The 53672-nt window shown below is 44.6% G+C and overlaps 1 protein-coding gene and 1 long non-coding RNA gene across 3 annotated transcripts; one reads left to right on the top strand and one right to left on the bottom strand.

Moving 5' to 3' along the window:
• The first annotated feature begins 3557 nt into the window (after positions 1 to 3557).
• Positions 3558 to 31877, top strand: LOC143769891 (uncharacterized). Of its 2 annotated transcripts, none has more exons than XR_013214504.1 (3): positions 3558 to 3728; positions 15389 to 15480; positions 31666 to 31877. It is a non-coding gene; the product is annotated as an uncharacterized LOC143769891 (long non-coding RNA). The 2 variants fall into 2 exon arrangements; XR_013214503.1 differs by lacking the exon at positions 3558 to 3728 and adding an exon at positions 8840 to 9202.
• Positions 28484 to 43306, bottom strand: LOC143769889 (uncharacterized). The gene is made up of 9 exons (XM_077258923.1): positions 43217 to 43306; positions 42919 to 42975; positions 39545 to 39566; positions 38788 to 38806; positions 38467 to 38541; positions 36363 to 36437; positions 33801 to 33863; positions 31891 to 31941; positions 28484 to 29385 (listed from the first exon to the last, which is right to left on the bottom strand). Exons 2-9 carry the CDS (start codon positions 42952 to 42954, stop codon positions 28935 to 28937), a joined length of 792 nt encoding a protein of 263 aa, XP_077115038.1. The 5' UTR covers positions 42955 to 42975; positions 43217 to 43306; the 3' UTR covers positions 28484 to 28934.
• Between the last annotated feature and the right edge of the window lie 10366 nt (positions 43307 to 53672).

Raw genomic sequence — 53672 nt, forward strand, 5'->3', positions numbered from 1 at the left:
GACTGTATCACGCATGATAGGATTAGCTCCAGAGTCTATGGATCATGTTAGGGTTAGATACAAACACCATTGGAGGAAAACCTCCACTAAACTCAAAAAAAACACCAGAACACAGGCATGCTTACCTGTTCAAGGCCTCCAACAATTGCACTACCCAGGGTGCACCAGGCCCAAGTAAAGATAGCAAACAACACAGGTGCAAATAATACCGATGCAGCCAACCTACAATCAGGAATTGGCTGCTTGGAGCACCCATGCAAAAAAATAGTCTGTATGTGGCATGTTCACACAGGACTGCAAAGTATACTTTGCAGTCCTGTGTGAACATGCCACATACAGACTATTTTTTTGCATGGGTGCTCCAAGCAGCCAATTCCTGATTGTAGGTTGGCTGCATCGGTATTATTTGCACCTGTGTTGTTTGCTATCTTTACTTGGGCCTGGTGCACCCTGGGTAGTGCAATTGTTGGAGGCCTTGAACAGGTAAGCATGCCTGTGTTCTGGTGTTTTTTTAGGGTTAGATACAAGGCTCAGCGGACAGTATGACATATGATGGGATTAGGTACAGCAGCTCAGCTAAGAGCATTACACGTAAAAGGATTAGACACATGGTTCAGAGGTCTGTATCACACACGATAGAATTAGATAAATGGCACTTTGGATTTCGCATGACTGGATTAGATACATTGCTCTGCAGAATATCACACGATAGGATTAGGTACAAGATTGTATCACACATGGTAGGATTAGAGACATGGCTCAGTGGATTGTATCACTCAATAGGAAAATAGGCTTAGCTCAATGGACTGTATCACACATTATAGGATTACGGTAGATACATAGCTTTGCAGACTGTATATCACATGATTACATGCACAAATCAGCAGACTGTATCACACATAATAGGACTAGATATATGGCTCAGTAACCTATATAACAATTAGATACACAAGCCAGTGGACTATGGTAGCTAATCTTAAAAAATGAGAAAACGTATTCAGCTAACAATTGCATCAGCCAGCAATCACAGGAAACATGGTGCACAGGAGCATTTGAGCGAGTCAATCCCACACAGAAGGATCCAAGGTGGTAGGGCATCCAGCACACGTGTATAGATAAAATCAATGTTAATTGCAAAGTTGTTAAAAAACATCTTGATAAGTGTATATTCAATAAAATATTAAGCGAGAGGTCTGTAAGACATGGGAGTTATTGCACATTTCATACCTGGTTCTTAGTCATAACCAGATCACAGTAATGAGCGCTCACCAGGTCCAGTGGTGATTTTATCTAGTGATGTGTATTCACAACCGCAGCACCGCTTCTCAAACCTAGTGCAGCTCTGTAGATGTAGCCGAGAAGCCTTATTCAGATGTCCCTGCATCATGGATGTCTGAACGAGGCTTTACACTGACATAAGAGAGCGGAGTCTGTGTTCATAGAACAGCAGCGTGACGATTACACTTCTGTGCTATCAACACTGCGGTGGTGACAGCGGCAGTGATCATAGGTTGGGCAGCCTGACACCATACTAATAATACCAGGGTACCGACTTATTATGGAAGAAGTTAAAGTGGCCCTGTCTGCAGTTTCGGGTGATATGAGTTACGGCCATCACCTTTCAGGGCTTATACATAGCATTCTTCCGACCTGGAAGAACTGAAAAATAAGTTTAATTATACTAACCTGTGGGGCGGTGCGGTATGACGCCTCGTATCTTCTTACGTTGCAGCCCTCCTGCTTCCTTTGTGAGGGGAATAAGGGAGACATTAAGCATATCTTTTGGGAATGTACCTCGATTAAAGAAACATGGAAAAAAGTGGAACTGATACAATAGATTACACACAATAATATAAGACTCCAAAATTAACAATTCTAGCAATAGGGATAAATGGTATACCCAAAAAAAAAATATCTATATAGTCTCACATATAATAATGGTAACAAATCATTTAATTGCATCCCATTGGAAAAGGAAACACCCTCCAAAAATAGAGGACATCATAGAAAGAATAGCTACACATAATGTGTACGAATTTAACTATGCCATAAGACACAATAGATTTCCCAAATACTAAAAAATTGGGGCCCCTGGAATAAAGAATTCACAACACCATTCACCTAGTCCCCTCTAATCACCGGAGACTAGGAAAGAGAAAGGGGGAAAGAAAAGAAAATCAGTATGAGAAGTCCTCAGGTGGCTGACAAGGATCCCTCCTTTGCAATGGGAGAATTAACAATTGAAAAAGAAATGTAGGCTTGGAATAAAAGAATTTGTTTTAAGAGTAGAATTATTAGAAACGTAAATAGAAGTACCGTATTTTTCAGACTATAAGATGCACCGGACCATAAGACGCACCCCAAATTTTGGGGGTGGAAAATAGAAGAAAAAAATATTTTTTATAAGGCCAGGGTCACACTTGCGAGGTTGATGCGAGAAACTCGCGCCGAGTCTCTAACATCAATACCAGGCGTTGCCGCCGGCACTCGGGAACGGAGTGTGCGGCTGCATGTATTTCTATGCAGCCGCACGCTCCGTTCTGAGTGCCAGCAGCAGTGCCAGGTATTGATGCGAATTTCTCGCATAACACTCGCAAGTGTGACCCCAGCCTAAGATGGAGATCTATCTTATTGTCTGAATTTAAGGTATCTTTCCTGAGAGCCGGCGGTGGTACAGTGGGGTCACAGAAGGCAGGATCCCTTCCTCAGGAAGCCGGCGGCATCAGAAGTGGGGCAATGCAGCAGTCCTGGGGTGCAATGCTGCGGGTCCGGTGTTGGCGATGAGGCAGAGCTGGAGCAGGGTCCCATCCCCAGGATGGTGGGGAGTGCACCTGAGCAGAGTCCCTTCAGGATGCCAGTGGCAGAAATGTGGCGGCACCATGGCCCGGTGTCCATGACCATTTTCCTGAAGCAGTGTGCCACCGAGATTTCAATCTGCGCACGCGCCAACTCTGGCGGCCATTTTCCTGAAGACTCCAGCGGCCCACGGCTTCAGGAAGATGGCTGCAGAGAAACCGGTGATGCACTGTGGACCCTGGGTTGCGGCGCCACAACATCTCTGCAATGGGCATCCTGAAGAAGGGACCCTGCTCAGGTGCACTCTGCACCATCCACCACCGCAGCATCGCCACACCTCTGTCGCAACCCCCCAGTAAGCCTGTGTTCGCTCTATAAGATGCAACCCCCATTTTCCTCCCAAATTTTTTTTGGGGGAAAGTGCGTCTTATAGTCCAAAAAATACGGTAAATAGTGTATTATTGGTGGATATAAAGTTGGTATAATTGTTTTTTCTTTAATAATAGGTAACGGTATGTTTATACTTGTTTAAACAGATAGATATAAATGAACTGTAAAGTATTTACTCCTGTTTTTATCCTAGATTTGGATATACCCATTCCTTTACCCTTCTAACTCCCCTCCTTGCCCTTCCCCTGCCCATCTCTCCCATTACAATAAATATGTCTTAAGTATAGTAAAATATTGAAAGAAGATATACTTATAAGATGGAAGTGATATGCCACACACACAGCTTGTTATTGTTGTTTAAAAAAATTGTTTTGTTTTTTTCTCTTTTTTGGAAATATAAATAAAAATCTATTGAACTACTATACCCAATTTATTATATTGTGGAGACACAGGACTCAGCGGACCGAAACCACATGCACCAGGGATCATCCCACCGAACGCCCGCTCTCCTTTCCCCATGGGCATAATATTCAGACAACACGGTAAGGGTAAAACAGTTTGGTAATGCTTTATTGAACCACAAAGACAGGCAAATAACACATAGAACTGTCCCAGCAAAACACCCAAGATGGTGCAAATTACAGAGTCTTACCCGTCCGCTGACTCTCCGAGACAAGAGCAGCTGTTACTTCATAGCTTTCAGTGCCAACTATCCAACCTGTGTCATGCACACAGAGAGGGGGTAACGTCAAGCTTAGGAAGGTCACAGTCCATCGAGGTACCAGGCCAGTTGACTGGAGGGTCACAACCTGTCTTCTCCAAAGATGTCCATGGAGCCAGGTGACTGGTGAGTCCCATCCCTAGCTTTCACAAATGTATCCATGGGGCTCAGGTGACTGGCGGGTCCAAATCCTGACTACACCAAAAGTATCCATGGTTCAGCGATTGTCAATGGATCAGATCTATGTCATGGTGTCCTAAGCTGGCATCTTGTAGAATGACAAATCTGTGCCCTTCGTGATGATGTCTTAGCTGTTGTCCTGTAGAGAGTCTCTGGTTCTTTAGATTTTTGGATGTCTAGTGGTATCTGTTACAGTGGGGCATACCTTCTTTTTATAGTTAACAACTATCAAGCCAGCATCCACAGGTAAAGGAGAAGAATAATGACAAGATCAACTCGCATTGTTTAATTATTTAATCTATTTGCATAGTTTTTCCTCCACTGTTTTGCAAGTCAACAACCTAGCTGGCCTAGACAATGTGTAATCAACATATTAGCAAACATCATTATTCAATTATCCTGTGTCTCAAGTCATCCATGATAACAGCACAATATGTTACATCAAATGTCAACTTACAATTCAATATTCCAGGCTCATATGAACAAAAGTCTGTGTTTTATTGATCAACCAGAAAGAAACACATAAATTCAAAAGTCAATACATAGATAACAGTCAATAACTCCTGACTTACTGAAAAGAATCATCTGGTTAATTAAGATAAAATGCAGCGTCGTCACATAGATATTTTAGGAGTCGAAGTCAGTCAATTTTATGCCGACTCCATAGCCCTGATGTAAAGCACTACCTTAAGGGAAACCAGACCGTGACTTCTATACCCCCAAAATCCATTTATGTCTGTGTAGCCCTTTAAAAGATAAGCAAATTTATCTCTTTTTGACCCCAATGCGATGCTCCAGCAGCAGGGAAACAAGTTTTGAAGCTCTGCATATGTGTCTGGAACATTGGGTCGTAACGATGCACTAATAGCTTCTGATTCTCGCGCTGTATTTCCTGTCCTGCATCGGAGCCAACGACCTGTCAATCAGCCAGAAGATAGTGACACCAAGCAGGGAGCACAGCGTGAGGATAAAGAGCCTTAAGGGGGTTTTCCCATGAACAAAATACATTTTAACCACTAGATCTTGGAGTAATATTAATTTCCACAATTGGATATGTTTAAAAAATTGTTCCTGTGCTGAGATAATCTTATAAATGTGCCCCTGCTGTGTACTGTGTAATGGCCGTGCCTGACCGTGCAGGAACATGATCTGATCATACTATCTCCTGGGCAGGGGAGGGAGCAAAAAAGTATACAGACATTACAAGACGGGATCACAGATAATTCTTTATTTAAGGTAAAAGACTTTTTGATCCTGTGCTGTGCTATCTGTATATCTATAACTATCGTTTGCGTCCTCCCCTGCTCAGGAGCTGTGATATGATCAGACCATGTTCCTGTATGATCAGACACGGCCATTACACAGTACACAGCAGGGACACATTTATAAGATTATCTCAGCATAGGGACATCTTTTTTAAACACAACCAATTGTGGAAATTATTATTATTCCAAGATGTACTGAATAAAACCAACTTCAAAATGTTCATTTGAAAACCTCTTTAAAGGGGTTGTCCACAACAACCCCTTTTTAAACTAAATGTCTGGGCCCAATAAAATAATACAGCCTTCACTCACCTCTCGTGCTGGCTCTGTTCCCGTGATGTCATCACTCACTTTCCCCGGGGACGTGATGTGGTGTTGTGTCAGCACTGGCGTCACTGACTCCACCTTCTTACGAACTGAACATGAAGAGGAAGTCTGGGATCGGCTGCAGGCCAGACTTCCTCTTCATGTTCAGTTTGTCCGAAGGCAGAGACAGTGACCCCAGCACTGACTGGGCGCCATACATCATGTGTCATTCCACCGCATCACAGCCCCGGCTCTGCGAGTGCCGTCACAGCTGGAACGGAGCTGGCATGGGAGGTTTATTATTTTATATGAGCATAACATTCAGTTTAAGAAGGGGCTGTCCTTGTAGTCGACAACTCCGTTAAGTGCATCATCCCGCCCCAAGCACTTCCTAACACATACATTCAAAATTTTAAACTGTGATATGTCGCTGCTGGCTCATCGTTTCGGGGTCATTAATAGATCAGTTTGTTTATCTTTTGAAGGGCTATACAGACACAAATGGTTTGGAGGCGCAGAAGATTGACAGGTTCCCCTTAGATATCTTCATTAATGTTTTAATCCCAGGTAGTATGGTATCACTCATCCAAAGGATAGGGGGCAATATACTCAATGCTAGAGGCCCCCGTGACCTCGAGAATGGTGCATGCTTGACCTCCGTTTCATTCATTGTCTATGGAATAATATCAGACAAAGACAAACGGATACTGTATTTTTTGGACTATATTTGTTTCCTCGAAAAATGTGGAGGAAAATGGGGGGTGCATCTTATAGTCCAGATGTACCTGCTCTGGCTGTGGTGGGGAGAGGCAGCAGCAGAGCAGTGGGTCACAGAGGCAGGAGGTGGCAGCTGGGGCTAACTCCTGTGCCCACTGCTAAAGAGAAATGAATACTCACGGCATTCCACGCCTATGGGTGTGGAGGGCAGTGAATATTCATTCCTTTTAATAGCGGACACGGAGGGCAGTGAATATTCATTCCTTTTAATAGCGCACACGCTGTTAGCCGCAGCAGCCGGCTTTCTGCACCGGTCGGGAGTTTGCCTGCTAGTTAAGTAAATAAATATTCACTGTTCTCCACTCCCATAGGCGTGGATTGTAGTGAATATTCATCCCCTTCAGTAGCAGGAACATGTGAACGCCCGGCAGCTGCAAGGAAGCCTGTGGCTAACACTGTGCCCCCTTTAAAGAGCAATGTATATTCACTGCTCTCCATGCACATAGTCCTGGAGTGGAGAACGACGAGTATCCCGGCAGCTGTCCTCGGCTTGTAAGCAGCACATGACATCACTCCCATTCGCTGCTTACAAGCATAAAATCAGCTGCTGACATCGGAACTAGATGCTGCGAGGGAGCGCAGGAAGGTAAATATAATGGTTTATGGCTTTTTTAATGTTTTTCGGATGGGGCCATACATACCAGGACGGAGATGGGGCCCTGCATACCAGGATAGGGATGAGGGGGCCAATGCTACCACGATAGGGATGAGGGGGCCATGCCTACCACGATAGGGATGAGGGGGACCATGCCTACCACGATCGGGATGAGGGGGACCATGCCTACTAGGATAGGGATGAGGGGGACCATGCCTACCACGATAGGGATGAGGGGGACCATGCCCACCACGATAGGGATGAGGGGGACCATGCCCACCACGATAGGGATGAGGGGGACCATGCCTACCACGATAGGGATGAGGGGGACCATGCCTACCAGGTTATTGCTGAGGGGGCAGTGCATACCAGGATGGAATTGAGGGGTTCATGCATACAGGAAAGGGGATATTAGTACAGAATTGACCACATTTTTGCTACAATTACTTTTTCTAATTTCCTCATCTAAAACCTATGTGTGTTTTATAGTCTGAAAAATACGGTAAGTTATTATCTAGGGAATATCCCTTCATTTGGGCAGTGTGCGGACCCCCCATCATATATTTGCCCAGTGTGTGGCCCCCCCATCATATGTTTAAGCAGCATGCGGCCCCCTGTCATATTTGGGCAGTGTGCAGACCTCGTCATATATGTGGGCAGTGTGCGGCCCCCTGTCATATTTGGGCAGCGTGCAGACCCACTGTCATATTTGGGCAGTGTGCAGACCCCGTCATATATTTGGGCAGTCTGCAGACCCCCTGTCATATATTTGGGCAGTGTGTGGACCCCCTGTCATATATCTGGGTAGTGTTTGGACCCCCTGTCATATATTCGGGCAGTGTCCGGACCCCCTATCATATATTTGGGCAGTGTGTGGACCCTCTGTCATATATTTGGGCAGTCTGCGGACCCCCAATCACATATTTGTGCAGTGTGCGTACCCCGTCATATATTTGGGCAGTGTGCGGACCCCCTGTCATATATTCGGGCAGTGTGTGGACCCCCTGTCATATATCTGGGTAGTGTTTGGACCCCCTGTCATATATTCGGGCAGTGTCCGGACCCCCTATCATATATTTGGGCAGTGTGTGGACCCTCTGTCATATATTTGGGCAGTCTGCGGACCCCCAATCACATATTTGTGCAGTGTGCGTACCCCGTCATATATTTGGGCAGTCTGCGGACCCCGTCATATATTTGGGCAGTCTGCGGACCCCCTGTCATATATTCGGGCAGTGTGCAGACCCCCTGTCATATATTTGGGCAGTTTTTCGGACCCCCGATCACATATTTGGGCAGAGTGCAGACCCCGTCTTATTTGGGCAGTGTGGACCCCCTATTACATTACTACCTGGATACTTGCAGTGCAGTGAAACACACTAACCAGCAGGGGGGGCATTCCCAATACAAATTCTTGACCACTCAATGATCCCACTAGAGCTGGTGGCCACCACTAGCTCACGCAGAGCATGATGGGAAATAAAATGTCATAAGTCAGATTGAAAGAAGCTAATACCTCCACAACAGCGGCCGGTCGGCCTCACCTCAGCAGTAAACAACAGCCCCAGTGATAATCAGCCGTGATCCCACGGCTTCTATCACAGCTCTGCGTTGCATTGCAACTTTCTATGGGAGAGGCGACGCACATGCGCACACAGAGCGCAAAGCTAGTGTCACTGACACCCCAAGCGCATGCGCTTCGAACCCGAGAGCTTACGCCTACGCACTGCCATCAGAGTTAACGCTCGCGCGTCCAAGCAATAGGAACCTTTTTTGCTGCGCTTTGTTCCCGTACGGAGAGATTTCACTGAAGGGCTTCGGTGCAACAATGAATTAGTGACGGAGGAACATCGAGTGCGATTTTTGCTTTGAAGATTCCGTGCTTTCGGAAACCCGAGAGTGAACCAGTCAGAGAGGGCTGTCATATCCCACCAGGCAGTGCTCAGCGTCTGGCACTTGACCAGCCTCACTCCTGATTTTGGATTATCTGGCCACATCCCGACTAGTCTTTTGCTTTTCTGTTCAGAGACTATTTGTAACATCACAACTGACGCCACACCCAGTCTCTGCCAGACCCTCCTCCTTTAGCCTCCCTGTGCTTACACACAATGCAAGGAAGCAGTGGCAGGCTAAGCATCGTACCTGGACCTTTGGGTCACGTGGCAGTCTCAGGTGACTGGAAATAATGATGGTGATGAAAGAAAGAAAAGGAGCAAGACACAAAAGAGGGGTGTTTGTGTGACTATAATGCATATACTAAGCTGGGCGGAGCATCTAATATATATATATATATATATATATATATATATATATATAGCTGTGTGGAGCATCATACCATATATAAAAGGGGGCTGCAGGGAGCATCATACCATATATATAAGGGGGCTGCAGGGAGCATCCTACCATATATAAAAGGGGGCTACAGGGAGCATCATACCATATATAAGGGGGCTGTGGGGAGCATCATACCATATATATAAGGGGGCTTCGGGGAGCATCCTACCATATATAAGAGGGGGCTGCATGGAGCATCATACCATATATATAAGGGGGCTTCGGGGAGCATCATACCATATATATAAGGGGGCTTCGGGGAGCATCATACCATATATATAAGGAGGCTGCGTGGAGCATCATACCATATATATATAAGGAGGCTGTGTGGAGCATCATACCATATATAAAAGGGGGCTACAGGGAGCATCATACCATATATAAAAGGGGGCTGCAGGGAGCATCATACCATATATAAGGGGGCTGTGGGGAGCATCATACCATATATATAAGGAGGCTGTGGGGAGCATCATACCATATATATAAGGAGGCTGCGGGGAGCATCATACCATATATATATAAGGAGGCTGCGGGGAGCATCATACCATATATATATAAGGAGGCTGTGTGGAGCATCATACCATATATAAAAGGGGGCTACAGGGAGCATCATACCATATATAAAAGGGGGCTGCAGGGAGCATCATACCATATATATATAAGGAGGCTGTGGGGAGCATCATACCATATATATAAGGAGGCTTCGGGGAGCATCCTACCATATATAAGAGGGGGCTGCAGGGAGCATCATACCATATATGAGGGGGCTGCAGGGAGCATCATACCATATATAAAAGGGGGCTACAGGGAGCATCATACCATATATATAAGGAGGCTGCGGGGAGCATCATATTATATATATATAAGGGGGTTACGGGGAGCATCATACCATATATATAAGGAGGCTACAGGGAGCATCATACCATATATAAAAGGGGGCTGCAGGGAGCATCATACCATATATATATAAGGAGGCTGTGGGGAGCATCATACCATATATATAAGGAGGCTTCGGGGAGCATCCTACCATATATAAGAGGGGGCTGCAGGGAGCATCATACCATATATATAAGGGGGCTTCGGGGAGCATCCTACCATATATAAGAGGGGGCTGCATGGAGCATCATACCATATATATAAGGGGGCTTCGGGGAGCATCATACCATATATATAAGGGGGCTTCGGGGAGCATCATACCATATATATATAAGGAGGCTGCGTGGAGCATCATACCATATATATATAAGGAGGCTGTGGGGAGCATCATACCATATATATAAGGGGGCTTCGGGGAGCATCCTACCATATATAAGAGGGGGCTGCAGGGAGCATCATACCATATATATAAGGGGGCTTCGGGGAGCATCATACCATATATAAAAGGGGGCTGCAGGGAGCATCATACCATATATATAAGGGGGCTTCGGGGAGCATCCTACCATATATAAGAGGGGGCTGCAGGGAGCATCATACCATATATATAAGGGGGCTTCGGGGAGCATCCTACCATATATAAGAGGGGGCTGCAGGGAGCATCATACCATATATATAAGGGGGCTTCGGGGAGCATCATACCATATATGAGGGGGCTGCAGGGAGCATCATACCATATATAAAAGGGGGCTACAGGGAGCATCATACCATATATATAAGGAGGCTGCGGGGAGCATCATATTATATATATATAAGGGGGTTACGGGGAGCATCATACCATATATATAAGGAGGCTGCGGGGAGCATCATACCATATATATAAGGAGGCTGCGGGGAGCATCATACCATATATATAAGGAGGCTGTGAGGAGCGTCATACCATATATATATGGGGGCTGTGGAGAGCATCATATTATATATATATATAAGGGGGCTACGGGGAGCATCATACCATATATATACAATACAGACCAAAAGTTTGGACACATCTTCTCATTTAAAGATTTTTCTGTATTTTCATGACTATGAAAATTGTATATTCACACTGAAGGCATCAAAACTATGAATTAACACATGTGGAATTATATACTTAACAAAAAAGTGTGAAACAACTGAAATTATGTCTTATATTCTAGGATCTTCAAAGTAGCCACCTTTTGCTTTGAAGACGGCTTTGCACACTCTTGGCATTCTCTTGATGAACTTCAAGAGGTAGTGGTTTCGTTTAATCCATCCGGCATCATAGTGCCCAGAATAAAGATCCACCTGCATTCTTTTTTAGAAGTTGTTCAAAAGGGATTAACCTTTTCCCCTACTAACAATTTTAATCTTTTCACAGCAACCAAAGATTTGTTTCTCTTCTCAAGGAAACTAGTAATGAAAAAACTCATGTCTCAAGATAAAACATTATCACCTACAGTTGATCAGGTGGAACAGGAGGCACTGAGGGACCTCGAGGACCTTCTACAGGAACAGGAATTGGATAATATGGGTAGGTTTCCACAAAAAATCTGTCCCAAATAAACAAAGTTTCCCCCTTGTCGGCTGTTCCAGCTGTGGATATTTTTGCACGCTTGGTGGCTCAGGATTTTAAGGAGATCACAACAAAGCGCAGACATCAAACCAGCCGACAAGGGGGGAAATGTTGTTCTTTGGCTTAGGCCCATATATGAACGAGAAGCCAATAGACATTTGAGGGACAGCAATACCTATGCTAGATTAGACAGCAATCCTCTTTGCAAATTTCAAAGTCAACTTGAAGAAATTCTTGAAAGGGCGTTAGAACAGGGTGTTATCCCTAAAAAAATATTTGATGGACTTTTGACTAAATTTCCAAAGATCCCTACATTGTGCTTTATTCCTAAAGTGCATAAAGATCCGGTAAATTCTACAGGGCGCCCCATTGTCTCTGGCATGGGACGGTTGTGCGACCCGGTATGCAAGTTTATTTGATTTTTATTTAAAGCCACTAGTTGAGTCACTTCCCTTTTATGCCAGAGACACATCTGATGTTTTCACTAGAATCAATGGTATACAATTGGAGGGAGACATGATTTTAGTAACCACAGATATAGAAACTCTTTACACTTGTATTCGCCATGAAGATGGCCTGGAGGCAGTCCGCTTCTTCCTGGGAACCAGCAACTGGGATGGCCAAACATGTGAGCTTATTTTGGAATTATGAAATTTTATTTTAACCAAATTTTTTTTTGTATTTAAAGATGTTTTTTATTTGCAGAAACGTGGCACTGCCATGGGCGCGGCCTGTACGCCATCCTTCGCCAGCCTCTTCCTGGGCTTTTGGGAGCGGGGGGTGTTCGGCCGGGACTGTGCCCGGGGCGCGGACCATGTGCAGTGCTGGTTACGGTACATTGATGATTTGTTTATTATTTGGCAGGGAACAGAAATACAGTTACAAGATTTCATGCAACAATTGAACCTCAGTAATTTCAATATCAAATTTACGTATCTTTCTAGCAAAAGCTCAATTAATTTTTTAGATATCAATGTTCAAATTGATCAGGATCTCTTTCTGATGTACATAGAAAGCCTACTTCCACTAATTCATTGTTGCATGCAAATTCTAGTCACCCCTATAGTACCAATAAGGCCATCCTTGTTGGTCAGTTTCTCAGGATGAGGCGGATCTGCTCCTCAGAGTCCAAATTTCAGTCTCAGACCAATGACCTTCGTGAAAGATTCTTAGAGAGAGGGTATTCTAAAAGATGTGTCAAGGCAGGATACAATCGAGCCAAATTTTGTAATAGAGAGGATTTGTTGCGCCCCAAGGTGAAACAAAACAAAATGGAAAATAAAATTCGATATATATCAACATATAGCAGACAGTGGCAAGAGATGAGAGCTTGCATTCAAAAACACTGGAATGTATTAAAAACTGGTGAAACACTTGCCAAGAACCTTACTGGTGTTCCCCTTATGACTTCGAGACACAGCAAAAATTTTGGGGATTTATTGATGAGCAGCCATTATGTCCCGGCCATAGATCGCAGTGGTGCCTATTTTGGTTTGGATGGTTTTATCAAAGGATGCTTTTCCTGTGGGAACTGCATAGCATGCAAAAACATCATTCGTTCCACAACTTTTCAATCAGTTGATGGAAAAAAACAATTTAGTATTAGACAGCTTACTACTTGTAATACAACACAAGTCATTTATTATGCAACATGCACTTGTCCAAAGATATATATTGGTTTGACCTCAAGGCGCTTGGGTACTCGTACACGCGAGCATGTCCGTGATATTATGGCTGCAGAATCAGAGACTGAAATTTCACTTCTTAAAACTTTACCCCGTCATTTTCGTTTTTTTCATAACTGTAATCCCAAATACCTTTCCATAAGGGGCATTGAACATGTGCAATGTGGCATAAGAGGAGGCGATATCAAACGCGTCTTGGCACAAAAAGAATGCAGGTGGATCTTTATTCTGGGCACTATGATTCCGGATGGATTAAACAACACCACAGGTTATTCATCTTATTTACAACCTTAAAATAGCCCTGTTGTCCCAATTTAGGTCCCTTCTCCAGATATACCATCTCTAGTTTTTTGGTCTTTTTCTTTTAAATTTGGAAATATTTTTATTCATTTCTTAATTCTCTCCTTTTGCCTTCTTATTTTTTATGATTCGAATATATAGTGATCTTGAATGACAGTTGATGAACATCCATTTATGCAAGCAATTATCACTCTTTTCAAGAAAGCTCATCTAAAGATTCATAATACAAGTCACCATTCACGGAGATTTTTTCTTCTTCTTTTTTATTGTATTGCAAATCATATAATTATTAGTATTAATATGTACATTCTTCTTATTATTTTTTTTTGTATATGAGACTTTTTTGAAGACCTCAGTATAAATTATTCTATTGTATAAATATGCATGTGATAACACTTTATATATATTTATAATATTTTTAGTATTACATGTCACATTCTCACACTCTTGAATATTCTATTGTAGATCACAAAATTATTTTGTTACATAACAATGTATATGATAGCGCTTTTAATCACTTATATAGTATGTCACAATTGTCACTCTTATTTATTGTATTTAGTTGTTTTCTTTTTACATGAGCATATTATATATTCATGTGTTTTATTAGTTATTGTTCTTGTCATTATGTTTGTAGTTGCCTAAATTGCGTGTCTGCTATGGTCTGGGTCCATGTGTGCTCTCAGCGTTCCTCTGTCCCACGTCAGGTGTTATGCAGCTAGGTGCCGGCCGCTGCTCCCCGCGTGTGCATTAGCGATGCTGATTTGCAATCACGGGACCTAGGGATAACGTCCACGCATTCGCGAAGGCAGGAGATGTTATTAGTCTGTTCCCGGTCATATCCAAATTTCAAAAATCTGACCGTCACATCCAAACATAGACTAAGTGTGAACAGGTGCTGAACCTAGAGTCACCAACTCATATACAGTCAAATAGATAAGGCAGCACACTGCAGCGCTAAAACATGCAAACATGAAACACGAAAATTGAACTGCATTACTGCACTAGAAATATGAAAAAAAGAGAGCATTTAGCGCATAAAATGGCCAATTTATGTGCACCTGGTAGCCACATTAAGGCATCTCTTGTATACCTGGTCCTAAACTTTCGTTTCCTCGCTGAGAATAAACGTCTTCATCTGAATGGGAACCTGTGAATCCTCTTCTTAGACTAAATTTCTCTCTCTCTGTGGAGGGGTAATGGACCTGCTGCGATTAGAACACCTGTGGCTAAGAGGCGGAGTGCTCAGTCAGAAGGCTAAGTTGAATACAAATTTAAAAAAACTGACCGTCACATCCCAACATAGACTAAGTGTGAACAGGTTCTGAACCTAGAGTCACCAACTCGTATACAGTCAAATAGATAAGGCAGCACACTGCGGCGCCAAAACACACTTAGTCTATGTTTGGATGTGACGGTCAGTTTTTTGAAATTTGTATTCAACTTCAACATACGGCAGCAGCGGCTCAGTATTGGGATATCAATAGGATGAGGAGTTTGTGCAGGTTGGGAATAGATGGTGATGGGGTGGAATGTGAGAAGTGAAATGTGTCTTTGTTGTATTCTCTGCAGACGAGTCCTGGCTGGAAGAAGTTGTCATGTCAGTCTGGGCCAGATGGAAAAGACGGGAAAAATGAACATTTCCATCAGAAAGGACGTCAGCGGTAAGACACCATCTGTAACTGTGCAGTGATCTGTTATATGTTCTGTAGGGCTGGTATCTACCACTGACCATATGGCGGTAATATCCATGTTGGTCTTTATATAGAGATTATCTTCAGTAACAGCGCGGTCGTCTGCTGAGGTTGTCCTCCAGTATTAGGGCGCATCACCGAATTGTAATCAAGGTTGCCTGGTTAGGGGCCAACTCAGAAGCTTCGCCCCCCCTGAACCAAAACCCTAGCTACGCCTCTGCTCCTGAGGGATCTCCTTCCAGACCTGGAATAAAGCATCCGCCAACTCCTGGACAGTCTGTGGTGCAACGTGATGATGGATGATGCGAGACATGATGTCCCAGATGTGATCAATCGGATTCAGGTCTGGGGAATGGGCAGGCCAGTCCATAGCTTCAATGCCTTCATCTTGCAGGAACTGCTGACACACTCCAGCCACATGAGGTCTGGCATTGTCCAGCATTAGGAGGAAACCAGGGCCAACCGCACCAGCATATGGTCTCACAAGTGACAGGCAGTAATGGTGCACCATCCATTCACTTACCTGATTGCTGATACCACTGATTGGATGTCGGAGCAATGGTGCTGGAGTGGTGCGGGCTCAACATTTATTTATTTTATAAAGATCCATTCACTCTTGCAACTTTGTAAACGTCTGGAATAATCCCTTTAAGCAAGTGAACCATGTGCTTTGTGTGTAACATAAAAGTGAACCCGGGGTTATGTAATGATTTTTACTCACAGAACTATAATAAAACAATACATTTTTCACTTTGTTGACTTTCTTATAGAATGACCAGACTTGTAGAATTGCACGAAATCAGTTTTGTAGGAAAGATTTTACCCATAAATTAAAAAGACTTGGCTGTAAATTGGTAGAAGAATTATGCTAACAACCCTTTCTTTTAGGAAGAATAATGGTGTACTCCAGAAACACAAACAAGAGGAAAAGAAAGAGCGTTACCATTAGTGAGCAGGGCTGCCACCAGGAATTTTAGGGCCGTATAGGGTCATTCCATGTCAAGTGAACCAATGAATTTTACCACTATATTTTTAATTCTTTTGAGATTTTGTTATTTGGTAATAGTGTGTCAGAGAATGCAAAATGTGAAGAAAAAAAAAATTCTAGATTTTTATTTTTTATTTTTTATTGATTTTCAAAGTTCGGAAAAAGTGCGAATTTCGGTGTTGCCTGCCTTTACATTTCTCCCCATAACTCAGGCTAGAAAATAGATAGAGAAACAAAATAAACACCATTCTACTCAGAACAGTACAGGCTTTTACCAGATATGTCACAAGTATCTTTGATAATAATTTACCTATGCGAACGCAAGCGCAAAACTTTAAAACGCATTTCAGAAAAAAAAGTTTAATTTAAAAATTTCAAAAACTGCACATGTGCCTGCTATGCTGCTATTCACATCTGTACCAAAATACAAGATGGGATCATGATGGGATCATATTTTAAAAAATAAAAATATTACAGTGTCAGTTCAAAAATCTTGATTTCAGATCTGCTCAGCCTGTGGTCTAACAGTATGGGGTCCATAATTACCAAATAATCCATGATTGTTAGATATTACTGTATTATTTTATTATGTTACCACATAGAAGCAGGAGAGGACAGAGGAGAAGCTTTGTTAGGGCCAAACCTGAGATAGAACAGGGGTAGACGGTGACTGCAGAGCAGATGACCGGCCGGCAGCTCGGGCCTCCACAGACCGTATTCACACCAAATCTTATCACCGAGGCAACTCCTCAAATGGAGGGAGAAAAATATTCTTACCATCCAGCTCATGTATTGCACAAACCAGGACTACAAAGAGGAGGAGAGTTTGTTATAACATCAGTTACAGGAAGCAGAACCCATCACAGGGACTCAGCAATACCGGACTGTCATCCCATGTAGTGGAAATAAAGACAGTGACGTCCATGAAGTGGTAGAAGGCGGCACAAGATCGGCAATGGATGACACAACTGGCTATGTGACCTGTGAATATGATCAGCGCTGACGGCTACTGGACTCTCCAAAGATTGTGAAAATGAAGACGTAGAATTGACTTTTCTGCACCTTCTGGTCCAGCGCCGTCCTTTGTGTATCCAAGAAAATCAGACATTGTAAAAGTGAACAAAAATCAGATATAACTCAGGTGCAGCCAAACGCCATAACAGGCCGTACATACTCTGACACAAAAGGAAACGGCCATTGCTAGTAAGCGCTTATGGACAAGATGACATTTCACCCACTAGAAGGGACACACTGATGACAACAGGCCAGTGTAAAAACCTACTACTAATTGTTTGATTAGTTCATATTTTATAGAACGAGGATTTAACTACTGGACTATTCTTCTTAAACACTTCAGAAATGACATGTTTAGTGATATAGTAGAAAAAAAATTGTTCCATGTATAAATAGGTGGTAGAAATATTGGTTCTTTTAATCTTGTTTTTAACATAATTAGGACGAGACTGTATTTAGAAAATCACACTTGAGGATGTGATCACCTTTTATCTTTTGGCTTGTTCAATGAATTCAGGTTGAAAATGCTGAGCAAGTTGTTATGATGATTAAGATGGATTTATTCTGGCACTTCGATATTTGTTTTTTGTGTTTCTTTATTGTTACATATAAATGTTGAATGCAGTAAGTTGTAATTTGAAAAGAAAAAAGGAAGAAACTCACACAAACATAAAATCAGATGATTCAAGGCTTAAAAAAAATACAAATCTGATAGATCCCAAGTTGAATCCCTGTACAAATATAAACAAGGACACAAGTAACACACATGCATTTTTTCACAATTTTAAAACATACGTTTTTTTCAGAATTGTGCATCAAAATTTTTAATTTGATTTCTCCAAAACAAAATATAAAGAAACATAGTCTTGTGACATATCAAATGAAAGCCGGTACCGTTCTGAGAAAAATGATGCCTCTCCTACCTCTGTATCTTAATTCTAGCCCGAGATATGATAAAAAATGTAAAGCCATACCAGGCCAAAATCCGCGCTTTTTCAAAACTTTAAAAATCTGTAAAAAATTAACTTATGAAGAAAAAAATTCTAAACTTTTAATTTGTAATTAACTAAAGTTATACTTCATAAAAACAAAAAATAAAAAAAATCTAAAGATGTAAGGTAAAAAAAAATTCATATTTGGATCACTTGATATGGAATGACCCTATAGTGGCAACATTTTCGGGCCCCCTTGAGACTCCGCCGAGGCTCCACCCCAGCCCCGCTTCCACCCCTCACACTAGAGTCCCTCTGCCCACCCTTAGGAAAAACTCCACTTCTGCACCACGTCCTTAACAATCACACATTAACAGTTCCCATTGAACATCGTATCAACTTTTGGCCAAAATATTTTTTTAGTCAAATAAATAAGGCAGCATACTGCGGCACCAAAACCTGCAAATATGAACATTTAATTGCATTACTGCACTAGAAATATGAAAAATTGAGAAAGTTTAGAGCATAAATTGGCTAAAATATTTTTTCAAAGCCGCCACCACGACAAGGTAGACTCTTGTGGCCGAGCACTACTCTACTCTAACCTAAAAAAAACCCCAAAAGGTAGGAACTGGGATACAAATTGCTGTGCACGCAGCATGTAAGCGCACGTTCACACTGGCCACTGAGCAGAAAAAAACAAAGAAACATAATGATTGAATACCCTGCAGTAAATTAATAAGACACATAGTGCATGAAAATAAAATAATATTGGGTACTTAGTTTACATGTTTTTTTTATAAAAAAAAAAAAAAATGAAAAGCCATCCCACCACTTCATGGTGACCCTAATTGGGACAGTCCTCACTAAAACCTCACTGTTTGTCAAGTGACACACATTTTCATGCACTATGCTGTTTATTTACTGCAGGTTATTCAGTCATGCCTCTGAATTGTTTTTTTCTGTTCAGTGACCAGTGTGAACGTGCGCTTACACGCTGTTTGCACACCAGTTTATAGCCCAGTTCCTAGCTTTGTTTTTTTCTGTTTGCATCATGTGCATATAAAGGTGTGGCGTGCATATAAAGGTGTGGCATGCCTTTTCCTTGAGCTGGGCATTATATTGATGTGGTGTTCCATGGCTGTGTGTCCACTAGCTGGGCCCAGTGCTTCTTAGCCCTTATCCGCATGCATGTCACTTGACAAATGGTAAGGTTCTTAATATTAGAGTTAGGACTGTCCCAATTAGGGTCACAATGAATGGTGGGATGGCTTTTGCATTTTTTAAAAGTTGTCAACAAAGTACTGTATATTATTTTCATGCAGTATGCTGTGTATTTAATGCAGGGTAGTATAGTCCTCCATACAGATTGGGCCCCATCTATTGCTCCATAGAGAATGAGCCCTATATAATGCTCCATACAGAATAATGGGCCCTATATATTGCTCCATACAGAATAATAAGCCCCATATAATGCTCCATAGAGAATGAGCCCTATATATATTGCTAAGTACAGAATAATGGACCCATGTATTGCCCCATACAGAATAATGGGCTCCATGTATTGCTCCATACAGAATAATGGGCTCCATGTATTGCTCCATACAGAATAATGGGCTCCATGTATTGCTCCATACAGAATAATGGGCTCCATGTATTGCTCCATACAGAATAATGGGCTCCATGTATTGCTCCATACAGAATAATGGGCTCCATGTATTGCTCCATACAGAATAATGGGCTCCATGTATTGCTCCATACAGAATAATGGGCTCCATGTATTGCTCCATACAGAATGGGCCCCATGTATTGCTCCCTGCAGAATAATTGGCCCAGATAATGCTCTACACCAGTGTTTCTCAACTACAGTCCTCAAAACTCACCAACAGGCCAAGTTTTCAGGATTTCCATAGATGATGGAGTTAATGCTGAAGCAGGTGATGAAATTATCACCTGTGAAATACTAAGAGATCCGGAAAACTTGACCTGTTGGTGGGTCTTGAGGATGGAGTTGAGAAACACTGCCCTACACAGAATTATGGGCCCCATATAATGCTCCATACAGAATAAAGGGCCCATATAATGCTCCATACAGAATGAGCCCCATATAATGTTCTTTACAAAAGAAATAACTAAGTAGTCACCTCTCCTCATTGGCTGCAGGTCCGGACTCTTCAGCGTCACCGTATTCTGGCTCTCTGCACTGTGACTGCTCAGAGCAGAAGGTGTACAGTAGTGACATCATCATGCCCTCCGCCCTGAGACATCAAAATGACAGAAAGTGTGCAAGACACCGGAGTTGTAGAGGAACCTGAGCAAGGGGGGGGGGGGGGGCCACTCGTGGGTGCTGGCACCGAGCTCCTCCAGGTCACGGGTCCCATAGCGTACCAATATCCCCGACGGCAAGTGGGTCCCCACTTGCTTAGGGCCCCGATACTTACTCCAGGTGGCGACTCCGGTTCTGGTTATCACATCATTATGATGCAATTAAGGTATTTTTTTTGTATTATATGCACAATGCATGTGAACTGGCACAGAATAAAAAAAGATTATTGTTATATCATAATGACACATGAGCAGATTGATATGACTGCACTGTAGACATATGCACTATGCTTTCCTGATGTATATTGATTAATCACTGATTATGACGTGTAACCTATATATACCTAGTTTATACACTGTGATTGGTCATGAGATAGGCTCACAGTGTGAAGAGACTAAATTTCACACATACATGGGAGAATAAAGAGCGCAGTGTGTTCACTATCTCATGTCTGGAGTGCGGCCATTTCCTACCGTATGTTACTATAAGGGCTCCTTCTCACTTGCGTGAAATACGTCCAAGTCTCGCATGGTAACACCCGGCTCTGCGGCCGACACTTGGGAGCGGAGCATGCAGCTCCATGTATCGCTTTGCGGCCGCACGCTCCGCTCTGGAGTGCCGGCGGCAGAGCCGGGTTTTAACCTGCGAGACTCGGCCGTATTTCACACAAGTGAGAAGGAGCCCAAAATATGTTTCTATAGCACTCTCTAATCATACGGTTACATTTTATATATAAATCAGTAACTGCAGACATGTCCTCATAGATATGAGGTGTATAATATACAGACTGGAGCCCATCGATCAGCAGCATCTATTGTAGTCCCTCATCCCTCGATCAAAACTGTGCCACTAATTATAGACCTGTCTCCAATCTTCCCTTCATCTCTAAACTCCTCGAACGCCTGGTCCACTCCCATCTTACCCGCTATCTCTCAGATAACTCTCTTCTCGACCCTCTTCAATCTGGCTTCCGCTCTTTACACTCTACTGAAACTGCCCTCACTAAAGTCTCTAATGATCTATTAACAGCTAAATCTAATGGTCACTACTCCATGCTAATTCTCTTGGATCTCTCTGCAGCATTCAATACTGTGGATCATCAGCTCCTCCTCACTATGCTCCGCTCTATTGGCCTCAAGGACACCGTTCTCTCCTGGTTCTCCTCCTATCTCTCTGACCGATCCTTCACTGTATGTTTTGCTGGTTCCTCCTCCTCTCACCTTCCCCTTACTGCTGGGGTTCCTCAAGGATCAGTCCTAGGCCCCCTCCTCTTCTCTTTGTATACTGCCCCTATTGGACAATCAGTAGGTTTGGGTTCCAGTACCATCTCTATGCTGATGACACCCAACTATACACTTCTCCTGCTATCACGACGACCTTTTTAGAAAACACCAGTGATTGTCTTACCGCTGTCTCTAACATCATGTCCTCCCTCTATCTTAAACTGAACCTGTCTAAAACTGAACTCCTCGTGTTCTCTCCTTCTACTAACCTACCTTTGCCTGACATTGCCATCTCCGTGTGTGGTTCCACCATTACTCCCAAGCAACATTCCCGCTGCCTTGGGGTCATCCTTGATTCCGAGCTTTCCTTCACCCCCCACATCCGATCACTGGCTCGCTCTTCTTATTTGTATTTCAAAAACATTTCTAGAATTCGCCCTTTTCTTACTTTCGACACTGCAAAAACTCTTACTGTTTCACTCATTCATTCTCGTCTGGACTATTGTAATTCTCTACTAATCGGCCTCCCTCTTACCAAACTCTCCCCGCTCCAATCTGTCCTGAATGCTGCTGCCAGGATCATATTCCTCACCAACCGTTACACCGATGCCTCTACCTTGTGCCAGTCATTACACTGGTTACACATCCACTTCAGAATCCAGTACAAAACTACTACCCTCATCCACAAAGCACTCCATGGCTCAGCACCACCCTACATCTGGTCTCAGTCTACCACCCTACCCATGCCCTCCGCTCCGCTAATGACCTCAGGTTAGCATCCTCAATAATCAGAACCTCCCACTCCCGTCTCCAAGACTTTACACGTGCTGCGCCGATTCTTTGGAATGCACTACCCAGGTTAATATGATTAATCCCCAATCCCCACAGTTTTAAGCGTGGCCTAAAAACGCATTTGTTCAGATTGGCCTACCACCTCAATGCATTAACCTAACTATCCCTGTGTTGCCCATTCAAAAAAAAAAACCATAATCAGGTTCCTCGCATCATGTTCTCATACACTTCATGCAGTTAGTAGCCCCCTGTGTCTGTACTGTTACATACTTAGGCAGTTAACTGGGTCATGCAGCTTTACATGAACATGGCTGGTCCGAACAAAGAAAGCAATTGTTACCACCCACCTCTCGTGCCTCCCTTTTCCCTATAGATTGTAAGCTTGCGAGCAGGGCCCTCACTCCTATTGGTATCTATTTTGAACTGTGTTTTTGTTACGCTGTAATGTCTATTGTCTGTACAAATCCCCTTTGTAAAGCGCTGCGGAATATGGTGGTGGGCGCCCCCACTGCCGCAGGGCCGAGGGGTACCCGGTACCGGGCCTCTCTGTCTCGGTTCTGGGAGTGTCACGGTGGCTAGACCCGGTCCGTGACCCTGCTGAGGGGCGTCCAGTGAAAGTGGAGAGTGATGTTGTTGTGGTGTGGTGCAGGTCGCGATGAATAACAAGGACACCAGGTTGCAGTCTCATTACCTCTTTACTGAAGGCTTCAGGGTCCTCAATCCGGAGTACGGTTAACAGGGCTGTCTGAGACCGGCCGGTCCGATGGCACCTCCAGAGTTCCCTTTACAGGTGGAAATCTGTGCCTACCTTCTAGCGCTGTATGTTGTAGTCCTTCCCTGCTTAGCACCATGGGATAGTCCTCACAACTGTTGTGTCTGTTTCTGAAGTTCCCTCACAACTGATTCTGATGTTCTTCTTCGTCCCCCAGATGATATGGCTAGGACGCACCCGTATGACGGGTAGGCCTGGAGGTCTTCCGGGACCCTAGAGTCGCCCCTCTCCAACTGTTGCCCCCTATGTCTGCTTAGGTGATTTGGGTGAGACAGCCCGCCTATAACTGACTGTCCTGCCGTAGGTTTGAAGTAAGGCCTGGAGCTCAATACTTCCTCGGCGTTCCGGCTACGCGCCTCAGTAAGATGTTGCCTCGTCTTACAGCACGACTCCTACTGGTGATTCTCCTTGTTGCGTTGATCTCGTTTCTCACTCTTCACAATAAACCTCGCTTCTTGTTCTTTCTTGGGGTACCGCCGCGATGAAGTGCAGGCGCGGTCCCGTAACGTTCTTTCTGTTTGCTAGGCCTCTGTCAGGATCCCACCCCTGACAGGGACCCCCCTGAATCTTCCCCCCGCAACACCCTCTGCCACAGGATGTTGCCTGGTTCCAACCCAGTCAGCTTCTGTCTAACTTCCTATCTAACCCCCAGTTTTACCAGATTGTGAGGAGTGGCCTAATACATAGCACCTTTAGCTCCCCCTGGAGGCCAGACTGTGAAGTGTATTGGTGTCTGTGATACCTGGTCAGGTGAACTCCTTCAGTGCCATCAGACGTACCATAGCCCCCCTTAGCGGCAGAGCATCAGTACTGCAACGACCAGGACTCTGGGGCGCTGAATTGGCGCTATATTAATAAAATTATTATTATTATTAGTCAGACCAAGGTCCCACAAAGTTCAGCTGGTATTCGGCCACAAGCGTCCTGGGTGTCTGCGGCATTTACAGGGGCGACTATGTCTTGACTGACCTAGTAACTTTGCATGACCCCGTCCGATAACCATGGAGTCCTGTGAATCTCTTTATTCAGCTCTACATTACACTGTATTATCTGCTGATGCTGGTTACCCTGTGTTTGGCCATGGCACAGGTTGTACGGCACAAAATCATTGTAAGATGCTGCTACATTACATAGCAGCAGAAATAAAGTGAATAGGGGTCACATTATATCCCCTAGGTACCGCTACAAGCAATTAAAAAAATCCTAACTTGTCACATCACCACAGGGGTCGTAATGTGACCCTACTCACTAGCGTCATCCAGAGTCTTATGGGCCCCAGTGTAAAATATTGACTTGGGTCCCGCACCCCCTGCAAGCTGGTCAGATGTATAGGCTGTTGTAAATCCTACAAAGACATAAGTGTTCACCTCTCTTCATTATGTACTATGTGCCCATCCTGGTATCCGTGTCCCCCATTCTGCCTCTGCATATAAAAAAACAGATGTTGTACTCCCCTCCCTCCAATCCTTTGAGGTGCGGTTTCCTCCTCTGGTCCAACACAGAGACCAGCTGCTGACATCGGCGTGCCAGCTATGGCGATATAACGTCACTGCCATGTGACGCCAATGCCTGGCACACCAGCCTCTGGCTGGCAGATTGTAGTGCAGTGCAGGAACCCAGTGAGTCTCTGCGCCGCAACACACTACAGCTAATTGTGCATCCTCAGACGCACATCCAGCAGAAATGGGCGCTGGCATTAGCGGACCCCCCTCCAGCACGGTCACAGAGAGTGCGTTGCCCCCGGGTAATGTAGTGGACATGTGACAGCTCTATCACCATTGTGGATGTGGTGTGAGGGATAGTGATCGGTGCTGCACTGCCATAGATAATAGCCCAGGATCACTGCTCTCAGTTCTAATGCTGGAATGAATGATAGCGGTCAGTGCTGGGGCAGATACTAGCAGCCAATGATTGTGTATAAGGTGGGCAGAGGGCAATGCTGGACACTCAGGCCAGGCAGTACTGCTCTGGCTGTGAGTTTAGAAAAAAAAGCACAGGGAGTTGCCTAGTCTGAGCAGGAAAGCAAACTGGGTGCAGGCAATGAAGTGAAATTCAGGAGAAACGCAAGTTATAAACAAAACAACATTTACAGGGGTTTTATAAGCTACAATAAAATAGACATAATCTTGAAAAATGGATTTTAGGGTCGGACAACCATTTTAAATTGGCGCCAGATAAAATTTTATTATTATTGGTACCAGGTGGGATTGGCTGGTGGTGGTGGCCCCTGCCAGATAGGCTTGGCTGGTCGTGGTCGCTGCCAGATGGGTTTGGCTGTGGGTGGTCTTTGCTGCCAGATGGGTGTGGTTGGTGGTGGTGGTGGCTGCCAGATGGGTTTGGCTGTGGGTGGTCACTGCCAGATGGGTTTGGCTAGTGGTGGTGGTCGCTGCCAGATGGGTTTGGCAGGTGGTGGTGGTCACTGCCAGATGGGTGTGGCTGGTGGTGGTGTTCGCTGCCAGATGGATTTGGCTGGTGGTGGTGGTCGTTGCCAGGTGGATTTGGCTGGTGGTGGTGGTCACTGCCAGGTGGGTTTCACTGGCTTTGGTGGTGGCTGCCAGGGTCTTTCGGCTGGTGTTAGTGGCTGCCAGGTGGGTCTGGCTGGTGATAGTGGTCGCTGCCAGGTGGAATTGGCTGGTGGTGGTGGTCGCTGCCAGGTGGGTTTGGCTAGTGGTGGTGGTCGCTGCCAGATGGGTTTGGCAGGTGGTGGTGGTCACTGCCAGATGGGTGTGGCTGGTGGTGGTGTTCGCTGCCAGATGGATTTGGCTGGTGGTGGTGGTCGTTGCCAGGTGGATTTGGCTGGTGGTGGTGGTCACTGCCAGGTGGGTTTCACTGGCTTTGGTGGTGGCTGCCAGGGTCTTTCGGCTGGTGTTAGTGGCTGCCAGGTGGGTCTGGCTGGTGATAGTGGTCGCTGCCAGGTGGAATTGGCTGGTGGTGGTGGTGGCTGCCAGATGGGTTTGGCTGTGGGTGGTCACTGCCAGATGGGTTTGGCTAGTGGTGGTGGTCGCTGCCAGATGGGTTTGGCAGGTGGTGGTGGTCACTGCCAGATGGGTGTGGCTGGTGGTGGTGTTCGCTGCCAGATGGATTTGGCTGGTGGTGGTGGTCGTTGCCAGGTGGATTTGGCTGGTGGTGGTGGTCACTGCCAGGTGGGTTTCACTGGCTTTGGTGGTGGCTGCCAGGGTCTTTCGGCTGGTGTTAGTGGCTGCCAGGTGGGTCTGGCTGGTGATAGTGGTCGCTGCCAGGTGGAATTGGCTGGTGGTGGTGGTCGCTGCCAGGTGGGTTTGGCTAGTGGTGGTGGTCGCTGCCAGATGGGTTTGGCAGGTGGTGGTGGTCACTGCCAGATGGGTGTGGCTGGTGGTGGTGTTCGCTGCCAGATGGATTTGGCTGGTGGTGGTGGTCGTTGCCAGGTGGATTTGGCTGGTGGTGGTGGTCACTGCCAGGTGGGTTTCACTGGCGGTGGTGGTGGCTGCCAGGGTCTTTCGGCTGGTGTTAGTGGCTGCCAGGTGGGTCTGGCTGGTGATAGTGGTCGCTGCCAGGTGGAATTGGCTGGTGGTGGTGGTCGCTGCCAGGTGGGTTTGGCTGGTGGTGGTGGTCTATGCCAGATGGGTTTGGTTGGTGGTGGTGGTCGCTGCTAGATGGGTTTGGCTGGTGGTGGTCGCTGCCAGATGGGTTTGGCTGTGGGTGGTCTTTGCTGCCAGATGGGTGTGGCTGGTGGTGGTGGTCATTGCCAGATGGGTATGGCTGGTGATGATGGTCACTGCCTGATGGGTTTGGCTAGTAGTGGTGGTCACTGCCAGATGGGTTCTGGTGGTGGTGGTGGTCTCTGCCAGATGGGTTTGGCTGGTGGTGGTGGTCACTGCCAGATGGGTTTGGCAGGTGGTGGTGGTCACTGCCAGATGGATTTGGCTGGTGGTGGTGGTCACTGCCAGATGGGTTTGGCAGGTGGTGGTGGTTGCTGCCAGGGTCTTTCGGCTGGTGTTAGTGGCTGCCAGGTGGGTTTGGCTGGTGGTAGTGGTCGCTGCCAGGTGGGATTGGCTGGTGGTGGTGGTCGCTGCCAGGTGGGATTGGCAGGTGGTGGTCACTGCCAGATGGGTTTGGCAGGTGGTGGTGGTCACTGCCAGATGGGTGTGGTTGGTGGTGGTGTTCGCTGCCTGATGGGTGTGGCTGGTGGTGGTGGTCGCTGCCAGGTGGGATTGGCAGGTGGTGGTCACTGCCAGATGGGTTTGGCAGGTGGTGGTGGTCACTGCCAGATGGGTGTGGTTGGTGGTGGTGGTCACTGCCAGATGGGTGTGGTTGGTGGTGGTGTTCGCTGCCAGATGGATATGGCTGGTGGTGGTGGTCGCCGTTGCCAGGTGGATTTGGCTGGTGGTGGTGGTCACTGCCAGATGGGTTTGGCAGGTGGTGGTGGTCACTGCCAGATGGATTTGGCTGGTTGTGGTGGTCACTGCCAGATGGGTTTGGCAGGTGGTGGTGGTCACTGCCAGATGGGTTTGGCAGGTGATGGTGGTCACTGCCAGATGGGTTTGGCAGGTGGTGGTGGTCACTGCCAGATGGATTTGGCTGGTTGTGGTGGTCACTGCCAGATGGGTTTGGCAGGTGGTGGTGGTCACTGCCAGATGGGTTTGGCAGGTGATGGTGGTCACTGCCAGATGGGTGTGGCTGGTGGTGGTGTTCGCTGCCAGATGGGTTTGGCTGGTGGTGGTGGTCGCAGCAAATTCGGTTTGGCAGGTGGTGGTGGTCGCTGCCAGATGGATTTGGCTGGTGGTGGTGGTCGTTGCCAGGTGGATTTGGCTGGTGGTGGTGGTCACTGCCAGGTGGGTTTTACTGGCGGTGGTGGTTGCTGCCAGGGTCTTTCGGCTAGTGTTAGTGGTCGCTGCCAGGTGGGATTGGCTGGTGGTGGTGGTCGCTGCCAGGTGGGTTTGGCTTGTGGTGGTGGTCTATGCCAGGTGGGTTTGGTTGGTGGTGGTGGTCGCTGTCAGATGGGTTTGGCTGGTGGTGGTTGCTGCCAGATGGGTTTGGCTGGTGGTCTTTGCTGCCAGATGGGTGTGGCTGGTGGTGGTGGTCATTGCCAGATGGGTTTGGCTGGAGATGTTGGTCACTGCCAGATGGGATTGGCTGGTGATGGTGGTTACTGCCAGATGGGTTTGGCTGTGGGTGGTCGCTGCCAGATGGGTTTGGCTGGTGGTGGTGGTCACTGCCAGATGGATTTGGCTGGTGGTGGTGGTCACTGCCAGATGGGTTTGGCTGGTGGTTGCTGTAAATTCGATTTGGCTTGTGGTGGTGGTCGCTGCCAGATGGATTTGAATGGTGGTGGTGGTCGCTGCCAGGTGGGATTGGCTGGTGGTGTTCATTGCCAGGTGGATTTTGCTGGTGGTGGTGGTCACTGCCAGGTGGGTTTAGCTGGCGGTGGTGGCTGCCAGGGTGTTTCGGCTGGTAGTAGTGGTCGCTGCCAGGTGGGTTTGGCTGGTGGTGGTGGTCGCTGCCAGGTGGGTTTGGCTGGTGGTGGTGGTCTCTGCCAGATGGGATTGGCTAGTGGTGGTGGTCGCTGCCAGGTTGGATTGGCTGGTGGGGGTGGTCGCTGCCAGGTGGGTTTGGCTAGTGGTGGTAGTCGCTGCCATGTGGGATTGGCAGGTGATGGTGGTCTCTGCCAGGTTGGTTTGGCTGGTGATGGTGGTCCCTGCCAGATGGATTTGGCTGGTGGTGGTGGTCGCTGCCTGGTGGGATTGGCTAGTGGTGGTGGTCGCTGCCATGTGGGATTGGCAGGTGATGGTGGTCTCTGCCAGATTTGAATAGGTTGCAGTTGTTTTTTATGGTGCAAGGAGGTTTCTTTGCTATATAGAGTGGAGATATAACAAATATTGTTAAAGCACATTGAAATCACAAGATATAGCTATCCGTACGACTTATCCCCAAAAATTAGCTGTTGTAAGCTGTTTTACAAACGGATTTGCATTGTCTGGTGATGTGTTTATAGTCAGCCAGAGATTATAAACAGCTGATCAGGGGTTGCCAGGTGTTTGACCCCACTAATCTGATATTGATGGCCTACACTAAGCATAGGTAATCAATATCTTGTGATGTGACAAAACAATCCTTTTATGTAATTGATGAGCAACATTTTTATTTCTTAACATCTGGCCATCCTGGTTAATAATGAATAAATTATTTACTACATAATTTGTTAGAATTACAAGGATGTAATTTAATGCTGAAACCATTTCTGCATGTGATGACTTAATGGTGTGCGATTTTCCATAAAAAAAATTAATGAAATGCCTCTAAAATTATAACTAGGAACTACATACTATGCAAATCAGCTAAGTTTCAATAACTGTACACTTACAGAGGTGCTCCCAAAATCATTATATGCATGTACAAAGTTAAAGTCATATTTTTTTTGTATGCCAATAGAACTGATTTTTAAATCTGCCCTTTTGGTAAACGCCCCCCTCATGTTGCCATCCCATGGCTCCAATGCTATCAGTGGAGCATGCACAGTTTAGGCTCTATTTCTCCATAGACTGGTTGGCTGAGTATGCACAGTGATCTGGCCTGAATGTCACACTGGGGCGAAGAGGACTCCCAGCATGCGGTGCAACACCAGGGAAGATGTACAAGGAAACCCTGGCAATAGGGAGAAGGGAGAGGGTTCACCTCCTAACATAAACCTGAGTCTGATACCTGAACTCCCTATCGCCCTTAGTTGGGTCCTTCCCCCCTTTGTGAGATTACCCTGTCTAGTGGACAGGCCAGCGAGACACTAGTCCCACTACTACAATAAGACAACACGAGGAAGGTACAACAGACAGTGGGAAAAGACCCAACAAATAACACTCCTGAGCTTCTCCAACAGGAAACTTCACTGCTGCAACAAGATCCAACACCTCAGCTTATCCAGAGACTGACTCTGTCAAAGGGGTCAGTATAGATGAACTGTAACCAGCAAGCAGTGAATCTACCAGTTAGTTTATATAGTGGGAGGGAGTGTTCACAAGGTGCTGCAGCTGAGTACTCAAGCTCTAAGTTCACAGCCAGAAGATAAAGGGTCCTTAATAGTGATGAGTGAGTGTCCTTGTTGCTCGGGTGATCTCCGAGTATTTGTTAGTGTTCGGAGATTTAGTTTTCATTGCAGCCCCTGAATGATTTACAGCTATTAGCCAGGCTGAGTACATGTGGGGGTTGCCTGGTTGCTAGGGAATCCCCACATGTATTCAAGCTAATAGCTGTAAATCATTCAGCTGCTGCGATGAAAACTAAATCTCCGAACACTAAAAAATACTTGGAGATCACCCGAGCAACGAGTACCCTCACTCATCACTAGTGCTTAACCCTGTCATCACCGAAAAAAGGAAATCAGCTCCAATTCAAGATAAATGACAAACACATCCTAAAGAGGACCTGCAGTTTAATAAACATTGTGACCTTCTGATCGCAGATCCTCCAGGAGTCACACCAGGACCTGACACTGAGGCATCAAGGAGAAGCCCTGTGCTTCTGGGAAATTAAACATTGGAAGAATAGGATGGGCTGCTCGGCTCGGTGGAGCTGGATACACATAGTGGCTGAAGTAGAATAAAAAAAAAGCTAAAAGGGACAAAAAAGTAATCTCCTGTAGGACTGGTCTGTATATTTACTGTAATTATACAGATTTGGAGCTTTGGGTAAAACATTGCCACTAGGGGAATAATGTTTTTAATGCCCAGAAGACTCCTTTCCATATTGTCAATGGATCTCAGTGTTGCCAGCATTTACCCCCTTTTTTGGTGCGGCAATAAAAGCGCAGCAAAAGTCAGCAAAATATGTTTCTTTACTGTCAAGAGAGCAGGTTTTGCCTGTGGAAAAAAACACAGCAAAAACACAACATGTGCACATAGCCTAATGCTAAAAATTGGTTACATCACCAAGAGTATGTGCTCCTAACATTTTTTTTTTTAAGCGAATTCTCTCCAAAATCCACCTCCAAAAATGATTTCAGGAACTCTTGGAAAGCAATTCCAGTTCATTTCTATAAAAAATCCATTTTGTTAATATGAGGAGGATTTTTTTCTCTGAAGAGGTTTAGACAAACACCTGATGGAAATAAATAAACTACGTGTCATTTCTTTGAACAGGATCCAAAAGGAAACCTCTCCAAACATGGCCCCGTCCAATCAGAAGGCAGCACACAAGCTTCAGGTAAAAACCTCTTCCAAAACCTCTTAATAATCAGGTGAATAAGATGTGTGACCGGTAACAATAAATGTCCGCTGTCTGTGCAGTCAGATATACACAGTAGTGAGGAATCGTCTGTATCATTATGTCATCTAGAAGGTTTGCTCAGTAATCTCTGCTCTTACATGGTCAGGGTGGTGGTCTTCTTCCCCTCCTCATCGTCAGTGGTCTCGTCCCTACAGAACATGAAACATAGATCATATCATGTAAATGTGCAAGTAACAGTGCGGATTAGGGTCAATATTCACAGTGAAAATACACAATAAAATCATACTTTATTAGATAAGCAATACTGAACACCGACACACAACTCAACCCAAAAATGCCCCAGGGGCCGGGTAGTGACCGTAATGGAAAACTACTAGTGTAACATCGGACAATGTGGGGTCCCAAACTGACCCTATTACATATCCCACCTAACCGCGGAGGTTGGCACCCAAAAAAACGCAAATAATGCCCCTGCTCAACCACTGGCCCCAATAATCCTTAACAATCTTTTCCATAGGGGAACAGGTCACAGATAAGTCAAATTACAGAAGGGTCATAATAGGACACAGGTATATTACCCACACGAGCCGACATATATGTCGATTGTGACAAGCTAACATGGCTTCATATCATCATCATCAGCAAATATAAAGGTGAACTCGATTATTTTATCTAAACAGTATAGAGCAAGTTCTCATATACGGCATTAATAATTAATGTAGGTAAATGACATGGCCCCAATCAACGCTAAACATATTGTAACCAGATCACTCAGTGCGTTTTCCCTCCGGCATCAGAGGGTCTTCAGGAGTGAATACAGAAACAGATCTGCAGCAAAAATAGATTATAAAGACCAAAGGACTTGGCTTATTTCTATGGTTTTCAGTAACCACAGGTCCAATGGAGTGTGGACCCCCATGGGAGCACATATCAAAGAATGTATCCTCCGGAGCTGAACGGCCCCATAGGGAGCGTGTGCCACAGCTGTGAAGCTTGGCTCCTTATGTGTGTCCAGGACTGTATGTGGCGAGCCCCCTTCCCTTCCCCTGGAGAGGAGGGTCTCTCCCTAATATCCCACCCAGGGAGGCTGGATACCATACAAAATACTATTTCATGCTCATTGTGGCTGGAAGTGATGTAATATAAGATGGCTACGGGTGCACTTGGGAACGCATCGGGTTACTGCACTTGAGCGACCGGAAGTGATATCAATATGGCTGCGCGTCTCAATGCGGCCAGAAATGACATAAATGAATCTGGCTACAAATTACACTCTGGACGCATCGGGCAGAACACAATACGGAGATAATTTGTGTTATCTGCACGGTTGTAATAGACACCAATAAAATGGCCGCGCTCCACAGTGAAACACATGCTGCCTACAACAACGTCATCGCACAGATAAAAGGGTTTTCCAGGATTAGAAGACTGATAATCAATCGTTAGGATTCGCCACCGATATCGGGGAAGCAGATGTCCGAATCCAGATGGAGACCCCACTGATTAGCTGCAGACGGGGGCTGCAGGGTCTACAATTTATTAGAAGTCCGTGACACGCGGTCCGAGTACAGACCTCCATCACTGCCCGGCCCAAACATCACCGCCTCATAAGCAAACATAAGACTGATCAGACAGTGACATTTTCAGGAGGACTTGTATAATTGGACCAAAATGGAGAAAATGGTATAAAATAATAAGAGCCATTGCTCAAAGGATAAATCCTGCACTACAGCAATGAAGTTAGGAACTACCCACATAACCGCTGCAGCTAATCACTGTCCTTGTGGGATTTCTCATTTACAACCTAACTGTTATATATTGGAAAACTACACACAGTGGGTACGGAAAGTATTCAGACCCCTTTACATTTTTCACTCTTTGTTTCATTGCATCCAAGTCTGAGGTCTAGCCTGAATACTTTCCGTTCCCATTGTATATCATGTGTCCCTGAGTACAAGGAATCGCACATCGGAGATAAGGAAACATCTGTATCATTATGGGATCTATAAAGTTTGCTTATATCAGATCAGTAATTCTCGGCACTTACATAATCATCATCCTGTTTTTCATCAGTTTTCTTTTTTTCTGTCTCTCTTTTTTCTGATTCTCACTATTGTACAAGGAAGACACATCCATTGATGTTAAATGTTCACGAACTCAATAATAGGAGAAAATACAAGAAGCTTTGTAATATAGCTGATTGGAGAAATCTGCTTCCTTCTCCACTTATGAGCCACTTCTAATCCCACCTGTGTCTCGATTTAAAAAAACTCAGTTTAAAGTGAACCTGTCAGGTCTTATAACATTATTATCTGTAAATATTGGGTTAATCTGCAGGTTAACAGTGTTATGAAGGTGCTGGCCACTGTACTGAAAGTGCGTCACCTGGGAGAAAATAAACTTTTTTTCTTCTGGGAGCCACCAACTTTCAGTCATGCAGGCATGCCCGGAGGGATTACAGTCACGGCTCACAGCACTGAGAGTGGTGGCTGTAACCGCACCCCGACACCGACTGACAGGTCGCTCAGAAGTGCTCCAGTACAGAGCCGGCTGTCAGTCAGTGTCGGGTGCGGTTACAGCCGCCCTCACTGTGTACTGAGTGGTGCCTGAAGCTGTGCAGGACACTCCACTATGACTGAAAGCCGAAGGCTGCCGGCAGGAATGAAGTTATGTGATCCCTGTATCCGGGCTCTCAGTGTAGCAGCCGCATGCCTTTGGACCGCTTGTTAGGCCAGAGTCACACCAGCGTTATTCTCCAGCTTTTACCTTTTTTTGGGTGGGTAGGGAGAGTCAGTGACATTTTTTTTATAAATGCAGCATGCTGTAGAGTCGGCTTTTTCTCAGACTGGCACCGACCTGATGATATTGTAACCAAAGGATAAATCCTGTTAGATCGGGCTGCACTGCTGAATAAATTGATCTTCAACAATAGGAGCAGAAGGTTTTTATTCACTTGATGATATTGGCGCACTAGGCGGCATTAGGAGGAGAACGGTGCGGAGAATATATGCACCAGACCGAAATTATCCCGCCCTCGGGGAACTTACGTCCTCATTTACATATAATACTATATAATACCATATTCTCTGTTTTTTTTTAGATCTGCAACAGAAAACATGTTTCATACATGAGGCCTCGTATCATGACTCCTTCATTATACACTATATTACTATACATACATCTGATATAAAGGGAATCTGTCACCGGGTGTCTGACACCTAATCAGAGAGCAGCATGATATAGCGATAGACTCTACATCCAGCGATGTGTCACTTACTGCGCTGCTTGCTGTTTTGTCAGCAGTAGATTATCAGTAGAGGATTAGTAATAAACCTGCTGCCATGTAGTCCTCCATATTTATTTATTTTACTCCTATATATAGCGTGATTTATTCTGCAATGCTTTGCAGAATTTATCGTCTCTGTCCTCACTGGTCTCAGGATCTAGATTCCTTATCTGTATGTCTTTGGAGTGTGGGAGGAAACCGGAGAACTCAGAGGAAACCCACACAAACACAGGGAGAACGTACAAACTCCTTGCAGATGTCGTCCTTGGTAGGATTTGAATCCAGGACTCCAGCGATGCAAGGCTGCAGTGCTAACCACTGAGCAACCAAGTTCATAATATCTGTATAACCCCACCCCAACACTGATTGGCAGCTTTCTGCCTATGCACAGTGTACACAAAAAACTGCCAATAAGTGATAAAGTTGGGATTATTCTGAGCTCAATATTCAGAGAACTGGAAGATCTGCAGCAGAAAATACACTGATTTGATCAAAACTGCCGCCAATACCCCAGTAAGTGATATATCTCAGGAATCAGGGTCTCTGCCCCTACGTCATGCTGCTCTGAGATGGGGTGGCAATAACCTGGTGGCAGATTCCCTTTAATGTGTACACATCCCGGCCTTCACCAGTCCTGTGTGTCTTATAACCAGCGTATAACTGAGTAATATTAATATTTATTATTATAGGATTTTATACAGACTCTAAGACCAAATCTGGTGACATCTCCACTTTCTACCTGGTGGGGTCCGACTACCAGTACTGCTGCAGATCCTGACAGTGAAGGGTCCGCAGTGCTGGTTTATTGCCGCATCCCCTCTATTACTCCATGTATCACTGTGCGCTCAGCCATGTCTGTATTAGGCCACGTTCACACGTTCAGTATTTGGTCAGTATTTTACATCAGTATTTGCAAGTCAAGACCAGTAGTGGGTGATAAATCCAGAAGTGGTGATGTGTTTCTATTATACTTTTCCTCTGATTGCTCCACTCCTGATTTTAGCTTACAAATACTGATGTAAAATGCTGACCAAATACTGACCGTGTGAACGTGGCCTTAGGTGCAGCACGGCCTTGGTCACCTACATACAGCTGTGCTGTAGCCCCTGCATAGTAGGTGAGTTTTTTCATTGAATCTTGCTGGTAACTATTGTGTCCCCCAGTCACATTCTCATAGTTTCCATGTATCTTAGTGTAAAGTGTAACTAAGCTGTACACTAAGTTACAGCCCATGGTGGGAGGGGAGAGGAGAAACTGTGAGAATGTAGATCATTGTTATCGAGAACGATTACTTTTATTATCGCAATAAGTCTCATCACTTACAGAGCCATAATAATGTTTTTGATGGCGATGTTCTCCTCCTCAATCTTCTTCCGTCTTAGATGTATGTTCCTCCCCCTATTGTACATGGAAAATATCTCTCATTGAAATGTACAAATGCCATTAATTATCACGATGTATAACAGCATTAGTGACCATGACAAATTTGCTCATGCTGCCCGAGCCACTTTGATTCTTAATGCAGCTTATAGTAAGTCAGTTTAAAGCCACATTCAGTTATTTTTTGCATATAAGAAAAACATATTTTTATCAGTGCGCCGAATCTGATATTAATCTATTTATTGTACAGGTATCAGTATTACTAGCAGTACTGCATCCTTTGCAAGCAAGGCAAATAAGATCTCCAAGGTTCTCTTACCCCTTGTAAAAAAAAGTGTATGGGGCAGAGTGTCAGCATTCAGAGCTCAGCTAGATCTATAGCAGAGAAAACTGTGATTTTATTAAAGCAGCCCAGTAAGTGACACATTGCTGGAATCACAATATCTGTCCCTACGTCATGCTCCTTTCAGATTACGTAGCAAAAACTTGGTGACAGGCTTTTGCCGCTAAATCTGAGACCAGTATAATGGAGAGAAGGAAACCATGATTACAGTGATGTGTCACTTACTGGGCTGCTTGCTGAAGTTTTGTTAAAAGCACTTTTTGATAAGTGGAGATTATCATTAAAGGACTAGTAAATCTGCTGCCATGTAGTCCTCCACCCTAAGGGCTCTTTCGGAGGTCGGTGTATCCGATACGTGTGGTGACAGTTTTCTCATGTGCCGTAGATACCTATAGATGTAGACCCATTCAAGTGAGTGAGTCTGTGCACATGTCAGTGTGTTTCCACAGACCAGCAGCACGCGCCACAAAATGTCCCGCACACATGCACTGATGGATGACACATGGATGACATCCGCGTGTCATCAGTGTTACATGTACCGGCCCCTGGGAATCAGCGATACCGACGGCGGGTGCTGAAGAAAGCTCACATCACTGTCCCTTGCTTAAGCCTCAGCAAGGCTGGTTATCAAGAGTGAAGGAGTCTTCACACCATATTTTTTAATTATTTAAATAAATAATTTAAGAATGACGTGGGGTCCCCACCATTTTTGAGACCTGTCAATGGCTCACTGATCGTGCCAGTTAGACCCTCTTTATAGTGGGATCTAACAGGCCACCATACCCTGGGGTTATCAGATGACCTCATGGTAACCATTGGCACCAGCGATTACGCTTGTGAAGGGGTTGATAGTGTCAAAGGGGTCATTTACCCAATTAGATGCCACTGTCAGCATTTAAGGGGTTAATTGGCCCTGATCGGTTCCAAAACCAGTCAGTGCTGATGACAAAGGATGTCAGCTGCCATATACAGCTGTCACTGGTGGTAATTTTGTGCCTGCGGGGGGCGCTTTTCACTTATTCCTGATTGCTGTTGTAACACAGCAATAAGAAATAAGGCCGCCATTTAAATGCATATCGGCGGTCGTTAAGGGGTTAAATAATAATTCCTGTACTGTTTGTATCCCATCATCACTAGTCTGGCATCTTTGTGCTGTGAAATACGTTACATGACTGGCACCCAATAAATGGCGGCTATTTGTGTAGGCAGATATTGTGCAGACAGGATTTATTTACATGTAACTTCTCCACCTGAATTAGACAATCAGCGTCTGTGCCCACGTTCAGGATGTATATCTGGATTAGCTGCGGATTGAAAGCTGCGTACAGCCGCAGTGTTCAACCCGCAGCGTCCAGATGTTACAGCATAGCGGAGGGGATTTTATGAAATGCCGTCTCCACTATGCGTGTGAGCAGGCATCCAGCGGCCCTGCGTTTACGGACATGCAGCATGTCTTTTTACCTTGCGGGGACGCTCCATATGAGGTGCGGAGATTCCGGATGTGTGCAATGAACACATCGAGAAATCACCGCGCGTACAGAAGGGGCCGCGCTTTGGGCAGAGCGGGTTTCCACTCCGTCCAAAGTGCTGTCATTATGGACCATGGACACGCACCCTCAGCGTCTGAGATCAGGAAACATCAATATATCACTGTGTGATCTATAAGGTTTGCTGGCTTTAGTGAGTTACATTTTTATCACTTACGTCATTATGATCTGGTCTTCAAGGTCTGATTTCAGATTCTCAAGAATCTCTTCATGGGCGTCCGCCCTATCCGCCCTATAGTACAAGGAAAACATAGCACTGTGTATATTAGGTGAGGGAGAAACTGGGACTTCTTTCTAACACTGGTAATTTATTAAAAAAAGTCCCAACTTAGTTCTCCCCTATCCACAGTATAGGGAATAAGCTACTGATTACGGGGGATCCGTCCGCTGGGATCTCCAGCTCTGAGATGTCCCATAGGATGGAGCTGAGGTGGGGCATGCGCCCCACACACTGTACAATGAGAAGACAGACTCTTACCTGCGAATTAGTTCTGCAGCTGAAACACAAACAACAGTTCACAATTAGATTTACTGAACAATCTAATAAATCACTCAGTAACTTATTGTTAGGCCGTATTCACACTTCATTTTATTCTCATCCACACAAAACTAAGCCAACTAGTTTTCATTATTGTGCTGCATTCGATTTTCATCTTTTTTTAGCCTTTTGTGTCCATTTTTCCATCAGTATGTCATCCATTTCTCTTATAGGCAAAAAAAGGAAAAAGTTGGTGGAAGTTCTTCCTAGTAGTCAGTGACTGGGTGAGTTTGGTGGACAATTCACCCCACGGCTGACATGTTACCAGCCCTATAGAATATAAGGGCCAGTGTGAAATACAGACATGGTGCACACATGTGATGAGCCTTTCCTTCCCAACGTTACTGTACAGAGACTTCCTTACACCATTATCGGGTCTGATCCCGCATTCAGGTCTCGGCTATACTGGGGTACAGAGGTGTTACATCCATAGTGGCGGACCACACGGCCGGGAGTCCTGGGGAGCGCTGGCTCTGTTCCCCATCACCCACCGGTCATCACAATATTACTGCCCCTGTCCCACCATTCCCCCTGTCCCGGTGCGTCTGAGACTCAGCCCAGCAGGCGCCATTACATCAATAGATCGCGCCTGCAGTGCAAAGCCTCAGTCCCCGCACTGCACAGACCGGAGCAGGGCGCTGGGAGGAGACGGCAAGGTAGAAATGCTGTAATTACGTGTGAGAATGTCAGTACTTACATTGGATGGTGATCGCTGCCGGCTGTAATAGTAAAAAGAGAAATGTATAAAGGCCATGAAATATTTCCACTTCTTACATTGCACCGTACATCACACACTCATAGGCTTCTATTACACTGGATAATCAACGGGGTTTCAAATAATCACACAAGATTGCCTTAGAATTAGTAAATCTATAAATGGGGGAAACTGCCTAAATGTAAGAGTTCTGTGTATTCCGGGGGCTTTATGCTACATAGTGTTAACCCTGTAATGTCCCATGATGGATATAGTCATCATGGAGCGTGCCAGGGACTTAGGAGTGGTCTCAGAAGCAGAGCCCACTCCACACCGGAAATATATATATATTTTTTATGAAACTTAGATTTTTTTTTACCACTTCAAGGGGATGTCCGGTCAAAACCGATAAGTCTGCAGTCACTCTGTATGACTACTGACTTATGAATCCCCTCAGTGCACGCAGTGTGCACTGTGGGGGTCATCAGTTTTAAACCCGGGACCAGAGGATATGTATGTTGTACACCATATTCCAAATTATTATGCAAATGATATTTTTCTCGGATTTTCCTAAATGGTCGGTGCAAATGACAGTCAGTCAAATACAAGTCATCACCCGTTAGAGTATACATCGAATTTTATTGAAGAAACCTCCCAATAATAACAGTATAATCTCCAAAATGAATAAAACCTCAAAATGCACTGTCCCAAATTATTAGGCACAGTAGAATTTCTAAACATTTGATATGTTTTAAAGAACTGAAAATGCTCATTTGTGGAATTTGCAGCATTAGGAAGTCACATTCACTGAACAAAAAAGCTATTTAACTCCAAAATATCCTAACAGGCCAAGTTACATGATAACATAGGACCCTTCTTTGACGTCACCTTCACAATTCTTGCATCCATTGAACTTGTGAGTTTTTGGAGAGTTTCTGCTTGTATTTCTTTGCATGAAGTCAGAATAGCCTCCCAGAGCTCCTGTTTTGATGTGAACTGCCTCCCACCCTCATAGATCTTTTGCTTGATGATACTCCAAAGGTTCTCTATAGGGTTGAGGTCAGGGGAAGATGGTGGCCACACCATGAGTTTATCTCCTTTTATGCCTATAGCAGCCAATGACTCAGAGGTATCCTTTGCAGCATGAGATGGTGCATTGTCAGCATGAAGATGATTTTGCTCCTGAAGGCACGTTTCTGCTTTTTATACCATGGAAGAAAGTTGTCAGTCTGAAACTCTATATACCTTGCAGAGGTCATTTTCACACCTTCAGGAACATTAAAGGGCCCTACCAGCTGTTTCCCCATGATTCCTGCCCAAAACATGACTCCTCCACCTCCTTGCTGACGTCGCAGCCTTGTTGGGACATGGTGGCCATCCACCAACCATCCACTGCTCCATCCATCTGGACCATCCAGGGTTGCATGACACTTATCAGTTAACTTAACTGTTTGAAAATTTGTCTTCATGTATGTCTGGGCCCACTGCAACCGTTTCTGCTTGTGAACACTGTTTAGGGGTGGCCGAATAGTAGGTTTAAAGCAAGCCTTTGAAGGATCCTACACCTTGAGGTTTGAGGCACAGAGGCACCAGCAACTTCAAATATCTGTTTGCTGCTTTGTAATGGCTTTTTAGCAGCTGCTCTCTTAATCCGATGAACTTGCCTGGCAGAAACCTTCCTCATTATGCCTTTATCAGCACGAACATGTCTGTGCTCAGATTCAGCCACAAATCTCTTAACAGTACGAAGATCACGCTTAAGTTTTCGGAAATATCTAATGTTTTCATCCCTTGACCAAGGCATTGCACTATTTGATGCTTTTTGGCAGCAGAGAGATCCTTTTTCTTTCCCATATTGCTTGAAACCTGTGGCCTGCTTAATAATGTGGAACATCATTTTTAAGTAGTTTTCCTTTAATTAGAATCACCTGGAAAACTAATTATCACATGTGTTTAAGATTGATTTCAGTGATCCATTGAGCCCTTAGACACAATACCATCCACGAGTTTATTTGAAAAACAAAACAATTAAATCTTTATGACACTTAAATCTAATTTGCATAATAATTTGGAACAGTGTACAGACCCCCGGCCAGTGGGCACAGCCTCCCTCTCCATACAGTTGTATTGAGCCGAGGCCGCGCCGTCTAGTGACGTGGCCGTCCAGTGCGCATGTCCGACTAGAGGGTGTAGCCTCGCTGTATACAAGTGTATGGAGAGGGAGGCTGCTCCCACTGGCCGGGGTATATATAACTCAAAAATACCCACCAGTTCCAGGTCTGAAACGGCAAATCCCCGCAGTGCATAATGCGTGCGCTTTGGGGATTCATAAGTCTGCCGTCACACCGAGTGACTGCAGACTTTTCGGCTTTGACCAGACAACCCCTTTAAAGGGAATCTGTCAGCAGCTTTTTGCTACCTCATCTGTGAGCAGTCTGATGTAGGCGAAGAGAAGCTGAATCCAATGATGTATCACACAGATTACTGCGTGCAGCCGTTCTCACACAGAGGTTTTAGATTTAGCAATAATAATAATAATAATTTTATTTATATAGTGCCAACATATTCCGCAGCGCTTTACATTATAGAGGGGACTTGTACAGACAATAGACATTACAGCATAACAGAAATCACAGTTCAAAACAGATACCAGGAGGAATGAGGGCCCTGCTGCTCGCAAGCTTACAAACTATGAGGAAAAGGGGAGACACGAGAGGTGGATGGTAACAATTGCTTTCGTTGTTCGGACCTGCCATAGTGTAAGGATCGAGTGTTCATGTAAAGCTGCATGAACCAGTTAACAGCCTAAGTATGTAACAGTACAGACACAGAGGCTATTAACTGCATAAAGTGTATGAGAACATGATGTGAGGAACCTGATTATGGTTTAAGTTTTTTTTTTGAATGGGCCACACAGGGATAGTTAGGTTAATGCGTTGAGGCGGTAGCAATGAACCAGAGCTGAGAAAGCCGCCCCTGCCCACCCCGGGCTCTATATGTACAATGTCCATAGACAGTGAGCTGCCTGTAACAGGAGGGGCGTGTTGGACCAGGGCTCAGGGACCAGCTAGTCCCAGCAATGATAAGGTACTGGCACTAATACAATCATTGTAAGCAACCAGCAGCATGGAGCTCGATAAGAGGCATCACTGACATCTGTGTGTTAACCCCTACAGCATGCACTCTTCAGTTTACATAGCAAATACATGCTGACAGATTTCCTTTAAATAAAAATCGTACTGATCTGATTGGCCAGGCAGGTGGCCGTGCGAAAATAACGGACATCAGACAACAGAAATTCATTTTCATATATACGTACAGAGATATCATTACAATCTCTATCCTGAAATACATGACTTTTATTATTTTGGACTTACATATATCGTTCTCCAATTTCTACTCGTCATTCTCATACAATAAATAATAGCATAAACCTGAATTGGGTAAAAAGAGAAAGGTTTCCTTATAAATGGCCTAATGTTCAATACTAGTTGTATCAAATTCACATATAACCATAACGAGCTAATTAACAAATATAAGGTTTTCTAATTAAAATTATATGTGATATGAGAATTAGGAAGTAGAGGAAGCTTGTCATAAGAAATCAGGACCTTATACAGTGAGGAAATGGGGAATAATAAGGACAGGACAGGAGTATAACACGGACATACTCACTATTACACTCCTACTATAACCCTCAACGGAATTCTGGCCGAGCGGCTGCTTTTATATTCCTCATGATGTCACAATATCCAGTGACCATGGCGCCGATCCTGTGATGTCACCGCATTGTAGACTGTGCTAGAGCAAACCCTGCAGCCAATGAGACCAATAGAAATATGTGTAATAAAGTCTATGGAGGGTTTATAATTGTATGTAAATAATCTGATACAGTAAATTGTTACAAATAATAGGATTCAACAACCCCCCACCACAGACCCGGGAACACATATATGCAGAAGCCTCTTATAATCCACGCTTTGTCTTATATTGTTATTATACATATACACTATATGGACAGAAGTATAGGGATAGAGAATTTTATAACATCCCATTCTAAATCCATTGGCATCCATTAGGAGTTGGTCCCTTCCTACAAGAATTTGGAGGTGTCTCTGGGAATCTTTGCCCCTTCTTTCAGAAGAGCAGACAATGATGCTGGATGGGTGGTCCTGGCTAGCAATCTCTATTCTAGTACATCTTAAACTTGTTGGATGGTGTTGAAGTCCGGGCCCTGTTCGGCCAGTCAGGTTCTTCCTCACCAAACTCCCCCAACCTTGCCTTTATGGATCTTGCTTTGTGTACTGAAGCATAGACTTATAGAATCATAGAATGTTAGAGTTGGACGGGTCCTCCAATGTCACCATGTACAACCCCACGCTCAATGCAGGATCCACTAAACCATCTCAGACAGATTTCTGTCCAGTCTGTGTCTGAAGACTTCCATTGAAGGAGAACTCACCAACTCTCATGGCAGCCGGGTCCACTCATTGATCACCCTCACTGTGAAAACATTTTTTCTTATATCTAATCTGTATCTTCTCCCTTTCAGTTTCAACCCAGGGTCAGCAGTAAACCCCTGTGGTAGTCATAGCTGGATAGCTATAAGCATAGCCTAGCGGTCGGTGCTCATAGCAAGTGAGCAGCCCTGCACAAGCGATCGGATGATCGCAGCTTCTAGTCTCCCATGGAGATTATTGAAGGAAGTAAAAAAAAAATGTTTTCAAAAATATTAAAAAATAAAAACTATAATATATATATATAAACGGCGTAGCGATAAATAAATCAAAACTACAGAATTACATTTTTTGGTCACTGCAACAATGCAATACAATGCAATAACATGTGATCTAAAGATTGTATACACCAAAATGGTATCAATAAAAATGTTAGCACAAAAATAAGCCCTCACCCGGCCCTGGATACTGAAAAATGGAGACCCTATGGGTCTTGGAAAATGGCAACAATTTTTTTTTTTTTTGCAAAGTTTGGAGTTTTTGATCACCACTTAAATAAAAAAAGAATGTAGACATGTTTGGTGTCTGTGAACTCGTAATGACCTTGAGAATCATAATGGTAGGTCAGTTTTAGCATTTAGTGAACATGGTAAAAAAAAATCCAGAAAACAATTGTGGAATTGCACTTTTTTTTGCAATTTCACTGCATTTGGAATTTGTTTCCCATTTTCCAGTACATTCAAAAGTAAAACTCGTCCCGCAAAATACAAGCCCTCACATGACCATATTAATGGAAAAATAAAAAAAGTTATGGCCGTGGGAAGAAAGTGAGCAAAAAATGGATATGCAAAAATGGAAATACCCCTCGTCCTAAGGGGTTAAATTCAATGAGGACCTAGTGGTTAAGGGACCAGTGTAAGACGTCTTAGCTGTGAGACCTGATACAATACCTCAGATTTTTTTTTTCCCCTGCCACACTTAGATGGCGCAAACATCAGTTTCATACAGTACTATTGCTAGAAAAATGAAAGGAAAGTAACACAGGTAGTTGACTGAAAGTAAGTGCAGGCCTGCCTGAGAGCCCTACTTATACAGGCAACCCAACAGATGGAGACCCAACTTGGAGTCTTCACATTTCAAAAAATAAATGTCACACACACACCACTAAACTGATATCAGTTTCCATAGAGTAGAACCAGTATAATAGGCCTCTGACACATGATGCGCCCACAGGGCCTTGGGGTACTCGGTAGCGGGTCCTGCGGTTCACAGGGGGGATGTCACGGTGGCGACCCGGTCCGTGGCCCTGGGCATCAATGTTAAAGGGAAAGGTCTTTAAAGGGAATAAAGTTTATGTTCGTGACGCCACCTGTGGTGTTCGGTCAGTGGGGACCGACGCTGCTTTAAGGGGTCCACTGGGGTGCTGTTATGGCAGCTAGATGGTATACCTTCCCACAGGTGAAGTGTTTCCCCAGGGCTCCCGTGGTGTAGATGGAAGATGGTGAGGAGTGCAGTAAAGAATGAGGACACAAGGTTGCAGTCTCTTTACCTGGTTTACTGAAGGCTTCAGCAACCACAGTCCAGAGGACCAGTTCACAGTGCAGGCAGAGTCTGGCCAGCTTGAAGGCAAATTAGGAGTCCCCTTACCCAGGTGGAATTCAAAAGCCATCCTTTAGTGCCGTGGTGGTGTAGTCCCTTACTGTTTAAAGCTTCACATAAGGTCCTCACAGATGTTATCTCTTTCTCTGTCCCCTGGATAGGATAGGACATAACCCGTATGACTGGTGGCTTGAGGCTGTTTATAGGGACTCTAGTACGCCCCGGCCTCTGTGGGGTGTCACCGTGCCTCCTGGGTATTAGGTCGGACAGGTAACGTGGAGTTCAGCTGTCCTGCCGGTCTCTGATGTAAGTCATAGAGGTCCTTACACCCTCGGTTTTGCAGCTACCGATCTCTGCGCCTCAGAAGGAGGCAGCCTGCTCGGGGCTGGTCTCCCCCTGATATCCTCTCCTGTGCTTTGCTCTCCTGCACGTTCGCTGCAATCAATTCAGCCTTCTAAATGTCTCTTTCGAGGAACTGCTGCACTGCGGCTACTCAGCTCCGTAAAACCTTCCTCTGCCTCAGACTGATCCAGTCTGTTTCCTTGCGAGACTGAACGCACTCATGTTCTTTCCTTCTCAGTTTCCTCTTTCTGCCAGGAGCTGCAGACTCCCACGTCTGCTCAGCTATTCTCTAATCGTACAAACTCCGCCTCAGCTGATGTTCCACGACAAGCTCCCTTCTGGCAAATCTCTCTCTCTAGCACAGCTTTCTGGTTCCTTCCCCTCTGTCTCTCTGACAGGAACTGACTGAAACTAAAACTAACTTTCCCTACAAACTGCCAGATATATGGGGAGTCACCTAGTAAATAGGATCAAAAGCTCCCCCTGGTGGCCTGGAGTGTGAATGTATTGCATGTTTGTGGTACCTGGTTACAGTTATCCCTTCTTGCCTTCAAGCGTAACATCACTCTCCTCGTGAGGAAAGCAATGCTACTGTGACGACCAGGACCCTGGGGCGCCACACACACCTACTACAGGCATCCCACCAGATAGAGACCCACCTTGGAGTGTCCACATTTCAAAAAATTGTTTCTAACATCAGCAGCAATAGCAACAGCAGGAACAGAAGACACCACAAAGGTGGCACAAACTGCAATAATGTGTGAAATGACTCACAAAAATTGCTTATGCCACTTACACTGCTGCTGTTGCTACTAATTATTTTGCGATGATTGACGTTCCCGGGGTTGGAGATCTAAAACAGCGATGCACACTGTGTGCCTCACTGATGTCTTGGGGAAAACCACTTTTAAGATTGTCTACAAGCTTATTTCGTTTCTACAGCATGCGCGTGTCCCTTTTCCAGGGGGGTGAAAGCATCTGGGTAAACTTACTTTTGTACCGTTGATCTAACAGAGTGGCACCCCAGTAGTCAGCACTATTTTTATCCCTAAGAATACGGGCAAGATGTTGAAGATTGCAGCAAGAAGGCGCTCATGTGTCATGCGCTTCCATGAGGTCCAAGCCCATGGTGTGTTGGTGGCAGGGTAACACTCAAGGTTGCTTCCTTAGTCCCCTCCCGTCAACCACGGACAACAGAGAAAGGATCATTATCCACTTCATCTCCTGACTGTTGCTCGTCCATCACCTCATCCTCCTCCATTTGTTCCTTGGCTCCTGCACCTTGACCAACAGTCTGTCTGGTACCATGAGGCCACCTCGGTCACTGTAAACCACCCTCCTGTGTGACGACAGTCCAGAAATCTGAGATATTGTTATCCCTTTTACATCCTCCTCTGCTTCCACCTCTTCCCCCGGGACCACTACCTCCTCACGCAGACTATTGAAAGTGTGCTTCAGCATGTAGATGACCAGAATAGTGATGCAGATGACAGCATCGTCAGCACAAACCATCTTAGTAGCCATTTTAAAACTGTGCTGAAGTCCTCCATCTGTGCTCACTGTGCAGGCATGATTTGCACCACATACGTACTGCGTTTGCCCAGTATGCAAAAAGACATACTACAGCAGGGCTCGTCGGTACTCCCACAGTTGATGCAACATGTGCAGAGTGGAATTCCACCTTGTCACAACATTGCAAATCAAACGGTTAACCGGCAGGCCGAAAGACCTGTTTAGCAAAGCAATTAGATGACCTGCGGGGTGCTATCGGCAGAAGTAAGCACACAGTGACAGTGCTTTCTGAAGCAGCGCATCCAGGCCAGGTTAGTGGAGAAGAAATTGCTGTACCACCAGGTTGAGGATGTGAGCCATGCAAGACACATGTGTGAGGTTGACCCGGTGTAGAGCCGCCACCAGGTTTGCACCATTCTCATTCACGGCCTTACCTGGCCCCAGGTTCATTGGCAACAGCCATTGCTCTAACTGGCCTGGATAGCTGTCCACAACTCTTGAGCTGCGTGACTCCGATCTCCAAGGCATGTTTATTTGAACACTGCCTAATTACGGTGAGCCATGGCTGTGCAGCATGGAGGTGGAGGGATTCTATCTGCACTGTTGGAATGTGTGTCTGATTAAGGCAGAGTTTGGGAGACAGATAGAGGCCCTAGAGGAGGCGGAGGTGCCAGGAGCAGTGGAGGAAAGGTTAGATACAGAGATATATCTCGCAAGCCTTGGGGATTCAAAGAGTTGCAGAGTAGCTCCTTGACTGCCTGCCCCCACAGCCACCAGAGTCATCCAGTGCCCAGTCAGTGAGATGTAAGTCTCCACCAATGGTTGTTCATTCAGGTGTCAGTGGTGAAATGGACCCTAGCAGACATAGATTTTTTCAGGGAGCAAGTGATGTTGTCTGTGACGTTTTGGTGTAGCGCAAGCACAGCTTTCTTAGACAAGTAGTTGCGACTGGGAAACTGGTACTGGGGGACTGTAATGGCCATCAGCTTTGTGACACCATCTGTATCAACGAGGCAGAAAAGTAGCATTTCAGTGGCCAACAGATTGGAGATGGTAGAATTCAAGCTCTTAGCTTTGGTATGTGAAGGAGGAAACATTCTTTTACGTGACAACTGGTCCCTTTCCCATTATCCCCTTCTCGGCATCTGACATCCCTGACGCAGATGCTGACAGTTGTCGCGATGATGTCACTACTCAGCGCCCACTGTCCTGAGGTGTGAGGGTGCTCGGAGCAGCAGGGGAACGAGGAGGAGAAGTGAAGATTTCTTTATTTTTTATGTGGTGCATTTTACAATATAGAGTCAGCTTATGGAGAGTGCATTATACTCTAGAGACCTATGGGGTGCATCATACAATATAGAGTCTGCCTATGGGGGGTGCATTATTCTCTATAGGCCTCTGAGGAATACATTATATTATATAGAGTCGAGTCTGCCTTTGAGGAGTGCATTATACTATAGAGTCTGTATATGGGGACTGCATTATACAATATAGAGGCCTATGGGGATACATTATGCAATATAGAGTCTGCCTATGAGTGGTTCATTATACTCTAGAGGCCCATGGGTCCATTATACAATATAAATTCTGCCTTTGGAGAGTGCATTATACTATATAGAGGCCTACGGGGAGTGCATTATAATATCTAGATTATGCATATAGAGGTGTATTATACTATACAGTCTGCCTATGGGGAGTGCATTATGCAATGTAGAGGCTTATGGGGAGTGCATTATACCATAGAGGCCTATCGGGGTGCATTTTACTACATAGAGTCTGCATATGGGGGTTGCATTATAGAATAAAGAGTCTCCTTATAGGGGTCCGTTATACTCTATTGAAGCTTATTGGGAGTGGATAATACACTATAGTCTCCCTATGGAGGGTGCATTTTACAATATAAAGTCTGCCTGTGGAGAGTGCATTATACTATATAGAGGCCTATGGGGAGTGCATTACAATATATAGAGTATGCCTATGGGGTGTATTATACTATAGAATCTGCCGATGGGGAGTGCATTATACTATAGAGGTCATTGGGGCTGTATTATACAATATAGAGTCTCCCTATGGGTGGTCCATTATACTATAGTGTCTGCTTATGGGCTGTATTATACTAGAGTCTGCCTAAAAAGAGTGCATTACATTAGAGAGGCCTATTGGGGTGTACTATACCATAAATTGTCTGCGAACATGAAAAATATAGAAAGACAACAGAGGATAAATTGTTTTTAAAACCAATAACAGCTCTACAGGAAACTTTTAATGCTTGTGGTGCAGTAGCCAACAAGTAGTACATAAACATGAAAAAATATAGAAAGGCAGCACTCACGGTTTCCTGTGGTGAAAAGAAGTCCTTTATTTCAATTCATACGGACAGCCAAAGCGGCGGAGGGGAGAGATGCGGGGAGATGGAAGGACGTCCTGTCAGATTTTATACTGTGACTTCTGCCGCTGCATCTACACAGCCATGCCGGCCACACATCCCCTGGCTGCCCACTATGTCTTATTGTGCCATACTGCTGCTGCTCCCACAGCTGCCATTGCTGGCCCTACACTGCCAGACATCTCCGTGCCTGAACCGTCATATCCTTACACCATGTGGCTCTGATGGTGACACTGCTGCTAGATGACCAAAAACATCTCCTGCACTTGTCCAGTGTGGTGTATAGCTACAGATGCTTCTCACGAAATTAGAAGATCATCAAAAAGTTTCAGTTCTTCAATAAAAAAGTGCCACTCATATTATATAGAGTCATTACAAACAGAGTGATCTATTAAGTGTTTATTTCTGTTAATATTGAGGATTATGGCTCAGTAAATGCACTCAATACTCGGTCAAGGTTCCTTTTGCATCAGTGCGGCTTGGCATGGAGGTGATCAGCCTGTGGCACCACTGAGGTGTTATGGAAGCCCAAGTTGCTTTGATAGCAGCCTTCAGCTCATCTGCATTGTTGGGTCTGGTGTCTCATCTTCCTCTTGACAATGCCCCATAGATTCTCTATTTCTTTAAGGTCAGATGAGTTTGCTGGCCAATCAAGTACAGTGATACTGATGTTTTTAAACCAGGTATTGGTACTTTTGGCAGTTTGGACAGGTGCCAAGTCCTAATGGAGAATGCAATTTCCATCTCCAAAAAGCTTGTCGGCAGAAGAATGAAGTGCTCTAAAATTTCCTGGTAGACGGCTGCACTGACTTCGTTCTTGATTAGGGTTGATTCAATAACTTCGGATAAGAGCTTACCCGAATAGTTGCATCAGTAACCTATAGGGCTCCCGATAATCAGCTGTTTGGCACCGCAGCTGCATGTGTTGTGGCTGTGTGAAAGTGTGTGAGTAGCCTGTTTTTTGGGCTATCCATGCATGTGTTGTGACTGTCACACAGCAACGACACATGCAGCTGCAGCGCCAAACAGCTGATTATCGAGAGCGCTCAAGGTATCCAGGTTACCAATACAGATATTCAGATAAGCTCTTATCCAAAGCTATTCAATCAACCCTAGTCTTAATAAAACACAGGGGACCTACACCAGCAGATGACATGGCTCCCCAAACCACCACTGATTGTAGAAACTTCACACTAGACCTCAAAAAGCTTGGATTGTGGCCTCTCCACTCTTCTTCCAGACTCTGGGACCTTGATTTCCCAATGAAATGTAAAATTTACTTTCATCTGAAAACAACACCTTGGACCACTGAGCAACAGTCCAGTTCTTTTTCTCCCTGGCCCAGGTAAGACACTTCTGGCATTGTCAATTGGTCATGAGTGGCTTGACACAAGGAATGTGACACTTGTAGCCCATGTCCTGGATACATTTGTGTGTGGTGACTCTTGAAGCAATGACTCCAGCAGCAGTCCACTCCTTGTGAATCTCTACCAAATATTTGAATGGCCTTTTCTTAACAATCCTTTCAAGGCTGCGGTTATCCCGGTTGCTTGTGCACCTTTTTCTACTACACTTTTTCCTTCCACTCAACTTTTCATTAATATGCCTGGATACAGCACTCTGAACAGCCAGGTTCTTTAGTAATGCCATATTGTGGCTTACCCTTCTTGTGAAGTGTTTCAATGACTGCCTTCTGGACATCTGTCAAGTCAGCAGTCTTCCCCATGATTGTGGAGCCTAATGAAACAGACTAAGGGACCTTTCCAAACGCTTAGGAAGCCTGCGCAAGTGTTTTTTGCTAACTATTCTAATTTACTGAGATAATGACTTTTGGACTTTCATTGTCTGTAAGCCATAATCAGAAACAATAGCAGAAATAAACACTTGAAATAGATCACTGTGTTTGTAATAACTCTATATAATATGAGTTTCACTTTTTGTATTGAAGAACTGAAATAAATTAACTTTTTGATGACATTCTAATTTGGTGATAAGCATTGTATTCATGACAAGTGACAGATCCTATTTAATGGGATTGTTTCTGTGACAAACTCCTTTCCATATAAATGTATTGTGGGCTCTGGATGTTTCCGTCTATGCTATCATGGTACTCTACATTACAGTAGGTGAAAGACTACGGTTAAAATCTGTGGCAAAAATTATCAAACGTGACTGTGCAGATTTTATTTTATTTTTTTGTAGGCGGAAGGGGTTGGTAACACTGATCACCTGACTGGGGTCTTAAATCCTCTAGCAACTATTCACCATCATTTGGGGAATCTGCAAGAAGAAATGTCTTGTTTGCAGCAACTGATTTCTCTGCATCCATTCAATCCACAGTTCTGGATTTGTCTGGCTGAATCTTACATAACACTTTTCCTCTCCATCACTAACTGCAAGGATCCATCACATAACTCCAATAGATTCAGCTTATGGGCTCAGACACCACTGGGAGCACAACAATGCGAATCAGAATCGAGCGATGGTTTATACTCATATTTAGTGTTATACAGTTATTCTGACAGACTTGATGAGGCTGACATACTTACTTTGAACATCTAAGAACTATGTAATCATGTAAACAATTAGTATTGTGAACGTTTGTGAAAGATCCACTTTGACGATAGCGAGGCGAAAAAAAAAAGTTTACTACAACCCTCAATTCCTTGTAAAGGATATTATATAAACAAAATTATAGTGCCTCCTGAGTTAAGGAAATATCACGTACCCAGTGTACAGTTTTAATTGGTGATGAGGGAGTAATCAGTCGCAATAGCCACTCTAGTTTATACAAAGAATTTCACTTTTTTCGATTAACAATTATGCAAAATATAAGCAAAATATAGGCACATGTTCACATTTGTCATCAATTAAACAGACAAAGCTAAAGAGAGAAACAAAATGGACCTATGCCCTTCTCTAAGTAAAAGCAACAGTGCATATAAATAACATTACCAAGTACCCAAACAGTATTTGATAAAAAAAAAAAAAAAAGCTAAAAGCCGCCTCACCAGCGTCAAGGTGTACCCAATCAGGATGGTCCTAATTTCTAGTATTAAAACCTGACCATTTAACAAAGTGACATCAATGTGAATAAGGGCCGAAGAGGGCCGGGTCTCGAATATAGATATCCAGGAATGGAAAGCTATATCAATCTAATGTACTGCTCAAAGAAAAGAAGGCCACACGCCTCTACCAGTACGGAGTACAGAAACCTGAAACTTAACCGAAAATATAAAAAAATAAAATGTAGTATTAGTTGGTATGTACACAAGAGGAGCATGTTCACACTGACCACTAAACAGACATCGACAAAATGAACATATGCCCTGCTGCAAGTAAAAGCAACATTGCATACAAATATCATGGGATACTTTGTAAACATCGCTTTTTATCAAAATATTCGCAAAAGCCATGCCACAAATGTTTTGATTAAAAACTTGTGTTTACCCAGTACCCCATGTTATTTATACATATGCACGATTGATTTTTACTTACAGCAGGGCATATATTCATTTTGATTCTATCTTAGGTTTTATATGAAGAAGCAGATGTACTGTAGGTGTCACAGGGTAGTGGTTTAGGTCCCTGTAACACAATTTTCATTTGAGTCCATGGCCACGATTCATCATTACCTTTGCCCATTTTTTTTGTCTAGTTTTGTACGTTTTGCACTTTTTGTTTGCACCCTTTTCATTATTCTATTTGTGCTTTCTTTAAAGCCTATTTTATATATGTGTTCATATTTTTTTGTGTGTTTTCTGCTCTGTGAGTGACGTTTAGAGATTACAGATGTTTTTATTCAATTAATTACAACTTTTAAAAAAATGGCAAA

This window comes from Ranitomeya variabilis, chromosome 4 (genome assembly GCF_051348905.1).
Source record: "Ranitomeya variabilis isolate aRanVar5 chromosome 4, aRanVar5.hap1, whole genome shotgun sequence".
Taxonomy (NCBI): domain Eukaryota; kingdom Metazoa; phylum Chordata; class Amphibia; order Anura; family Dendrobatidae; genus Ranitomeya; species Ranitomeya variabilis.

What these genes read in the sequence shown, in the direction of transcription:
- LOC143769889 (XM_077258923.1), bottom strand. Translation starts at nt 42,954, where the DNA reads ATGAGAATGACGAGTAGAAATTGGAGAACGATATAT. An exon ending in GAAATTGGAGAACGATATAT is followed by an intron (nt 39,567 to 42,918) that starts GTAAGTCCAAAA and finishes TTACTATTACAG; the next exon opens with CCGGCAGCGATCACCATCCA. An exon ending in AAAAACAGGATGATGATTAT is followed by an intron (nt 31,942 to 33,800) that starts GTAAGTGCCGAG and finishes CATGTTCTGTAG; the next exon opens with GGACGAGACCACTGACGATG.